Source organism: Drosophila ficusphila, unplaced genomic scaffold (genome assembly GCF_018152265.1).
Source record: "Drosophila ficusphila isolate 14025-0441.05 unplaced genomic scaffold, ASM1815226v1 contig_636, whole genome shotgun sequence".
Classification (NCBI taxonomy): Eukaryota; Metazoa; Arthropoda; class Insecta; order Diptera; family Drosophilidae; genus Drosophila; species Drosophila ficusphila.
In genome coordinates, this window is record NW_025064569.1 from 2,789,361 (window position 1) to 2,860,127 (window position 70,767).

At 37.9% G+C, this 70,767-nt stretch overlaps 5 protein-coding genes and 1 long non-coding RNA gene across 13 annotated transcripts; 2 read left to right on the top strand and 4 right to left on the bottom strand.

Annotated features, from left to right (window-relative positions):
* The first annotated feature begins 412 nt into the window (after nt 1-412).
* LOC108086332 lies at nt 413-1,324 on the top strand. Its single transcript, XR_006245711.1, has 2 exons — nt 413-1,085; nt 1,148-1,324. It is a non-coding gene; the product is annotated as an uncharacterized LOC108086332 (long non-coding RNA).
* A 690-nt stretch (nt 1,325-2,014) lies between these two features.
* Nucleotides 2,015-3,600, bottom strand: LOC108100898 (splicing factor 45). Its single transcript, XM_017205012.2, has 3 exons — nt 3,325-3,600; nt 2,247-3,270; nt 2,015-2,196 (listed from the first exon to the last, which is right to left on the bottom strand). Exons 1-3 carry the CDS (start codon nt 3,439-3,441, stop codon nt 2,102-2,104), a joined length of 1,236 nt encoding a protein of 411 aa, XP_017060501.1. The 5' UTR covers nt 3,442-3,600; the 3' UTR covers nt 2,015-2,101.
* An 8,279-nt stretch (nt 3,601-11,879) lies between these two features.
* LOC108100860 (RNA polymerase I-specific transcription initiation factor RRN3) lies at nt 11,880-19,194 on the bottom strand. Of its 3 annotated transcripts, XM_017204943.2 has the most exons (7): nt 19,103-19,194; nt 18,782-19,013; nt 15,196-15,677; nt 13,721-14,209; nt 13,479-13,654; nt 12,235-12,484; nt 11,880-12,177 (listed from the first exon to the last, which is right to left on the bottom strand). In XM_017204943.2, exons 2-7 carry the CDS (start codon nt 18,989-18,991, stop codon nt 11,967-11,969), a joined length of 1,818 nt encoding a protein of 605 aa, XP_017060432.1. In that variant the 5' UTR covers nt 18,992-19,013; nt 19,103-19,194; the 3' UTR covers nt 11,880-11,966. The 3 variants fall into 3 exon arrangements, with proteins under 3 accessions (XP_017060432.1, XP_017060440.1, XP_017060450.1); XM_017204951.2 differs by lacking the exon at nt 18,782-19,013 and having other exon boundaries at nt 19,057-19,190; XM_017204961.2 differs by lacking the exon at nt 18,782-19,013 and having other exon boundaries at nt 19,103-19,181.
* A 25,312-nt stretch (nt 19,195-44,506) lies between these two features.
* On the bottom strand, nt 44,507-45,631 carry LOC108100876 (iron-sulfur protein NUBPL). 2 transcript variants are annotated; one of them, XM_017204985.2, is made up of 3 exons: nt 45,318-45,631; nt 45,008-45,268; nt 44,507-44,923 (listed from the first exon to the last, which is right to left on the bottom strand). In XM_017204985.2, the coding sequence occupies exons 1-3, from the start codon at nt 45,484-45,486 to the stop codon at nt 44,565-44,567; spliced, it is 789 nt and encodes a 262-aa protein (XP_017060474.1). In that variant the 5' UTR covers nt 45,487-45,631; the 3' UTR covers nt 44,507-44,564. The 2 variants fall into 2 exon arrangements, with proteins under 2 accessions (XP_017060474.1, XP_017060464.1); XM_017204975.2 differs by having other exon boundaries at nt 44,507-45,268; nt 45,318-45,630.
* A 14,618-nt stretch (nt 45,632-60,249) lies between these two features.
* Nucleotides 60,250-69,009, bottom strand: LOC108101605 (vacuolar protein sorting-associated protein 41 homolog). 5 transcript variants are annotated; one of them, XM_043208739.1, is made up of 12 exons: nt 68,862-69,009; nt 68,682-68,807; nt 68,481-68,591; nt 68,275-68,392; nt 67,862-68,215; nt 67,473-67,800; nt 61,940-62,008; nt 61,470-61,871; nt 61,234-61,420; nt 60,938-61,177; nt 60,760-60,886; nt 60,250-60,705 (listed from the first exon to the last, which is right to left on the bottom strand). In XM_043208739.1, exons 1-12 carry the CDS (start codon nt 68,886-68,888, stop codon nt 60,326-60,328), a joined length of 2,469 nt encoding a protein of 822 aa, XP_043064674.1. In that variant the 5' UTR covers nt 68,889-69,009; the 3' UTR covers nt 60,250-60,325. The 5 variants fall into 5 exon arrangements, with proteins under 5 accessions (XP_043064674.1, XP_017061511.2, XP_043064675.1 ...); XM_017206022.2 differs by having other exon boundaries at nt 68,446-68,616; nt 68,862-69,007; XM_043208740.1 differs by lacking the exons at nt 68,481-68,591; nt 68,682-68,807; nt 68,862-69,009 and having other exon boundaries at nt 68,279-68,370.
* LOC108101616 (beta-1,3-galactosyltransferase 6) lies at nt 64,358-67,466 on the top strand. The gene has a single exon (XM_017206034.2). It carries the CDS (start codon nt 66,273-66,275, stop codon nt 67,419-67,421), a length of 1,149 nt encoding a protein of 382 aa, XP_017061523.1. The 5' UTR covers nt 64,358-66,272; the 3' UTR covers nt 67,422-67,466.
* Nucleotides 69,010-70,767: the final 1,758 nt, after the last annotated feature.

Genomic DNA, 70,767 nt, shown 5'->3' on the forward strand with positions numbered 1-70,767 from the left:
TTGAAAGTAAATAATATTAGATTTTATAAAAGGACAGATTTCCGGATGAAGAATCTAAAAAAGGACAGATTTCAGGTATGCGGATGATTTTCAATTTTTTCCGGATGAAGGGTTAAAAACAGGACAGATCTGTCCGGAAAAAGGACAAATTGGCATCACTGGTGTGCAGTTGACTTACTGTACAGTAAGTGAAACTTCATGACTGGTACATACACACATATATGTATAGTTCTCGTGTGTAAGTATGTCCGATTAAAAAATTGATTTATTTTTTTCGTTTTAAATGTATTTATTATAAAATAAAAAATTTAGAAATTATTTATATTTAAATTCGATTTAAATATAAATCTATATATACATAAGTTATTAATATTAGAATGAAGGAACATTATTTTGTTCACTAAGTCTTCAGTGGTGGCAATTTTTGACCGATTTTCAGAAATCAAATTTTTGGCAACAGAAAATTACTGCACTCATCTGCACAGTTGTTCTCAGTCAACATACAAGCTGTACAGCGTGTTTAACAAAGGACAAATATAGTACTCCTCACGAAGAGTACAACCATACCTATACTGTACTCACTTGAAGTGAGTAGTTGCCATTTTAGCTTATTTTAAGCTAGATTTAGCATATTTTAAAATGAAATAGCTTGAAAAATACTTGAAATGCATATAGCTTAAAATCTGGCTTATTTCAAATTTAATTTAGCTAATTTTGGCTTAAAAAAATTGTATTATAATTTTTGGTAATTTTTATCGATAATTTGGACAAAAGCATATTTTGTTGTTGGTATTTTAATAATAATCGTTAGCAAGTCTCGGTCACACTGAAATTTTGCACATGTTTGATTTGCGATTGTTGTTGCGTCGTTTTAGAAACATGCCGAAAGTGACTTACAAACAGAATTTCCGCGATTCTTGGTTAAATTTCGAAGAATTGCCAAAGTGCCAACTGACTCCACAAAAGCGTACTGCTGCTTTTGTAAGGTGTCGATTGGGGCCAAGTTATTTGAGTATGAACATTGTTAAATCAAAAATGCGCAACAAAATGTCTTTAAAAAGCTTAAACGCAATTTTAAGAATAAGGTTTGTTTTTGAAATTTTAAATTATTTAAAAAATACAAAGTATTTTTGTTTTAATGTTATAGATATGGACTGCGACGTCATGGAAAATGTTGCCATGAGTACCAACTGCTAACAAAATACCTCGCTTTAATACAATCTTCGGCAAAATATAATGAATCTAATGAGGAAGTTGATAAAATTATTTCTTTAATTTAATAGTTATATAAATATCGTATTATTAAAAGTAAAAAAATCAACTATTTTAATGTTTTCCATGGTTAGCTTATTTTAAGCTTTTTTTTTTTAATTTTTAGCTTATTCTAGCTTATTTTTTTCTTCAATCTAGCTTTTTTTATCTCTCAAAATCTGGCAACACTGGTGAGTACACTAAAAATGTTGTGCTATCTTCTTCTGACCTATAGAGTATTCTGTACAGTAAAGAATGAGTGCAGTGTTTTTGAAAACAGATCTTTTTTGTACAGATCTGTTATGCCACAAATGAGTGCATTCATGCAGAAGTCTAATACATGATTTGATTTATTTAGCTTTCTAACGGATCTGGAATTTCGAATTAAATTTCATGAAAATTTAACGACTATATCTTCTAACTGTCATAGGAACAATCGATATAGAAAATTAATAGAAAACCCTTCTTAGCTTGGATGTTGTTTAGCCTTTATGCATTTTGTTTAACATTTGTGACTGGTAGGGTATTTAGGATTTGACTCGCCGAACTTAACAATAAATATAATATTTGTTTTGTTTTTTTTCTTAATAAAAAGCCATTTTTCACTTTTGTTGTCAAAACGTTTTAAAATGCATAAATAAAAATTGTAACTTGACTAAATATTAGGCTTTGTCCGCACCTTTCAAAAATAAACTACCCATGACGCCACAGATTACCGGCAAAGTGCTCAAAAAATGTGATTAGATGGTGCTCCGGGAGAAGATTTTGCATCTTTCAAAAATCACTATTACATATATTTCTTAGCATAATATATCAAAAAACGTATAATGCTGTTTCGTGTTTATAAACTCTAGTTTAAATTAAAATTTTTGAATTTATCATAGTTGTAAAACATCGCTCGTACTTGACGACCTCCAAAAAAGCGTCCATTCAAGTCCACCACAGCTGCGAAAGAAACGATTAGTTAATATTTACTAGAAAAATAAAAAGCAAACCTTTTATGGCGCTTTCGATTCGTCTGAATTCCACAAATATTTTAACAGCATCTTCTGGCACAGTCCCAAACGCTTCGTGGATAATGACGCTATTGACTTCACCATACTTAGTGTTGCACTCATCCTTCACCTCTGGCTCCAAGTCTACATCTACATCACCAGGTCCTACCATGTTTCGAAGCAGAACCACCTTGCTTGGCGATTTCATAATTTCGGTAATGGTGGGCTCAGAATCACCGCTGGCAACCAGCGTGCTTGGAATCTGGGGTGGTGGCATAACGTGGTTAGGGGTCAGACTCGTTGGAGATCCAATAAAAGTTGGCGGAAGAGTAGGTTGCTGCGTTACGACATCTTTCTCGTGAATAATTCGGCCGCCCCGCTTGGATGTTTTTTCCACTTGCAAGGCTATCGACATACCTTGCTCCGACTTTCCGAGGCCTTGACCATCCTTAAAGCCGTATTTAGCCATTATTTTGGCAGCCACCGAGCTTGCAGAATACGGTATGGTGACGTTGGAAGATCCGTCCGCACTTTCAATTGATATCTCCTGAAGTGAGAGAGGGGGAGCGATGGCTGCACCTCCTCCCTGCTTTGTCTCAGACCCAATAGGCGGCGGGCTTACCATTTCATCGTCGTTCTGTCGTTGACCGAACCCAATAAGTTTAATAGTTGGCGGTGAGATGTCAACATTGTGGATTTCTCGACGACCGGTCCGCCCTCGTTTCCTCTCCCTGTCACACTCTTTGCCGCGTTCTTCCCTATTGAATCCTCCCGTAGTTCCGGCAACACTAGCTCGAGACTTTTCAATCCCTTTAGCTTTCTCTTTAAGTTTTTCGTATTCATTCGGCCACTGCGGGTCGTACTCGTCCAAGAAGTCCCAGTCGTCTTTCATATTTTCCAAAACGGGCTCTAGAGCCTTACCTGTTATTATGGGCTTAGTTGTTGTCGCAGAGACTTGAGCAAAGGAAATAGTTTCAAGCTCTGTAGATCGCTTGGCTCTGAGATTCACCACCGGCGTCATGAGCTAAAGTAAATACATTTTTAAGTTGGGATTGGTGCAATTCATTAACCCGTTTACCGGTTTTTTTACGGCCTTTTTAATGGCCAGCTGGGTCTGCAACATTTTTATGCCAGAAGACCAGCCGTCAATCTGACTGGATCGCGGCTTGGTGTCTATATCGTCGTAGAGATTCATTTAACCGATTTTGAAAAAATTTAATTTGCGAACAGTGTACAATCTGAACTTAAGGTAGCACCATTATTCACAATTTTGACTTTCACGAAATAAGTTTAATACCGTCCTCAACAGCAGCACCAAATAGTTTATGAGAAGTATGTTGTGCGCAGCGCCCTACACAATTTGCGTCAAAATAGTGTCGTTGACTTTGTGTCGATTGGGGAACGGTGAAAAAAGGAACCCAGTGGCAAATTTTGTATTTTCTCGAGAATTAATCTAAGGCAAAATGGCATCACAAATTGTAAAATATGTAGCATGGGGACTGTCTTCAATTTTTTGATTTTCCCGCGACGTAGTAAAGTTTTAAAAATAACTGATACTACAAACTGTAAAAAAATAAAGCTAACGAAATATTAAGAGAAAAATGTTCAAAACAGCGGCTTTTCAAAAAAAAAAATCCTCCAATTTTATCGGGAAATTTTTAAAAATGTGTGTTTCTAAATCTTCTCCACTAATAAATGCGCTTATTGCACTTTCATTTGGGACTTAAAATATTTAAAATATGCATATGAAAAATTGGCTTCCCATACTAAAAACCATATCTTACCTCACAGGTCGTGTATCATAAGCGTGTAAGTGGTGGTGAAACCAGCCGATAGTGCTTTATCATACATCTGAAAAATTTCTTCATAAAATTATCGCGTTTTCGAGAAAATATTTGAACATTGGATAAAATTTTTCAAAAAATTTGCTTATAATCAAAATTGCAATTCCATCTTTTACTGAATGTCTACCAGAATGTCGTACATAAGTTTACCGGGCGACGGTAAACGCAGCTTATTGACGTGGCCGCTATGAAGTTCCATTTCAGTTAGCTTTATGTTTAGTTTAATTTAAAAACCAAGGAATAAAGAAAATACGTCCCTGGATGAATAACTCCAGCCGCCAGCCGTTAAGTCTTTAATAATTTCACATTGTCTGAGTCTCTAGGTAATCCCCCAACAGCGGAAAAAACGGCAGCTTAGAAACATAGTACGAGGTGTGTTCAAAAAGTATCGCGAATTTTGTGTTTTTTCAAAATTTATTTATTTATTCATGAATATCTATTTTTTCCCCTTTAAAGTAATCTCCATGAGATATTATGCACTTGTGCCAAAGGTTTTTCCAATCTTCGAAGCACTTCAAAAATAATTTTTTATATTTTGTTCAGCTCCTCCTTTGATGACGTCTTTATCTCGTCAAGCGTAGCGTAACGTCGTCCTTTCATGTGCCTCTTCAGTTTAGGAAACAAGAAAAAGTCACAGGGGGCCAGATTTGGGGAATACGGTGACTGCGGCATCATTAGTGTATTGTTTTTGGCCAAAAAGTCGCGCACAAGCAACGATGTGTGAGCAGGGGCGTTATCGTGGTGCAAAAGCCAATTTTTGTTCTTCCACTAGTCCGGGCGTTTCTGGCGGATTGCTTCGCGCAAATTGCGCATAACTTGCAGGTAATATTCCTTATTGACCGTTCTTCCCTGTGGCAAGAACTCATGATGCACCACGCCCCTGCAATCGCCAATGCAATGGCCAATACCATTTTCTTTACTTCATTAATTTTTTCGTCTGTTGTTAAAGTGCTCGGGCGTCCGGAACGCTCTTCGTCGTTCACATCTTCTCGGCCTTCTGAGAACATTTTGTACCAACGATACCCCTGCAATCGCCAATGCAATGGCCAATACCATTTTCTTTACTTCATTAGTTTTTTTCGTCTGTTGTTAAAGTGCTCGGGCGTCCGGCACGCTCTTCGTCGTTCACATCTTCTCGGCCTTCTGAGAACATTTTGTACCAACGATAAACGTTGCTTCGGTCCAAGGTAGCTTCTCCGTATGCCACAGTCAACATACGGAATGCATCCACGCACTTAATTTTATTTTTTCACGCAAAATTTGATACAGGTTCTTTGATCCATTTTTTTGAATAGGTAAAAATTGAAGACGATCCAAAACACGTGCAAGCAAAGCAGTTGTCAACAATTAAGTGAACATTTGAAATGGCCGAGCTTCTCGGCATAAGTGAAAGACATGAGTACCAACATAACGCCACAAAAAAAAATCACATTCCTCGTATATCAAGCTAAACCCGGTCCCAGCTGATTTTTTTTAAAAGTTATGGTCCCCCTAAAAAAATTTAGGGCCCCCTATAATGAGCATTGACGAAACTGGCAAACGACAAATGTTTTTGGTGTTGGACAAATACCACTCACCGAAGGCGCCTTCGAAGACTTTTGCATCAAAAACGCGGCCAACATTAAAAAAAAAATAATTGACGATGAGAGCAGATCGGTAAGTTCTGTTACATCTATGTTGATGACGTAATCATTTTCTCAGAGAATAAAAACTTCTATAACAGGCACGCAGACTGGGCTCTTACTCTGAGGGTATTCAAGGTTAGATTATTTCTAGGCCTGTCTGCCTATTAAATGTGCTGCATTAAAGATTTTGGAATTTTCGGGAATATTCAGATGAATTTCACTGAAGCGCATCAGCTGGGGTTTTAAAAACTTTTTTTCAAGCCCGAAAAAGATAACCTCCTTGCAGATGCCCATCAAGACTACAACTCAACGTTGTGAGAGAACAAGAGGCAGAATAGTGCGCGGCTACAATACACAGTAAACTATCGCTATTTCACTGCAATTATCTTTCACTCTACAGACGAGCCAGTAAACTGGTATCAAAACCACATAATTTCTGAGCAGGCAAGCGAATCTCTTTTAATCAGAGCTCTCAAATAACTGTCGACCGTTTCTCGTTGTCTGCAAATAAGTTTCTTTTCCTGACTCTTTACGAAAATACTCTATGTAGACTATGTATTGGTATGCATTCAGAAATATATTGAAATTTTTTAATAACTTGCAGCTTAAGTTTCCTCATATAAGTGCACTAGCGCAAGTTGTGCTGGCTACACATGCAGTGCAAGTTTCCGTCTCACGGGCATTCGTATCCTTACACTTTATATTAAAAAGAACGAAGAAGTTCGATTAGTGCAGAAAATCTGAACGCCTTACTAGGTATAGGGCTTAACATAGAATATTTAAAAAATGTTACAAAAAATATATATTGGCATTTCCACGGGTCGGGGACGCGTTTAATGCAAAAAAAAATTAAAAACAACATTTTCTGAAACTTTTTATTGCTTTTTGATAGCTTTTGTTATATGGAATATGGAATCGAAATGGAATTTGTTAACAAAAATATTTGAAAATTAATTTAAATTGTTCTATTAAACAAATTATATTATGTATTACATTTATTTTTCACAACAACGAAAGTAAATGTGAAGACCGTTTGCGTTGTATTTTTCGGTCAATCGGTCTTTTGCTGACTCTCAATGTGCCAACGTTTCTCGTTCTGCTCTTTACGCACTGCTTATTGAAAGAGCGACATACAAAGAGCACAACGAAAAGCGCTCAACAAAAAAACCTAAATGAGGACAGCAAGAGTCTCTTGCTTAGAGCGAGAGCGAGAGAGTATGAACTTTTTCGGTTGTGCTCGCACAAAGAGCTCAAGAAGAAAAACCGTCATCAGTTATTTGCGAGCACTACTCTTAATACAAAGATTAAATATATTTTTTTGGAAGCTGCGATGAAGGTGGTACCGGGAATACCGACGCTGAGGATTTAGAAAAAGTTCACTGAAGTTCAGTTAATAAATGCAAGCAATTGGTAAAAAGATATTAACAAAAAGGTAAAAACTACAAAATATAAAAACAAATCAATAAATTCTCTAATACATAAGATTTAAATTTTTTCCCTATGACCAGGTGTTGAAATAAATATATTTACAGAAACCCACTATTCCCACCGGCTCCGCTTACCGGAATTGTACCACTTTGCAAGGAATATCATTCGATTCTTAAGGGGTTATATACCTTTTTTATTTTCAAAAAAAACGATCATTTTTGTATTGCTTTATCTTAAGAACAACTCCTTGAGAACATTTTCCCAAATTTTCATAGAGATTCGAGCAGTAGAAAAAGAGTTACAGCGCTCCTAACAGCGCGCCTCGTAGCGGCCCGCAACTGAACTTGAAACTTTAAACGCGAATATCTCGAAATGGTGTTTCTTGAAAAATGACTTTGCGGTGATAAGGATTGGCGGAAAACTACTGAACCGATTTACTTTAAATTTTTTTTTCAAATGTTCGTAATGAAATTATCTTGTGCTTGAACGATCGACTTTTCAAGCACAAACTTTTTTTACGCCGAAATGAATTTTTTAGTGAAATTTCTAGAGACCAAAAAGTTCATTTTTAGCATAAAACGTTCCCGTATGCATAAAAAAAAATTTTAAAACCGATCGTTCAAGCACAAGGAATTACACTAAACTAATGAAATTTTTTTACTTTTATGGTTTCGGTTGACCCGTTCGACCTGGGGAATTATCACCGCAAGGCTCTTCAAAGAAAAGGCCTCTAAGGGAAACAGCCACCCCTTAAAAACTATTTAATATTTTTCCACGAAATTTTGCACAAACATTGTTAATAAAGTGTACTATCAAAAAATTAAAACACCCGTGTAATTAAAAATTGGCTACATACCTAAAAAAAATCCGAACTTTCCTCTTTTTCTTCGACAAAGAAGGTATATAATCCCTTAATTAGTTAACCCATTTTCAAATATATATGTTAATTGTAACGCTTATGTCTGCCGACGCTAAGATCGTATAGCGACTTCACCAACCGCCAACATCAGGGTGGAGGAACCGTAAAATGACAAAAAGGAAAAGGGAAATGAGAGCAATACGGCCAAATCCCATCCGATTCTGGGGCATTATCTCACCTTGAGAAAGCCATGGGTGGTGTTACCGCTAAAAGGATGGCGTCTGGTGACACAGTCTTACCAAGTGGGTCAGAGCAGTCAGTCCGTTCGTTGTCAAGCGACGATAAAAGTACCTACAAAGATTTTTAGGGCAACCTTTGCTACGGGCAATGAGCGAGGCTCGCTAACAAACAAGCTCAAACCCAGAAGTTAGTCCTAAACGCTAAGCACGGGCGAAAAGCCAGGCGTCGGGGATTGCGTTTTCTGTTTTCCGCCAGGCCTACATTGTCGCGTCAAAAGCCTAACCAAAAAAAAAAACCGGGTGATTACGCCACAGAAGAGGAAGAAGATTTACACTCTTTTATACATACTTCTCGGTCTTGTTGACCTTCGGGACTAATTCTATACTATTTCGACAGGTATACAGTAGCAATTTATAAAAAAAAAAAAATTTCCACTTTTTCAAAATTTTTTAGAGGAACCTGGCCTTAACAATAGTAACAAATTTCGGCTCCCCGGACCCGCACACCCCCTCGTCCACGTTACTATGGACACAATAATAACCCCACCGCTAATCACCAGTACGATCGAAAACCAAAAGATTAATGAATCCTTTACAAAAATTGTAGAGGCCCTATGCTCCCGGGTGAAGGAGTGAAGAAGGTAAAATTTTCTTTTTTATCATATACCTGCCATAGGAAAGTTCGAAAAATCTATATAGACTTAACGGAAATTAACGGAAAAAATTATAACATCGTTGTTTTTCATCAGAAAAGCTAATATTTTTAAGTATATCATATAGCTGTCTCATAATATAATATAAACTTCAAAGAAAAATCGGCATAGCTTCGATGCTGTTTAGCATTATGTATTTGGCTCGACATATTTGATGACAGCAAGGGTATATCAGCTTCACTTTGACGGAGCTAGCTTCCTTTCTTGGTTTTGATCATATTTTTTATTCCTTTATATTTCTACCTGGGACCATAGAGCCTTGATTAGATTTCTCCATCCTACACTATTTCCTGCTGTCTGTTTCGCTGTGCCCCATGTGATGATGTATTGGGACAGCTCTTGAAGGACCTACCCGTCTGCTTCACTGTGGGTTCCACTCTAATCCCTGGGGTATGTTGGAGATTCGGTTTGGCCAGAAAAACCGGCATATTCTTTTGAGATTATTTTCTCGCTTCCATACTACAGTCGAGTCCCGATAATTCGAAATGGCAAGGGGATCACTTTTTTTACGAATTAGACGGGAATTCGATTTATCGAGATTTCTATTTAACGGGGCTCAAAAATGAAAAAGTCGAATAAACGGGGTTTTTACATTCACATCATGTTAACATATCGACGCATTTCCGCGAATGTATCGTATGTTGAAAAATCAAATTTTACAGGAGAAGCTTTTTCTTTATTTTTGTATTTCGGTATTTTTGTGCGATTGCAGTATTTCCATGCAAATGAAAAACAATTTGTATGGACATACGATAATTTCGCGCGCACATTGTAACATACGATAAAATTGAAACTTTTAACATTCAGTTATAATATTTCAGAGGGTAGTGAGCCATTAGGTGCCTAACAATTTTGTATTAAAATCTCAATTTCGAAAAAAAGCGGCATACGATACTTTTGCGGAAATGCGTCGTTATGTATTTAACTTTATTAAAATTAAACAAACATTATAAGTATGTACATTCATTTGTACGTTTTTCAAATTAAAGGAAAATTAAACAATAACATAAAATTATAACAGCGAGAGAAACACAAAATTCATAATGCATAGCGACAGAAAGGCGGCATAGCTGTCTACAAAATCTAACGGTGCTTTAACTACAAAAAATTTCGCATCGCATTACGATTTATAAGAGGTTACGAAACAAAATTACGATTTATAAGAGGTTCAATGTTCTTTGCGTTGCGTCAAATACTACGAATTAACGAGGGGACCAAAATGTATGGAATTTTTACGAATTAACGAGTTTTTTTCAAGGGGACAGAATTTTTTACGAATTATCGCGATTTTCGATTTAGCGGGGTACGAATTATCGGGATTCGACTGTACTATTTTACTTATTTGCCGGCTTCTCCATATGCGGTAGAGTCTCCCGAAGGCAAGCCTGGCTTTGGCTACTCGTCACAACTTCTAACACGATACCGTTGTTGAAGGTTACGGTGCCAAGGTATGGGAAACTAACTCTCAAAAACTCCCAGTGATTGAGGTGAATCGCTTTTGTCTTGGCAGTGTTAATTTGTAGACCCACTCGGCTGGCTAGGTTCACAAGGTCATCAACTTTGGATTGTATATCGCTCAGTCTGTGAGAGATTAGGAAAATGTCGTCTGCTTAGTCCAAGTCTTCAAGGTGTCTGGTGAAGCTCCATTAGATTCCACGCTTGTGTTTGCACACTTCTCTCATGACCTCGTCCACCACAATGTTGAAAAACAGTGGGGATAGTGGGCATTCTTGCTTGACTCCTGTGTTTTTCTTGAAAAGGTGCACTTGTCTTCCCGTTGTGCAGTACCGTCAGGTTGGCGTCATCGTACAACACCTTTATAAGAGGTGATGACTTTGTGCGGTACTCCTTTCCTAGCAAACGCTCCCCATATCGTTGCCCTATTTATTGAATCGAACGCCTTCTTGGAATCCATGAACAGGAGGTACAGTGGGGCTTTCCATTCCACAACTTGTTTAGTTATGATGCGTAGGGTGTTGGCTTGGTCGTCTTTGATGTCGACATTTGCTTCTTCGGTTTGGGGCCTAGCATTGCACGATTGTTATAGGTTTTGCCCTGCATCTAAACGTGGCCTTAATGAATCTGTCTGAAATCTGTCTTTCATTCTTCTGGCTACGAAAAGTCGAAGTCTAAGTCTAATCGAACATTATGCTGATTTGTGTATTTACGGTGCATACTGTAAATTGCTTAATCTAAATCCATATCTTCAAATTTTAGACAAACAAAATCATGCAGGATTATTTGGGAGGGGGTAAGGTCTAAAAATTTGTTTTGTATTTTTTTTTTTCTAAAAAAATAATATGTTAAGAACAATGTGAAAAAATCTGAGTCAATCGGAGTCTAACGTACGGAGATAGAGCGTTTTAACAGACCGAATTTTGACGTGTTTTGACGTATAAAAAAACTTAAAGTCGATTATCCCGAAGATTATTTTTTAAATCGTTGAACATCAGAACTCAATATTAACTGAACCCATCGTTTTCAACACAAATTCTTGACATAAATCAACAGGTAATCAGGAAGTTTTTTTTTTTTAATTTTTTTCTATTTTTTTAATAAATTAAATTAAATTAAATGAATAATAAATTAATTAATTAATAAATTAACATCGATTTTTTTGAGCTTAAATCGCAGTTTTCACTATCAAGTGCTTCAAAAAATAAACAAAAAAACAAGAAAAAGAAAAACCTTTTTCTAATTAAATCGAGAAATACATTACCTTTGAAATGCATTTTAATATTTTTGTTTCGGTTGATCCGGTAACGAGTTCTGATGTTCATCGCAAAACAACTTTTATTCAAGGCGCTTCTGGAGGTAAACCGTCACAATATTAATAAATACAATATTTTTCATTCAACATTTTTTCTAGCACTATTTAAAAAATATTGATATATCCTAGAAAAACAATGAAAAGAAAAAATTCGCTCAATTTATAGAAAAGCATTATATTTATTTAAATATAAAAAAAAACTCCGCAAAATAAATAACAAAGAATTTAGTACTAAGTCTGGGCTAAGATGCAAACTGAAAATGTTTTTCTAACTCTTGGCTTCTGGACAGTTCTTTTTGACGTTTGTCCGCTATAATAAATTCATCTTCTTCGACCATCTCAGAGTCACCACGTTTTCGTGAAGGAAGACCCTCCGCAGATTCGTTCATACAGTCATCGTCGGCGTCACTGCCATTATAAGCCATGTAGATGTTCTCAATATATTTATTCGATCTGAAATTTGATAGGGTTTAAAAAACGACTCAAAAAAATAAAATCAAAAATACTCACAACTTTAGCAAATAAGGCTCAAAAGGAAAAAAAGTTTCGAGCGTCTCCTCGGGCATACTTTTTTCATGGCCGTACACCGTGGCTAGTTTCCGACGAGCGTTGCGCTCCAAAACAGTGTGACAGTAGGCCAGCTGGTAAGTTCTTGTTACACCAGCAAAGGCTGTAGCCACTGGTGCTAGACAATATCGCAAAGGATTTAAATGACACATAGCGAGACGGGAAAGTTGAAGAGACTGTAAGAAAAGCAAGTCTGTAGGAAAAAAATAAAAATGAAATATTAAAATCTCTAGTAAAGGTCACAAAAAAAGTCAGCTAGCTCAGTTACATGCAGAGACTTAAAAAAGCTAGTTTTAGCATACCTTAAGGTCGTTTTAAAAGACTCTTTTTCAACATGCGTATAATGAAACCTAGCTCCTCAGTAAAAAATTAGAGGAAACACCCTGTTACTCAGAAAATCTATTTTACTGAGCGCTAAAACATATATATTGGGTCTAGGTAAAGACAGAACAGCGGCTTAAAACGAAAATAGGTATATCATAGCGGCTGCGTACGCGCAAAAACGTGCCAACAGTGCTTCCCAAAATGCAAAAGCTTAATCTTAACAGGACCCGATTGATAACACTGTGCGACAAAATTTAACAAAATCTTTGTTTAAGTTACTTTTTTGATTGTTTTCGGTTAAGGTGCATAAATTATGCACAAAAATATCTATGCCACCTTTTAAGTGATACGATTTCTTTTTTCATGGTAAAAAAATTCTAGCTGCGCTTTTGATTCCATTACTGAGAGCAAGAGTGCGAGAGTATAGAGCTGGGAGAAAAAAATTTTACAGCATTGTGATAAAAGCCTAACGGTATATTTGCTTAATACATTTTAATTAATAGATATTAGACTCTCCCGCAGCAATACGGTTTGACAAAAAAATTTAAACATAAAAAATGAAATTCGAAAAAAAAATGTAATATGCGCACTAAACTTATAGAAAAACCATACTGGTATTTTTTAGATAATAAAGAGAGTTCTATCGCCTACCGGCCATTTTAAAACAAATATACGAAAAAAAAACTATCTTACAAGTCACTTCTTCACTCCCATTTTTTTTTGTTGAAATTAGCTAACTGTGTAATAGAATAGTCAAAGCACTCGACTAAGAAGCTCTTTCTTGTTTAAATTCATTTAATAACAAACGCATCACTACCCTCGTATAGCTTTGATGACTACCCTAAAACATTTTTTTAGCATACCCGTTGAAGTAGCAGTCAAATCTGTTGCACGAAACGCAATCAAATAAAATACGGCCTGGCATACTGAGTAGAAAACCAAGTTTGCCTTCATCGAGCCAGACTGGCTATTCGCATCCGAGTCGTCTATATAGGTATGAGCCCAATTACTCATCTCTTTCAAGTAAAAGATAACAGTGCTAGAATTAAAAAAAGAAATTAAAATTAGTGCAACATTTCTATCTAAAATTTGTCACACTTCTTACCATAGTGGCAAAAATTTGGCTCGAGCCAAATAGCTAGCCATGTAACCTACTGCAGCGTGGCGAATAATCGGCGAAATATTGGGATTTTTAACTTTTTGCCAGAGAGAATTAAGAAAGGCCTCAGCATACGCCGAACGAATACTAGTGACATAAAATATCAAGAATTGCACATGATGGGTGTTGTGGCTGGGCAACAGAACCTCATCGAATATATACATTAAACTCTTAAACAGGCGGTTGGCCATCCAACGCTGTTGGTCGCTGCTTTGTTGATTAATGCTACATTTGTCTTCCAAGAACTTATAAAGCATTAGAAGGCATACATCTAAAGTTTTGCCGACAGGATGGTCCACCGTTTTTTCATTGTTCGCTAATGTAGCAGCGTTTGTATCATCTATTTGGAACATGCTGTCTGCATCCATTTCCCCATCATCTTCTGTTTCCACAAAAATTTCATCTCGCGGGGCATTTACATCTAATATTAAAAGCCTGAAAAGGATAAAAAGATTTCAGGATAATTAAATTAGAATATATTCGGATAAAACGGATTTTCAATTATATTTTTTGTTGCAAGCAAAAAATGTAATATTATCTCATATCTGCAAAAAACTCACTATAAAAATTGATATTAACATATTTTTACTTATTTTATCTAGCAGTAACTCATGTTAGTGTACTAAACGAGTTGCCTCAACACAAGGCTATACTTTCAAGAAATTTGTTACATGCATCTGTCGAATTTTTTCATCAATTTTCTTATTTCTATGCCAAGTATATCTGTTACATCTGTTATCTACCTTAAAAGGCTAAAGGCATAAATCTTAAACAAAATCGAATCTATGTCGATTTTTCTATTAAGTTTCTGTATTTTCGACGACTGTTCATATGACAGCTATATGATAAAGTCGTCCGATTTTAATGAAATTTAATTCGAAATTCGAGAGTCATTAGAAAATTCTATATTCTTAAAATTATAATTACCTGACGAAAAACAACGATGTTATCTTTTTTCCGTTAATTGTATAAAGATCTTTCAATAGTTGTCAGCTTTTTATGAAATCTTTCAATTTCAAGGGCATTTAAAAAACGAAGTGTTCTAAAAATCTTGCTCGTGGGATAAAAACAACGTGGGAACAAAACAATTTTTCTCTCTCCCCTACGACAGCTATATGATATAGTTGTCCGATTTTTATGCAATTTAATTTGAAATTCGATAGTACTTAAAAAACATCATCTGGAAGAAATCAAGTCGTCTGTACGACTATTCTTCTGTCTGTTTCTATGTAAACTAGTCTCTCAGTTTTAAAGTTATCTTGCTGAAACTTTACCAAAAGTTTTGTAGTAATTTATAAAAACAAATGAAGACTCAGAGCGTAGAGGTTGAGTACTTCCGCTTTTAGGGACGAGATGTCTCCTTTAATAATAATATTATACAATCTGAAAGGGTATAACAAGTTTAATACTAAAATACTTACTTTTGCAGTACCAGCTGCAAAGTCAATTCTTCAAATATCGGCTTGTACTCGATTAGCCAAAGCAAATTAAACAGATACCCCGCCGTAACATGAGGTTGTTTTTTGAAATAAGGAAATTTGGCAGATATGGCATCATTGACTACATCAAAAGCCATCGGCACGGCAGTTAAAATGCGGTTCAATACGCTATGAATAGGTTTCAACTGATATCGAGTATGTTCCTGGGGACAGCCATTCACCCAGTCTTGTGCGTCCGTGTCGTCAGGAATCCAGTGGACAATTAATTTAGACACTCCAATGGGTAAATATCTATTATGAACCACCATAATGTCAACGCAAAATTCAGTATAAGCTTCCATAATCTCAGAATTGCGTCTATTCCAGCTAAGTGACAGCAGAGACTCAACCAGGTTTACAAAATCAGGAGTTAAATTGTGAATATTTCTTTTAGCATCTTGAATGATTGTCAAAACTTCGTCATCCTTGAAAAATAAAGAAAGCATTTAAGTAGAAAAATTAACAACAATAAAGGAAGCTAGCTTCAGCAGGATAACGCCAAGCAGGATACCCTTAAGGTCATAATTGGTTAAAACGGAAAATTTACGTTTTACATATATGGATCATTACAAAAATAATACGTCAGCTATACACTGTTTAATACTACCACCTGCCGTAAAAGAAAGAAAATTAAATTTTCATACCTAATATTTTAAGAACAAGTATAATCTGTGGTGTTTCATTTTTTTCAATGTATTTGGGGATAGCAAGATCTAGCAAGCATTTCAATATAAAATATTAATAGGGCCGAGAATTCAGAATTTCGAAATCCAAAAATAATAAAAATTAGTAAGAATTTTTGGCCTTAATTACAAATAGTTAGGTCGAAGTTTATGGCAAAAAAAATATTTTTAACAAGAAAAGAAGCAAGCTTCGGGAAGCCGACTTGCAGTCTTGAAATATGTCGAACAAAATACATAAAGGCTAAACAACATCGAATCTATGTAACACGACTTTTCTATTTATTTTCCATATTTTAGACGATTTTTTTATGACAGACAGAAATTTAATTCAAAATTCAAAAGTCGTAAAAAAGTCTAAATTCCAAAAACCATGATTGTCTGATGAAAAACAACGATGTTATCATTTTATCTATATAGATTTTTCGATCTTTCCTATGGCCGCTATATGAAATAGTTGTCCGATTTTTATGAAATTTTTTCTCTGTTTAAGGGTAGTTATAAAAGTCGATGTTGTAAAAATCGTGGTCGTGAAATTAAAAGCAATGACGATATAATTTGTTTGCCATTATTTATATACAGAAGAATCCTGTTATAACGACTCCGCTTATAGTGTCCGACCGGGTATTGTGATGAAAACTCGATGGCTTGATTGGTCCCCAGACAGACTTATACACTTAAATCCTTCTGCTTAGTGCGTCTTCCGGGTATAACGACGAAAAATCGTCGGTCCCTTGAAAGTTGCTATAAGCGGATTCTACTGTATATAAATAAAAACGAAAGAACTATAGGGACTTCTGTGATGCAATCAGCACAGCCCATGAAGGGGCAGGATTGCACAAGGCTAGGGCTAAAGCTGCACCTGAAAGTAACCTAGCCCTGAGGAAATGTAATAACAACTACATTTCCGACGACAGGGATAAACTAGCTTTACTCTTTGATTCACACTTCCCTGGGAGTTCACCCCTGGAGGAAGAAACGTCCACCCCAATGGAAGCAATATCCACTCCGAGACGCCTCAGACCAAGCGTAGAAGACTGGGCAATTGCCAAGTCTCTAGTCTCTCCGGAGAGACTTAAATGGGCAATTGGGACCTTTCAACCATTTAAGTCACCTGGTCTGGATGGTATCTCTCCATCATTCCTGCAGCAGGGACTGGATTTTCTCCTAACCCGCTTAAGGGTACTGATGCTGAGCAGCCTAGCAATTGGACACATCCCAAATGCGTGGCGTAGAGCTAGGGTGGTCTTCATCCCCAAAGCAGGGAAGAAAGACATCACCAACCCCATGTCCTTCAGACCTATCAGCTTAACTTCGTTTTGTCTAAAGCATTGGAAAAGCTGGTAAACTACCATATTAGGAGCACAGTTCTAAAGGACTGTCCGCTGCAATCCACGCAGCACGCATACAGGGCAGGTTCTCACCTTGTGGGGCAGAAAAATGGCACTTTTTAAAAAAAAAAGTTTTGAGAAAACTGTTAAAGATAATCCAGGGACTGGATTTTCTCCTAACCCGCTTAAGGGTACTGATGCTGAGCAGCCTAGCAATTGGACACATCCCAAATGCGTGGCGTAGAGCTAGGGTGGTCTTCATCCCCAAAGCAGGGAAGAAAGACATCACCAACCCCATGTCCTTCAGACCTATCAGCTTAACTTCGTTTTGTCTAAAGCATTGGAAAAGCTGGTAAACTACCATATTAGGAGCACAGTTCTAAAGGACTGTCCGCTGCAATCCACGCAGCACGCATACAGGGCAGGTTCTCACCTTGTGGGGCAGAAAAATGGCACTTTTAAAAAAAAAAAGTTTTGAGAAAACTGTTAAAGATAAAAATCTGAAATTTGTAACTTTATTTGAAAACATATTTATTTTGCGAAAAAAATTTAAAAATTGAAAAATCAAAAAAGGAGCGGGAGGGGGCGTTCCTCAGTTGCAACATTTCCGCAAAAAGGTGTCCCGCTTACGGAAGTGATTCAGCCAAAACGGGTAATCGGAAACACAAAAACCGAAAAGATTCTTAAAGTGTACAGTACTGTGCATAAAATAAACTAGGATCAGAAAAAAATTTAAAGTTACAAAAGTTATTAGTTTTTGAAGAAAAAATTACGATTTTCGCGTTTTTTTCCCAGTAATTATTTTCTCAAGTAAACAGTTTTCAATATTTTTAGAGAATCCTAGTTCATAAGTTAAAGGAAACAATTAGGAACATTTAAAAAAAATTTGATGACGATTGCAAACATAGTGCGCGCTGGGATAAAGATCCCATGCTTCGGCACAGCGCATGTTACAATTTACACAGGTATAATTGGGGTTTTGTTAAAATTTGTCCAATTTTTAATAATTAGCGGTTTAATTTTTAACAGAATGTAATCAAATGTGCTGATTTTCATTCTGGTGTACTCCAAAATTTTTTTTCATCTTTACGCAGCTCATTAAATAAATGATGAAATTCGCCGAACGCTTTTCTACCCAAATTAACTTTCCTCCAACAGCAGCTCATCATCTGATGAGAAATCCATTGCGAATAACATCACAAAATCGCAACAAATTCGTCTTCCACTATGAAACCTTTTAGCTTGCTAGCAACGCAAACAATTCGTCTTCAGCTTCATTTAAATCTTCGCCTCAGCGCGCACTATGTTTGCAGCCTAAGGTCCGAAAACGTGGTTCCGAGATAAACGCGTTCAAAGTTTTGGCTTCCAATAGCCGGTGCGCGACATGTGCTCCATGTAAGGGCCTGTAACTTTTGTAATATTTCAAATTTGGATCTGAAATTTTTTGAGAACATTTTCGGAACATATATCTATACGATAAATAAACTTATATTATTATATTGTGCCAAAAAAACATACGTTTAGCTCAGCTTCCTGAATAAAAAAGGTAAACTCCTTCACGAAATGAAAATTTCCTTCTTCTACGGCCACTCGCACTGATTCAGCAAGACCCTTTTCTTTAGGAGTGGAAAATCGAACTTTGTTTGCCGCCACTGCTTTGGCTTTCGCCGCAGCGGAAAATGTTTTTAAAATAGATGTCACACCCGACTTGTTGGTATATGCGGACATGTTGTCATCAACAAAAAGACAGCTAGTGAAATATGTTAAAAGTTGTAAGTTTTGAAAACATTTACATAGGAGACTAAGCAATTTGAAAAGCGTTTTTATTTAACTTATTACTCGGAATTAAAAATCTTTCATTAGATTCCCTATAGCTTCAGTCCACAATATGATTATAAGAACATATGGCCACGGCTGAAACGACCAGAAACGATAACACGATAACATATGGATGTTTCATAGACATTAAAAAATATCGATTAAAACTTGTTTTGGCCTTATATTAACGGCACTTGCATCAAATCTGCTTTATAGCCTAATCACACTACATCGAGTCAAGTATAAAGTGAGCCCTTAACATTATTTCTCAAGGCTTACATGACGTCTCTCATTTTATATTTGAATTTTTTTTTTTACACACTTGGTTTCCTAAACCTTTCGCTTCGCGAGTGATTATTTTTGCAATCAGCTAACAATATTATTATCCTGATTTTTGTTCTTGCTACTTTCTTGCTTTCCTACAAATTTGATAAGATTTTTTTTAAACACTTGGTTTCCTAAACCTTTTGCTTCACGAGTGGTTGTTTTTGCAATTAGCTAACAATATGATTAACCTGCTTTTTGTTCTTGCTACTTTCTTGCTCAAAACAAATTTTGATTAGACTTTTATCTTGGCACAGTGGTCCGTAGTAGTGAAAACATATTACACTTATATAATCTGTTCAATAGAATCGTGAAGCTTGTCACGCGGCTTAAAGGGGCTAATCACTGGTTTTGGCATAGCTGTGATAGTTAATAGTAGGCCTGAGGGTAACAACCCGCAACTTAAAGGTAACCACCAGAACTCGGTTGTGGATGAGTAGTCGAATCTATCAGCCCCTCAAGTGTTGTGAAGATCGGCAGCTAAAAAGATTCGGACCCCAATCAATCCATAGCGGAGGGTTTGCGACCTGGGCTTATAAATAGTTCCGATTTGTCTGAATATGGTTCTTAACCTGTGGCTCCACCTAACCAATTAAATATACCCCCACAAGAGGATTCTGAGACCGGACTACCGGCCCAAGTTGTCACTGCAGGTTCACAGACTGCAGTACCAAAACATCTTTTCACATCATCTGACATCATTTAATGTCTCGTCTTATACATTTTTTTTAAGTACGGGATCTTATTATACGAATCTCCTCTCCTCGAGACTGATGACAAGTATTCAAATTGTATCATAATAGATATATTTAATTAGCTAAATAAAAGTTTTTTAGAAGAACGGCCCTAGCTATTGTTACTGGGTGGGGAAGGACTCTTCGCCGGAGTGGTGTTAGGCGGTCAGTGACCGCGCAAGCCTATCTGTTAAGGGTAAAGGTGACATGTTCACTGATAAATGTTGCGATGCTCTGCACTTATATCGATTTGGTATTGTCAGAAGGTCTGTGTAAATTACATACAGCGTTGGTCCAAGCAAGCTACCATGAGGGACTCCAGAATCAATTGGATGGTATTCAGAGAGGAAATCTTAACATTGTACTGCGAAACATCTATGCACAAGATATGCCTTCAGTATTTTATGGGTGTTCTGTGGAAGCAAAGTTTAAATTTGATCGAAGGTCGAAGGCCTGGGCGACATCCAGAAAGACTGCGGTACACTACTTTCGACTTTAAAATTTATTTCGTATATCGGGAGTTATTCGGTTTAGTTTTTCAATGGTTCCGTATTTCTAGCGGAAACTAAATTCGAGACCTGTGATAGTATTATGGGACTGTAGGTGTTACTTTATACGATTCAGGAGCAGCTTGGAAAATAAGAATAGTTTTTCTAATTATTAAAACCTAAAACTTTGGATGTCTGTAAAGATAATTTTTTATTTGGCGAAAACGAAAAATTACATTAGGTAAACATTCGCTGGCTGACGAGACAAGCTGACAAGCAACTGAGACCCGGCTGGTCCGGGGTCCGGACTGCTGGCATGGGGAATAACGGCCCGCCCGTGAGAAGCTGCCCGGGCTTCCACGCCTCTCCATCGCTGGGGTCGTTGCAGAGTGCTGCTAGTGGCCGGGAGTTCATGACGCCTCTATTCCTACTAGAGCCTAACCAGCTCTTCCGCGCTTGGGAGCGCCCTGCCCACCGGTCGTTGGAGTAGGTGCATTACAGTTTTCACTCCTGCCTCCCAAAGCCCGCTCATGTGAGGAGCCCGAGTCGGTGTGAATACAAACTCGCAACCACTTTTTTATGCGAATTTGCGTATCGCGCCCGCTTCCTTCTCGATGCGCTCTCGAAGGCCCTGGCGACTAGCTCAGACGAAGTCCGTCGCGTTGTCGCAGTGGACTGTGCGAGGGCATCCTCGGCGCCCAACGAACCTTTGGAAAGCCAATAAAAAGAAGTTAGTGGTTAAATCAGAAACAATTTTTAGATGAACCGCTTTGGACGCAAAACAAACAAACAGCGCTATGTAGGACTTATAAGGAAGCCTTCCACGAATTTTCAATGTCGTATAGACGGGTCCACAAAAATTAACGCCACAGATAGTAAATGGGCGGAGAGCACTGAGACGATCTGCGGGTAAATTTCCCATAATTTGCGTCATTAGTCGAGGCTTGCATTTAAAGCAGCGCTTACATGATCGAACTAAATGACTGCTGACCTCCTGAGCGTTTACGATCCAAATACGCTGTCGAAGGAGACTCACAAGTACTTCTGGCCCGACATGAAAATTGGATACATGAAGATGCCGGACATAGCTCTGCACAAATTGGGAGCATTTTGTCAACAGCCGTGGAAACTTAGCCTCGTACGATAAAGGATAAATAAAGTAAACGATAAATCGCCCCCCAACTCGCAGCAACGAAAAATTACACCAAGTACCCGAGTCTTCATGAATGAATGGGTTCATTCGTTGAAGACTTGGGCCAACTCTGGAACTTCCGAATTTGTTCTAGTACTTCGTGATTCTCCTGTTTCTGGATGGTCTTGACAATCTTTAAAAAGGCTTCAGTCTTCAGTCGGTGACAAAGTTTTTTCAAATATGTACTATACTTTTCTCTTTCCATTTCCCTATAAAGCGGAACATGTAAACGAACACTCTAAGCAGCTTGAGGTATGACGAAAATCCCTTAATGACATCTACCAATTCCGACTTCCGTACCAGATTGAGTTACTAATTTCATCTTTGTCACAAACTCTTGATATAATATCTGCTGGGTTTTGTTTAGTTGGGACATTCCGCCACGTAGCTTCTCCTGACCACTCCTGAATCTCCGCTACCCTATTTGAGACGAATATCGACAAAGAAGACGGATGGGGTCGAATCCAATGCAACGTGTCTTCCGAATCCGACCAATATACTATTCGTTCAATAGGGACCTTTAATAGGGGTTTGATTCGGTGACAGAGATCTGCAAGAAGGTGAGCGGCACATAACTCAAGCCTTGCGAGCGTTTTAGTCTTGAGCGGCCCTACTTTAGATTTTGAAGTCAGTAATGACAGTTTAAAACCTTCTTCAGTTTTGCTATGAATATAGACGCAAGCTCCATAAGCTCTCTTGGATGCGTCGGCAAAGGCATGGAATTGAACCGGTGACCTCTGATCGGTGTGCACAAACCGAGGAATTGATATCTCTTCCAAACGAGACAATGTATTTTTTAATTTATTCCACGCAATTTCCAAATGCACAAGAATCGACTCATCCCAATCCAACTCTGATTACGATAGGACTAAGCAAGTCGAGGAGGTCGAACCGCTTCGATGTCACCGATAATATGTTCCGCTTTGTCGCTCTGAGACCCATGACGGAACTATCAACTATCGTTAGGCAACCACGATATTCCTCACGCCTTCGTCGACTCTGAATCCGAGATCGGTATGGATTTAACTGTGCTCTCAGATGCGGTGACCTCAGGTGAGTTTGAAAACCACTTTATCAATTCAAAACCGGCGGTTCGAAGAACCTGAGACACTTTAGACCTGATAGATCTGAGATCGTCTACACACTATGATCTGCTTCATTTATCATTACTTGACGAAACATTTTTTTAACATCGGCTGTCAGAACAAACCTATGCAGCCGGAAGCGGAGCAGTGTGCAGTGCAACACATCTTGAATAGTTGGGCCTACCATCAAGATATCATTTAAGGACACCTGGGACGAAGTTTTACAAGAGGTGACGAACACGACACGCAACTCTGTAGACGTACTCTGGAATGATATAATGTGGAGTCAAAGAAATTGTATGGTCTGTAGGACCAATATGACCTATCGCGAGGTGTTCTTCCACAAATTCGAGATACATTTTATTTAACTAAGGATCTCGAGACAACCTTCTATCGAGCGACAGAAACCTCCTTTTTGCAACCTCAAATGAGTTGCCCAATCCAGTGGGCTCAGATTTAAACGGCAATCTTTCTTCAAACCGACCTGATGGCAAAACCTAATACAACCCATCCAAGAAGTGTCGTTTGAAGAGTTGGCTAGTCACGACCTTGTTTAATTTGACCAACAGCTAATAGCTCGAAAAATGATTCTGCTTCTATCAGCATATCTATTATTTGTGGCTTGAAGAAAAAGGAGTTTGCGAATGGTACGTTCTTTGGAATTATCGTCCCACTGGTCAGGACGATACCCGGATATCGACCACCATTATTCTACCATTTATTTGCGACTTCACCACTGTGTGTATGTTTTTCTTAACTTGAGAATTGGATTCGCCAATACCAAGTAAGTTGATACACGATTCCTCTTTACGGATCGGTAAGCGAGCAAGGTTTTCTGTTTTCAAAATTGGCTTGAAGTGCTCAGACCAAAATGTATTCACCGCTTTTTGTGCGGACACTTACAACCGACGTGACCAAAATCACCCTGCCTAATGATGTCGAATGCATAACATGTAACGTGGAAGGCTGATCTTGACTTTTAGAGGGAGCAAGACTCTCTTGGTAGCAACGCTAAACTATTTTCGGAAACGGTATACCTATGCAGTAAAACGTCATGCGAACGACCAAAAACTCGACATTTTCTACACTTGCATTTAGAAACTGTATAACGTTTTCGCAGACAATTGATTCACAAGGAAACAGATTCGACAAAATCGAACCTTTGCATTACTGACAGTCAACCAAACGGACTGCAGTTCGCTAGGACATGGTCTCCAGCATTGCAATAGCTAAAACTTTGCACACACTTAGTGTTAGTCGAAGAACACGGATTTTTTTATCGTGATTTAGCTCCGATGTTTCCTCGGAAGGTAAATGTTGATATCGGCAATTCAACAATTTTTCACAATCGAATCAAAGCGGCAAAGTTTCAAAATATTGTTTGGTCACTGGGTCTACTTTGTTGAAGACGAGATAAAAAAACATTGCATTAGATATTATTGAATCGATGAGACGGTATCGATAAGGTTTCTTAGAGATCATGCTGATTGATGTGTAATTTTTGGAACAGTAAACAATGTTAAAATATTATTCATGGGATAAGGCTGGCAATAGCCTTTTATAATTGCTCGCGGTGACTTAATAAGCCTTAATGGTTCCTAAGGATTCACCAGAGAAACAGCAAATTAGCTGCTTATATTTCTCGATAACTGAAATGCTGTCGTCTTGATGAACAAGAGTTTCAAAAAGACTGATGAAATTCTTTAAACTCCGAATATTTGCCGCTGAACTTTAGCGAGGCCAGATTCGGAAGCCGAGCTCGAGTTGGGGCTACAGAAACTGATCCTGAAATTTTGGGATCGCTTGCTTTCTTTAAGGCCGATAAGAGCGACATTAATTTTGCCTTGGTTACAATTGATAACTCTTGCAACTCATTTCTTAATTCACCGCCATCATCTTTATCTTCTATCTCTTCTTGCAACTGATTTGTCTTATTTATTACAGCGTTTGAAGTATTTAATCTGCATTTTAATTCTACTTCTTGAATGACTATCAAGCCCCCAACTCGCACCAACGAAATATTACATCAAGTACCCGAGTCTTCATGAATGAATGGGTTCATTCGTTGAAGACTCGGGCCAACTCTGTAACTTCCGAATTTGTTCTAGTACTTCGTGATTCTCCTGTTTCTGGATGGTCTCGACAATCTTTAAAAAGGCTTCGTTGTATTCAGTCGGTGACACAGTTTTTTCAGATACTATACTCCTGTCCTTGCATTTCCTTATAAAGCGGAACATGTAAACGAATACTCTAAGCAGCTTGAGGTGTGACTAAAATCCCTCGATGACATCTACCAATTCCGACTTCCGTACCGTGGCGACCATCGTACATAATTAACATAATTAAATCTTAAGCACGGCATACGCTTTTATACCCTTGCAGAGCAAAAGGGTATTATAATTTTAGCCAGAAGTTTGCAACGCAGTGAAGGAGACACCTCAGACCTCATAATGTATATATATTCTTGATCAACATCACCGTCTGAATCGAAATACGTTTGTACGTCTGTCCGTCTGCCCGTCTGTCCTCCTGTCCGTTTCTGCCCAAACTAGTCTTTCAGTTTTTAAGCTATCTTGCTGAAACTTTCCCAAAAGGCCGACTATATCGGATAGCTCCAATACAAGAGAATGAAATTAAAAATTCTCACGCCGTTGTTTTTGATCAGAATTTTATTAAAATCGGATAACTCTATCATACAGCTGCCATAGGAAAGATCGAAAAATCTAATATATAAAATTCTCGTGTCACAGTTTTTGTGACCTTACTCCTCCGAAACGGCTATACCGATTCTCATGAAATTTTGTGAGCGTATTGAGTAAGTCTGACAATTACCCAACGTCTATTTTTCATCCTCTTAAGGGGGGCTTCTCATGTAACATGTGAAAAAGTAGTGGTTTTTTGGGAATTTTTTTCACTTGGAAAATGAAAACTTACACGAATAATTTTTTGCATATATTTGAAGACATGTTTAAAGTATGAGAAAAACATTTTTTGAAAATTCTAAAAAACAAAATGACGGACTTATTCAAGGTCGCGTGTGGCTCGACGCGGCTGAGGGACTTATTGCGGTATAGTATGGAGCCCAAAGTTTTCATCTTAAACATACAAAAAAAATTTTTTATTATTCAGCAAGGTTCCCCCGAGTGCATGAATGTCTGCAACTCCAAAAAATTCGATTTTAAAATATTGAAATCACGTCTTGAAAAAAAAGTGTCATTTTTTCGTCTTTTTTTTGCTGAATTGGGCTGAAAAGTGTATAAAATAACTTTTTTTTCACAATTTCAGATATTCATGCACTCGTTCAATGTATAATCTGCAAAACACTTTTTAGAAATCAAAAATCGGTTCAGTAGTTTTTTCGTAATCGTGTACCGCGTTTTTAAAATCATAGTTTTGAGAAAAAACGAATTAAAGTTTTGAGTAAGCACACAAAGCGCGCCCGAGCGCGCTCGTTCAATCACTAAAATTTTCCATAATATTGAGAGTTGAGTCATAAAACTTCGGGAATATACTCTCAAGACGTTATTCTATCGATTTCTGAAAAAAAATCGATTTTTTTTAGTTTTACATGAGAAGCCCACCTTAAATCGTATTCGACATACCAAAAATCGCATATAAAGTGAGTTTCTACCTCATGACACTGACAAAAACACGTTACCATAGCATTTTAAATCAATTTAAACTGGGGCAAAAATCCTTCATCATTAAGTAAAATCGTTAATTCTATTTATGAGTGTTTTGTTCAGTGAGCTATGCTAAGAAAACTCAAAGCGGGTACTTTGAGCCGTGATACAAGTAGATCTCGATACATGCGAAATGGAAGATCCGAAAGAATAGCGCAATTGCATCAAGAAGTGCCAGAAGATACACGAACTGAACGCAATGAAGTCAGAAGATTAGAACAACGACAACCACGCCGTGTCACAGTCAATAGAGGCAGAACAAATGACCATCAACGACAACAAGTACATCGAGCATTTATATATTTTTCATTACTGCGTCTAGCATTCCAGTATGTGCCCGATATTGAGTATTATGCTCACTCAAAAGTAATTGGTACTATGGACAAGGAATGTCCGCATTGTCATGCTCTGAAATTTAAAAATGAGCCAGCTGGGATATGTTGCGCGTCAGGAAAAGTGCAACTACCAGAAATTGAAACACCACCTGAACCATTAAACGGCTTACTTATCGGCACGGATCCAGATTCTAACGTGTTCCGGAAGTCAATTCGAACATTTAATTCATGCTTTCAAATGAAATACTAATGCAAATGGTCAAAATTACAATTCTACATTCAAAATTAGAGGCCAAGTTTATCATAAAACGGGCTCACTGCTGCCAATGCCAAATGAACAACATAAATTCTTACAAATCTACTTTATGGGCGGAGAGGCTTCCGGAAGCGCACTTGCCAATCGCGTGAGCACGTTGTGATTATAATAACCTGGATTCATTTTATGCCAGACGCAATTAAAATATCTTAAACATACATACATAAATACATATGTAAGTCTAGAACTGAGTAATTTTTGTGGCAAAACAACGTTTGCCGGGTCAGCTAGTATCTATATAAATAAAGGAAAAAAAATGTATGACGTCGTTGTTTTTAATCCCACGAGCATGATTTTCAAAACATGGAGTTTTTTAATAACCCTTGAAAAAATTCCATAAAATCTCATAACGTTATCATATAGCTGCCATAGAAAAGATCGAAAAATCTGTATAGATTTAAGGGAAATAAAATTATAACATAGTTGTTTTTCATCAGGAAAGCATAATTTTTGGAATATAGAGTTTTCTAACTACTCTTGAATTACATATTAAATTTCATCAAAATCGGACAACTATATCATATAGCTGCCTTACGAACAATAGTCGAAAATATGGAAAATAAATAGAAAAATCGTCATACTTTCGTTGTTGTTTAGTCCTTATGTATTTTGATCGCCTTTTTGATGACTGCAAGGGTATATAAGCTATAAAAGTTTGTTTTTGGTACTCATCGCCGATATTTTTATATAATAATCTTATATATAAAAATGAATCGCAAAATGTGTTGGTAAGCGCATCACATGAAAACGGCTTGACCGATTTGGCTGAAAATTGGTAGGGAGATAGCTTAGAACAAGAAGAAGGTTGTAGCATAAGAAAATTATGGGAAACCTTCTGGAAAAGTCGCTAGCGGCTTAACAGATGTACACAATGTTGTATAATAATCTTATATATAAAAATGAATCGCAAAATGTGTTGGTAAGCGCATCACATGAAAACGGCTTGACCGATTTGGCTGAAAATTGGTAGGGAGATAGCTTAGAACAAGAAGAAGGTTGTAGCATAAGAAAATTATGGGAAACCTTCTGGAAAAGTCGCTAGCGGCTTAACAGATGTACACAATGTTGTTTACGCAATCGTTCTTATGGGGTAGGCAGTAGGCATTTGGTTTTAAGTAAAAAGGTTTGCTTTATCAAAGTTTTTATAAAAAAAAGTGTTTTGTTTGTGAGTAGTGAAAAAATAATGCCTTACTAAAGTCAGTGTGAATGACATCTGTTTGAAAATTGTTGAAGTAAGCTCCAAGAGATTAGTGGTTTTTGATCTCCGTTTTATAAAACCGTGTTGACATGGTGAAATGATTGACCTACGCAGGTGCTGCAAGTAAGGGGTGATAACTTTTTCAAAAAGTTTAGGAATGGCAGACAATTTCGAGATACCTCATTAATTGCATGCATCCGATTTGTTAGTTTTTTGTAAAGAGGACCTGGCAAATATACAGGCTGAACACGCTGAAGATCGAAAAGTAGGGAGCTTTCGTTTAAGGTGGGATGAAATATTAAGTTTGACTTAGGTATGGCGTAAAAATATTGCTTACTTGAATGAGACACTATGGAGTAAGTTGTTTGAAAGAATTGGGCAAAACAGATCGGCTATTGCCTGATCAGTATTAGCCCTCATTCTTTCAAACGAGAGCGAAGTCGGAAAGGAAGATGAGCTGCGCTTAGTGTTAACAAAATTATAAAACCGTTTAGGATCCCGTAAAAACTGGGACTGGCAACGGACTAAATAATTTTTATAAAACTGAACGTTAAGCACGGTAAAGTTTGACCGAGCCCTTATGTATTTTCCAAAAACAGACTCACAACCTGAAACCCTAAATTTTTTATAAAGTCTGGACTTTAAATTCCTAAGGTGTGTCAACACTTTGCTAAACCAAGGTGGTTTATTGGATGTTGACGGATAATATAGCGGAACATACGAGTTAAAAAACGATTTGATTGCCGAATAAAAAATTGTAATGGCATCTTCCATAATATTGCAGGAATGGAGATCGGCCCAGTCATTACCAGATACAAGATGATTAAGTCTCAGAAAGTTAGCCCTGCGAAAACAATGAGTTCGCTTGGATGCCTTTAAAATTACCTAGAACTACCAACTGATCCATATGGGACAAAGAATTTGGACGCCCCCTCCCCGTCTAGAGGGACGGTCATGCCTATATATTGTGTACTTACCGGGAAAAACTTCGGAGCTAAAGATCTCCGGCTTTAAATAGGTATCTTTAAACACAATAACTTGGGATAAAACGAAAAGCTGTCAGTATACAATTTAGTTAGCTTACCCTCTTGTATGTTGATAGTTAATTAGGTAAGTGGTTAGTTTTTTGGGGAAGGAGCTAAGGACGAAGCAGTTTGTTGGTCTAGGCTGGGGAGTTTTATTCTTTTATTTTTGCTACGAACTCCTAAACCACCATTTTTGCGGGCCAAAAATCGCTCGAGCATAGGGTGTTAAAAAGTTCGTCGGGAACACTTATCTTGAAAGATGAGATGTTCCTAGCATATGAGAAGTTAAATTTTTCCACCTGCACTTTATCAGCATTTATATTGTCTTTGATATAAGACGATACATCAAACGATGTGAGATCAGGGTGTAGCCGAAAAACAAATATTTGTTTCGTTTGTGAAATCTCAATGAGGGGTTTTGCTACTTCAGGCTGCGGGCTTGCGGTAACAAATTGGGCCAGTAGTCCGGTCTCAGAAACCTCTTGTGGGGGTATATTTAGCTGGTTAGGTGGAACTACAGGTTGAGAACCACCTTCAGACAAATCGAAACTTTTTATTGGTCTCACACACTCTTTTTTAGCTGCCGATCTTAGCAACATTTGAGGGGTTGCTAAAGTCGGCTGCTCATCCGCAGAGGAGTTCTGCAGGTCACTTTGAAGTTGCGGGATGATCCCCTCAGGCCTACCATCAGCAGCCTTTTTGCGCTTCGGGGACTCCTTTATTAGCTTAAGGTTATTAAACTGCGAGTCCAGCGCTGAGAGTAGATCATTGGCCCTGGCAAAACTATCATTAGTAATTCCAAAACTAGTGATCAGACCCTCGCGAAGCGAACGATTTCGAAAACAAGTGTATTAATGATGAAATATTCAAATTTAAAAAACAGAACCACCGCTGGTTGTATCAATCAAAATGAAAAATTCGGAGCGCACAAAAAAACACGACCGTTCGCTTGAAAAGAGTGTCAAGAATTATTCTGTTCCCATGTCCTAATTGAACGTACTTTAGAATTAAACCTTCAAAAATAGCATTTGCAACAGTATTTGCACTTTTATTTACAATTGGAATGGCAACTAAATATTTTTTTAGATCACTTATAAGTGTAACTGCGTATTTTGGTAGTGGATCGGACCTATGGTGTCCATAATTATTTTATCGAATGCATTGAAAGGAATGCCAGTTATTGTTTAAGGAGTTTCTGTGTGGTTTGTCACTTTAGATATTTGAGTTGTTTGTCATTGTCGTATGTACTTCGTAATGTATCAAGTTATAGCTTTCCAGAAATAATGTCTTTTGACCTTGGCCAATGTTTTTGTAATGCCAGTGTAACCTCCTTGTATAGGTTCGTTATGGAATGTAGACAGAATTTCTTTTTTTTTCTTTTTCATTATTTATAATATTAGGGTCTCCGGGTTGAGTAGCGCTACTTTCAATGATTTCAATACATTATCCCATTTGAGTGGGATGATTTTATGTATACCGGCTTGCATTTCAAGCCTTTGGAAAAAGTGACCTAAGTCAAGAATTCCATCAGTATATAAATCGCTTACATTATATCTTGCCGAAATTTTCTTGCTATGTTTAGAAACATAGCATATTCTTTACATGCAACGTCACTACTTTTCGTATCTCGTCGTTATTATTGACTTTGAATACGTCGGGCTTTGAAGCATTTACTATAGATTGAATAGGCAAGCCTATTTCTTTGTCTCCTGCGGAGGGTTTCTGTCTACTTTGAAATCTCGTAGTGACTTTTTGTATATTCTTGTTTTTATTTTGTAGTTCTTCGATGGTTATTCTTGATAACGCATCGGCTAGATGATTGTCCTTACCCTTTTGCAGTAAAATTATATTCCTCTAGTCTTATTCGAGATAATTTCGAACTGTGATTTGCCATAGAAAATAGGAAGGTGAGTGGTCTGTGATCAGTTTTGACAGTGAAGTGTCTACCATAAATGTATGGTCCGCAGTGTGTTGTTCCCCAATGTATTGCTGAAAGAATTGGTTTTATTATAGCCGATTTAAAGAGTTTGAATGCATGCTGGCAATCAGCTGTCCGTTCAAATTTTACATACTTTTTGCATAACCAAGTTATGTGACGTGGGTAGTTTTAAATGACGTCGTTTTTTTTCGTCAGGCGACATTCCCTTATCAGAGCATTTAGGTCCTAGAAAAGTGACTTCATGCATGAAAAATTATCATTGAGGTTATATCGCCTACAGTTTTCGAAAACATCAGTTAGATTTTATGCATGTTTAAGCATATAATTCGGAACAAGCAATGACTATAAGATCATTCATATAAAGGAATGCTTGAGAAGTATTGAGTCCAAAGAATGTTGGCTGAGAATTTGGCGCTTTTTTTAAGCCGAATGGTAATCGCGTGACTGATATTAAGTCGAGTCATGAAAATCTAAAATGTCATCAATTCTAGAGAGCGGAAATTTATCAATCAACAGTTTTTTATTAATCTGACGATAGTCAATAACTAATCGCCATTTGTTCTTGTCCGAGCCTGGAAGAGACTTCTTCGAAACTAATAATAGTGGGCTGTTATAGGCAGATACACATGGTTCCACAATTTTATTTTTAATTAATTTTTGTACCTGGGCTTAAATTTTATCTTTTTGACTGTGAGGATTTCTATAGCTTTTAATATATACCGGATCATCATCCTTCAATCTCAGGTTTTGCTTATAAAAATTATTCGTGCTTATCGATTCGGTTTCTAGTTCGGTTGGGGGGACGGTGGCCCAGCAGGTAGAGCGCTGGCCTCCGGTCCGGAAGGCCCGGGTTCGAGACGAGTCCCAGGCTCCCCGAGAAAAAGAAACGGTCTCTTTTTCCAAATCTCCACCACTTCTCTGCTCTATCGCCCACTTAACATTAGTAACAAATTTCGGCTCCCCGGACCCGCACACCCCCTCGTCCACGTTACTATGGACCCAACAATAGAACTTTCGTCACTCCTAGATGGCGCCAGGTGGCAACCCCACCGCTAGGATAAGACGCTACTGGCTTATCACCGGTACGATCGAAAATCAATGATAATTTAATCCTCTACAAGAAATTGTAGAGGCTCTAAGCTCCCTGGTGGAGTAAAAGAATGTAAATTTTTTCTAGTCCGAATACATCACTATAATGCGTGCATAGGCTTAAAAGTTGTGTTTTAAATTGTTGCGGGAAGTTTTTGAAAGTATTGATAGTACAGACTTTTCTCTATTTGTTTCATTGGTATTTACTACATCGTAGTTCGAAAGTGGTTGATTTGGAAAGTGAGTCGCAGTATATATAGTAAGTCGGAACAGGCGGGATCGCCCGACTATATCGGATAGCTCCCATATGAGAGATTGAAAAAAAAAATTATCACGGCGTCGTTTTTTGTCATATCAACTTGATATCTTCTAGATGGTGTTTTTTAACTACTATCAAATTTCAAAATAAATTTTATCAAAATCGGATGACTATATCACATAGCTGCAATAGGAAAGATCGACAAATATATATAAATATTGAAAAAAAATTATTTTTAGAACATCGCATGTTTAAACAACCCTTGAATCGAGAAAAAAAATTCATATGAACTGTACAACTAACTACTAGGGGAATGTTGTCAGGGTTGGGCCATATTTTGACCTATGTCCATAAGTTCTGAACGAATGACAATTCAGAATAAGTTTATACATTTTTGGAAAGGTACAAGCAATAGGAAGTGTTCACCAAAAATAGAGAATAAAAAAACAAAAACAAAAAAAAGTTATAGGCGTTTGAAAAAAAAAAAAAAATGTAGTCAGCGTTGGGCCATGTAGTCAGTGTTGGGCCACCTTCAGAAAATCGTTGACAATATCGTAACGTAGTGGAATAAAATTGAATTCAGGTAAATCTGACATTATTTTGATCATTTATTTAATTATTTGGGATTTTACAGTAAAATTATCAAATTATTCAGAGTTGTTTTTCGTTTGTAGCGAGAAATACTAAAGAAAAAGATAAAAATGATTCATCTTCTTTCAATCCATCAAAATATTTTTTTAAGGAAATCTATTTAATTTATTTTGCATATTTTTGCTACAAAAAACTTAAATATTACAACAAAAATCGAAAATACACGAATAAAATGTAAAAATTATGATGGCCCAAGCCTGACTACACAAGTGGCCCAACCCTGACGACATGCGGTATTAATCTATTATGAAACTATATCTTAGTATTTTTTAATATAACAACTATATAACGTATTTTGATGCTCACTTAGCGGATGACATGTTGTAATCTTGTGTTATTCCACCTTTTCGGCCAGGTTAAAAAAACTTTTTCGAGCACTTTTTTTTCACAGAACAACGACACGTAGAAAAATGAAATCCCGAAATAAGTAGTCACGTGGAAAGTTTCGAGTGACCGATAGAAGTTTCTAGACACCCACTAACAGATAGTACTAGAACGAATATTCAAAATATTGAGATGGCCCAAGCCTGACAACGGTCCAACCCTGACAACATTCCCTTACATATATCATATAGCTGCCATAGGAAAAATCGAAAAACCTTTATATTGTAGAATTAACGGGAATTAACGGAAAAACATCATATCATTGTTTTTTTTTCATCAGACAAGCTATTTTTGGAATATAGAATTTATATTTTCGACATATTTGATGACTGCAAGGGTATATAAGCTTTATATACATACAAGCTTTACTGAACTTATGTTATTTTTCTGAAATAAGTTTCCTATAATGTTAAAAACAATTTTAAATTTGCTGTGGGTTTATTTAATTTATATAGGTATTTGGTTGACTTAAGTACCACCTAACTAAAGCACCAACACTCCCCACAAAGTGCAGGGCGACCTGAGCTTTGATTGACAGTTGGCCAAATATAAATGGAAAGTGTTGGCAGAGCGGCGAACTCTTCCTTGGCCACCGGTCGTGAACATTCACTTTACACTGTACTTAACGGAGTAGCGTCACTTACGGATTTTCGGATCGAAACGAGGCCTTCTTCGGGTTTTCTTCTTCAATATTGGCAGTACTATCCTGAAATCGGATTCATAGAGCTCAGTTTCTTAAGTAAAGTATGGTATGTAGTTTTCACTCCACAATTCTTCATATATTCTGTTCTTCAAGAGTGAAAAGCTTGGGCATGTCGGATGTACCTCAGCACCCAATCTACGGGTTGGGTTTCCATTAGCTGGACCTGCTGATTACCAAATCTATGGTGCAACCCTTTCTCCGAGTCCTCGCGCAGGGCCCCCTTTAGCACAATGGAACTTGGGGCGCTGGCGGTGGCAGTGCAACGCGGACGATGTCCTCGTTCGTCTAGTCGGAAGTCTGTGGGTCGAGTGACAAACATTACTGCCTTTGTACGTATGATTTGCTTTACTTTCGCGACTCGTTTGCCCCGCTTGTTGTTATAAAAAAAACCAAGGAAAGGCAAACTTTTGAGGTGAATTACGATTCGGAAGCACTTAAAACAAGGCGACATACTTAAAAATCACATACAATATTTCGTATACCTGACGTTCACCAGCGCGCCTTGCTCTTTCTCTTCCGAACGTTGGCTTATTGTTTTTTGTGCCGTAGCGGGATTGCCTGTTGTTGCTTCGATGAAAATGACTGCTTATAAAAAATATAGGTATAAGGTACTGCTCTCACTCTCTCCTTCTCTCGATGTTATATCATTTTTTTTTCTTTCGCGGATCGAAAATGCACAAAACCGTATATGAAATTGCAATTGAACTCTATTCTCGCCTATTCCATCTACGCCCAAGAAGATTCACTTCTAAAATTATCTTTGATGATATCGATATAAATGACACCAAAAACTGTAAAATATTTTTTTGGATGCCTTGTCGTTACAGGCAAGGCATTTGTGTAAATGTTTTTTTTAGCAAAAGTACTTCACAACAAAAAGATCGTGGGCGTATTCTATCAAATCTATAGTGAAACCAATAACGCAGACTAATATGTTTGCTGGCTAAGCCTCGTTCTCAAAGGAAATCTCTCAATTAAACATTAATAAAGAAGTCAAGAATAATACCATATAAGGACTCACGTCTCACCGTTCTTCGTATAGGAGGTCGACTTACTAAATCACCAATTTCTATCGACGAAAACTACCCCTTGCTTCTCCCAAAGGATCATGGTTTCACCTGGAAGTTTGTCAATGACCTGCATCGAACAAACACGGACACCGAAGCCAAAGCGCTCATCGGTTTGCTTCATCTACATCATTGGGTTGCAAATGCTAAAGGCTATAATATGGCAGTGCATCCGCTTCTATTATTACAAACTTAGACTTGCTGACCAAATCATGGGTTCGCTTCTGTTCAACCGATTGTACAATAGATACTTGAATTTTTTTGTTTAAGCATTTCAACTCAACCTTCAGGCAGTAAGCAGAGCACGTCAGATCGTTTGTCAGAACAAAATAAATCACGGAACATGATCGTGGAATTGAACACTGTTTCATCCCGCCCAGAGCGGGCGGTGAAGTCGTTAAGAACCTCCTCATCAAGTATATGTCGGATGTCGCGATGACATATGAAAAACTGCAAAAGATCGCCACTCCGAGGATCCCAATGACGGGAAAGCTATCACTCCTGGTCGTTCCTTAAGTCTCTTCCTAAACCAGCATGATGACTGAGAAATGCCATATCCCACAAGATTTCAATGCTTGCATAATCAAAATTGCGCTTATGGGACCTGTGGAGGGGTGACGACCTGCATACGCTTCAAATACGATAGTCTTTTTGTTTTCATACACGATGAGTATAGCCCTCTTCGGGAATGGCCAACTGGACGCATCGTTAACGCTATTAGCGAAGAGGACAACACGGTTCGTGTGGTCGGTGTTCAAACGGCCAAAGAACTTATTCGACGCCCAATCTTTAAGGTAGCACCTCTGCCAATCCAATATGGCGCTAGAAAGCTGTTGCACCTTTTAACGGGCGAATAATGTTCGGAACTTGTGTTATTATTGAATATTTATTTTATATGTATATCAGATTTAAATATATTTTAAAGATATAAACTATCAACACTGTTGTACTTGAGCCATCTTTCCTAGCAATATGTTTGTAAATATCACCTATTTGTAACATGTATCACTTAATGCTTCCGAACTCTAGATCATTCTCAGGCGTTGAATGTTGTCGACATCGCTTAGCTTATATAAATAGAGATCAATTCAAGAAATTTTTTTGGCTGATTTGGAGCAAAGACTATAGAATATCAAGATGTTACATGACCTCAAAAAAATCGTTCTATGGTGGGTCTTGATATGGAGACCCACATGACTTTGCACTTTTAAAGGCAGCTAAGACCATATACTCAATTAGTTCGCAGCGCTTCATGAAGCCCAGTGGTGTTGTGGTAGATTCTATGCCTCGTGTACATGAAGGCCCGGGTTCGTATCCCCGCCGAGCCCAGCCATATAATTTTTTTTTTTTTTTTTTTTTTTTTTTTGTGTAAATTAATTAATTATTTTATTTTTACATTTTTTTATTCAATTTTTTGTTTTTATAATTTTTTTTGCGTTCATGCAAGTGGTGAACAGCATGATACAATTATACAAGGTAGTCCACTAGGCAAAACCCATAGTCCCCTAATTTAACTTTGTCAAGTAAGTGTGAGTGAAACGGCTACATTGTGCTTCAGTTTGACAAGTAGGCACGCAGGGACCAAAACCGAACGACTTTGGCAAGCCGAGTGGACTACCTTGTATAATTGTATCATGGTGAGCAGCAAAATACCCTATCACGCGTATGTACACGCCCATGTGTAAAAATTTAACGACAAAATTATCTGAATAAGGAACATTATTAATATTGCACCTATGAATTCTTTAATTTAATTATTATAAACGAAAAATTATGATTTAAATGAAAATTAATGAAAATAAAATAATAATGCTTTACAAGTCTGATATACCCTTTTACTATTGTAAAGTGTATAAAGCCCGATAAACTGAAAATTGCCAGCTGTGAACAAATTCCCAATTTGGGAACACGACGAATATTAAAAACGAAGACGAAAGCCGAAAGTAGCAGTTCGTCGTGTTTCTATTTTTAGATTTTCCCTTTTTACCCCGACCGACCGCATCATGAAGCTCGAAACAGAAACGAAAAATTTTTTGTATGGGATGCAACATCTTGATATTCTATAGTCTTTGCTTGGAGTAATGGATTTAGTTAGGACAAATTCTCGCAACCACTCTCCTTTTCCGATTCTAGACTTTATTAATGTGGTGACAGAAAACCTAATTTTGGCACTCACATTTACAATGCCACAAATCTAATATCGCTGCCAAAAAAAAGTGTTAATTATAGCCGCTATAACAATTCCTTGCTGATGAAATTAATTTCGAGCTTGTTGAGAGGAGCCAAATTTGTCCGTGGTAAGCATACCAGCTGCCATGGCGCTTCTCTATTGACTTCTCCTGGAGGCTTTCTGAATAACGATCCTTGGTGGTACATGGTGATCTGCAGTCCAGGAAATCGCTATGTCGACCTAGCGTTGTACATATAGCAGCTGGTGAGATGGATTGTAGGCATGTCGAGTATCTAGATCAGAGCTCGCAAATAACAGTCGACCGTTTTTCATCTTGTGCTCTCGGTGCGAGCACAACCGAAAAAGTTCATACTCTCTCGCTCTCGCTCTAAACAAGAGACCCTTGCTGTCATCCCTGCAAGCCTTTGGAAGATAAATTTATCCCCTATCGCCTAGAAGTCACTTCTTAGACACTTCTGGATGATAGAAAGACGATAGAAATTTTTGGAAAAAAAAGAAGAGTTTTTTTATCGCCTAGAAGTCACTTATAAGTCACTTCTGGAAGATAGAAAGACGATAGAACACATTTTACAAAAACAAAATACTCATCTATCCCGAAGAAGACACTTCTGAGTCACTTCTGGAAGATAGAAAGACGATAGCACACATTTTACAACAACAAATATACAAAAAAAACTATCTCCCAATTCACTTCTGGAAGTTGATAGGAAGATAGTAAAGCAAAGGTCCCAAAAATTTACCGATATTCTGGTTTTACTGAACATTTTTGTGTATTTTCTTTTGACCCGTGCAAGGCGTCATTTAGTTTCTAGACTGCTGTCTTGCCAGTTCAAGTCTGAAAATTGTTTAGTGTTTAAAGATATTATTGCGTCTAACAACGCGTACAATGCCGGAAAAAATGCAGCACATGTTAAGATCAACTATTTTTTATATAAAGGTAATGCACATCAGTTTCTAAATATGGTTTTCATTTTTATAATATTATTTGTTTTTTTTCTTTTAGAGTTTACATTTGTTAAATTTCTGGATTATTCAGAGCTGAAAAATCAAAAAATCTTCCATCAACAGTTCATCGGGTGTACAAGCGTCGAAAATATACAAAATTATATTAAAAAAAATATATTAACATATGTATAAGTTATTATATTTAAAAAAAATTAAATTTTTAATAAATGTAGTACAAATATTTTCTATTATTTTTTTCCAATTGGGAATATTCTTCTGGGTATCTTCTGGAAGTGTCGCGGAAGTCACTTCTAGAAGTGTCGCGGAAGACACTTCTGGAAGTGTCGCAGAAGTCTCTTCTGGGGGGTGACGCAGAAGTCACTTCTGGAAGTGTCGCGGAAGTCTCTTCTGGGGGGTGACGCAGAAGTCTCTTCTGGGGGGTGACGCAGAAGTGTCACAGTTCTTCCCGACGGACGTCACTTCCGCGATCCGAAAGCGATAGTCGCGGAAGATAGTTTTATCTTCCAGAAGTCACTCAGAAGTGTCTTCCGCGATAGAAAAGGCTTGCAGGGATCATTTGTGTTTTCTGTTGAACCGTTAAACCGATGTTTAACGATTTGCTTGCCTATACGTGCACTGTATACCAATACATATGCAAAAGACCTTTTGCTTCACTGCCCTGCAAGCCTTTTCTATCGCGGAAGACACTTCTGAGTGACTTCTGGAAGATAAAACTATCTTCCGCGACTATCGCTTTCGGATCGCGGAAGTGACGTCCGTCGGGAAGAACTGTGACACTTCTGCGTCACCCCCCAGAAGAGACTTCTGCGTCACCCCCCAGAAGAGACTTCCGCGACACTTCCAGAAGTGACTTCTGCGTCACCCCCCAGAAGAGACTTCTGCGACACTTCCAGAAGTGTCTTCCGCGACACTTCTAGAAGTGACTTCCGCGACACTTCCAGAAGATACCCAGAAGAATATTCCCAATTGGAAAAAAATAATAGAAAATATTTGTACTACATTTATTAAAAATTTAATTTTTTTTAAATATAATAACTTATACATATGTTAATATATTTTTTTTAATATAATTTTGTATATTTTCGACGCTTGTACACCCGATGAACTGTTGATGGAAGATTTTTTGATTTTTCAGCTCTGAATAATCCAGAAATTTAACAAATGTAAACTCTAAAAAAAAAAAACAAATAATATTATAAAAATGAAAACCATATTTAGAAACTGATGTGCATTACCTTTATATAAAAAATAGTTGATCTTAACATGTGCTGCATTTTTTCCGGCATTGTACGCGTTGTTAGACGCAATAATATCTTTAAACACTAAACAATTTTCAGACTTGAACTGGCAAGACAGCAGTCTAGAAACTAAATGACGCCTTGCAGCAAAATCTGTACGCGGGTCAAAAGAAAATACACAAAAATGTTCAGTAAAACCAGAATATCGGTAAATTTTTGGGACCTTTGCTTTACTATCTTCCTATCAACTTCCAGAAGTGAATTGGGAGATAGTTTTTTTTGTATATTTGTTGTTGTAAAATGTGTGCTATCGTCTTTCTATCTTCCAGAAGTGACTCAGAAGTGTCTTCTTCGGGATAGATGAGTATTTTGTTTTTGTAAAATGTGTTCTATCGTCTTTCTATCTTCCACTCTAACTCTTCTTTTTTTTCCAAAAATTTCTATCGTCTTTCTATCATCCAGAAGTGTCTAAGAAGTGACTTCTAGGCGATAGATGTGTATTTTGTTTTTGTAAAATGTGTTCTATCGTCTTTCTATCTTCCAGAAGTGACTAAGAAGTGTCTTCTAGACGATAGGGGATAAATTTATCTTCCAAAGGCTTGCAGGGATGAAATCGACAAAACGGTCTTGGAGCAACCAGAACAAAACCGAATAGAAAAAAACGGTTTCGGTCTGAGCCCAACCGAACCCATTCACGAACCCATAAATCGGTCGTTCTCTGAGACTTTTCGTAAAGACTCAGGAGAAGACTGTTATTAGCAGACAACGAGAAACAGTAGACTCTTATTTGCGAGCTCTGATCTAGATCCATCTTTAAGACAACATTTTGAAAAAGGATTGCATTCAGTATATCAGTTTGAGACCGGAATTATAGCAACAACCAAGGTATCGCGCTGGAAATTTACGTCTGCGGGTTCCATATTGGGTAGATTGCGCCAGCTGGATATGTGCTCCAGAAAATGGGAACTTTCTTATCACACCACTCCTTGAGGCGACTCATGGCCTTGGGATAGACACAACACTCGGGCGGTGGCGATCAAGCAGCTGAGTTAATAGTGTAACTTCTCGACTGGGCTTATTGAGGTATAATCGTCTACCAAATGCGTTAATGCGGATATCGATGTATTTGCAATCGACCTTAGGTAATTTTAATAATGGCAATACAGCTCAGAAAACTTGTTCCCTCCATTATCTCTCTTATCAATTTGAAAATGCTAGTAAGAATCGCTGCCTTGCTCATAATGAAAAACTCATCGAGGGCCTCCCTATCCTTGTTTCCTGGGTCTGCTCAATGTTGGCTTGGATTTAAGACGCTTGCTTGAAATGTCCGTCTAGCACTTGCTTTCGACAATCAAACTCTGCGGCACTCATTACATGATCGGCTTCCACTTTTTTTTTTTTTATCGAATTCTTAATGGCCTCAAATGTACTGGCTTTTTCTTGTAAATGAGTTGTTAAAACGCTCTTCAGATCTTAATCTATGGTTGACCCTTCCGGACCCCCCCCCTGCGTCCGCCCCTGCCAACCGGCGTGCAACTTTGCCAATAAACAATTAAACTTCTGCATCTTGCCAAGATCAATTGCTAGTTTCAACAGCAGTTAATAAGTTCTTTAATCATAATGCTCACAATGCGTTCAACTTGCCCTTTTGCTCTAGCTGCACCTGTCGCAATCAAATGCAAGTTAATTTTTTGTTGTGAGCAAAACTCACTGAATCTAGTGCTGCGATTTTCACCCCCAAACAGAAAAATAGCAGACGAGATAGCATTTATGCAATTGTCAGCATCAATTTTAAACGTTTGGGTTAAATGAAGAAATTTATTAAAGGCATCCACCCGAACAATGATATACTGTTTCTGATCAGACTTGCCACTCAACTTTCCAGTTATGTCGATGTGAATGGTGTGCCAAGGTGTATTTTCTTTTGGATGAAGACTTACTCAAACTTTACCCGTAGAAGACTTTGACATTTTAGACGTAATTCTTGGACATGTTATCGAACCATGATGGACTCATGGACCTGATTTATTGTGGACCATCTAAATGGTAAACAATTGGTAATAATTGGTAAAGTTCGAGATCTACCATTTCGCTGAAGTTTTCGATATAATATTCCTGTTCTCATCTCGAAAGGTTTTACAATGTCCTCAGCAAGAGAATTTTGTTTCAATTTATTTACAATATTAACTATTTTAGAGTCCTGACGCTGTTCGGCCAAAAGCCAATTGTCAAATATTTCTGCCAAATTTATTTTTTTTTCTGGAATTTTGCAAGTCAACTCTGCTGAAGCCAGACTTCTTGAAAAGAATTTCTTGAAAACCTTACCTTCTTTATATTGTATGTTAAATGTAAAAGTCTGTAAATACCCCCACCATTTATGTATCTACCCTGGGACACAGATCCTGTTTAGTTCTTGATGCTTTAAGTGAGTTACCATCAATGAAGACAACTAAATTTCTTCCCAATAAATAATGGCGAAAGTTTTTTATAGACAAAACAATAGCTAGAGTTTCTAATTCATAAGAATGATACCGTGATTCAGCAGGAGAAGCAGCCTTACTAAAATAATTAATGACATGAGACTTGTTGTTGGTTTTGTGTAACAAGGTGGCTCCGTATCCCCGAGAACTTGCATCGGTATGCAACTCAATGTGATGGTTCGGATCAAAAATTACAACGACTGGCTGGATAGAAATAACTTTTTCTCTATTTTTTCATGTTCCGATCTCCAAACATAATCAATCTTTTCCGAAGTTAAAAGATGTAACGGTTTCATAAAACAGGAGAATCCGTGCATAAGCTGCCTAAAATAAGACTCTAATCCAATAAATTGGCGTAAAGCAGAGACTGACTGAGGAGGTGGCAAGGTAGTTAACGCTGTAACTTTAGGCGAATTCAGGCGGATTTTACCTGCACTCACTTTTTATTTTTCTTGAACTGTTGACTTGAGAGAATATTTTTTTATATTGAGTGAGATTCCAGTATTCGGGAGACAATCAAGAGTAATTTGCAACCATTCCAAAGCCACACTTTTTGTTGATTACGTCATAGATATAAACGACAACAAACGTGTTTGCAAGGACTCCAAGTGTTGCATGACTGTGCGTTGAAATATTGAAGGTGCATTCCTGAGCCTAAAAGACAGCCAAAAATTCATATTGCCCGTCTGTAGTGACAAATGCTGTAAACTCTACCGATTCTTTGTGCATGGGATTTGATAACACCCACTTGCCATGTCTAAACATGAAAAATATTTCGCTCTATAAAGTCTGTCTATCTGGTCTGATATAAGAGGCAAGTGATATCTATCTGCGACTGTGTTAGAATATAATTCACGGTAATCAACACACAAACGATGAGTGCCGTCTTTTTGTCAACCAACATTATAGGACTTGAGTAAGGTGAGCAACTTGGCCTTATAATTTTACATTGTAATACGGTCGAATCCCGATAATTTGTACCCCGCTAAATCGAAAATCGCGATAATTCGAAAATTCTGTCCCCTTGAAAAAAACTCGTTAATTCGTAAAAATTCCATACATTTTGGTCCCCTCGTTAATTCGTAGTATTTGGTGCAACGCAAAGAATATTGAGCCTCTTATAAATCGTAATTTTGTTTCGTTACCTCTTATAAATCGTAGTGCGATGCGAAATTTTTTGTAGTTAAAGCACCGTTAGATTTTGCAGACAGCTATGCCGCCTTTATGTCGCTATGCATTATGAATTTTATGTTTCTCTCGCTGTTATAATTTTGTTATTGTTTAATTTTCCTTTAATTAGAAAAAATGTACGTAAAAAATGTTCATATGTACGATGAATGTACATACTTATGTTTGTTTAATTTTAATAAAGTTAAATACATACATACATATGTAAACATGATGTGAAATGTAAAAACTTCGTTTATTCGACTCTTTCATTTTTGAGCCCCGTTAAATAGAAATTTCGATAAATCGAATCCCGTCTAATTCGTAAAAAAAAAGTGATCCCCTTGCCATTTCGAATTATCGGGACTCTACTGTAATTCATTAATCTTGTCTCTCCAATTCTCTTTCGTTTGGGCTATGCCTATATGGTCTTCTCTGGAAGATTTTTCTTAAATCTACTAATTTAATTTTTAGTTCACCCGAACTAATTCTAGTCGAAGGAATTCAATTAATAAAAGATTTTGAATATTTTTCCAATAAATCTTGTAATTTATCTTTATCTTCCCCAACAAAAATTTACATTCTTTTACTCCACCCGGGAGCTTAGAGCCTCCACAATTTCTTGTAGAGGATTCATTATCATTGATTTTCGATCGTACCGGTGATAAGCCAGTAGCGGTCAGTATTTAATTCAAAAAATTGCCATCATTTGAACAATAGTTTACAGTTTTTGATCTAATAATTTCGAATTTTCTTCTCTGCATTGAGGAAATTAAGTTTAAATTAATACTAATCACAAAGGCAAGGCACATACTTGATCTTTTGGCAAAATTTTCAAATTATATACACTTCTTTGGAACACACCAAAGAAAAAACTGCGTACGTTTGGAAAATTAATGATCCGGTAACCATTTTAGCTATACTTTTTTTTAATAAAAACACTTATGTAAGTACAAGCATTTCTTTAACTTAGAAGTCACTTCTTTGTTTATCGTAATTCTTTTTATCCAGAATTTCAGAAATCTGCAGAGCCAACTCGGTAAACAGGCTTGAGTACTCGCTGTCGGGATACTTTATAACAACAGGCACACCACTCTCGCAACACTCAGCTATGTGTGAGTCAAGCGGAAGGGAAATTAGCTTACGGGGGAGGGATTTCATTAAGTTGTCTTTAAAAAACTGCATTGGTTGATTGCAATTTTTGCAAATCGCGTATTTCATGTTCTCCACTAGACCGAAGATAGGAACATTTAACTTTTCGTACATCCTTGCACCCTTCACTGTAACTTGAACGGCAGCAGCATGAGGAGTTGTTACCAAGATGACACCTGTAATATATGCCTGCTGAGTTAGCGACAGATGAACATCTCCGGTTCCCGGTGGAGTATCTATAACCAGGACATCTAACTGACCCCATTCGACACCTTGTAGGAGCCGTTGAATTGCTGACATGACAAGAGGTCCGCGCCAGATAACTGAGCTTTCAGGAGGTGTGAGCATGCCCATGGACAAACACTTAACATTGTAATTTTGCGGGGGAATCATAAAATTCCGATCGTTGACAGCCGGCTCATTATGTACATTCATTAGAAGGGGAACAGTCGGCCCGAATATATCTCCGTCCAACAGACCCACACGCTTTCCCAGTCTGGCCATGCTGCAGGCAAAATTAGCTGGAAAAAACGTATATAGCATCATATCGACTAAGAATGAGTCTCCCACCTGCGACGGTGCTTTTGCCAACACCCCCTTTTCCAGAGGCAATAACTATAATGTCCTGCACACCAATAATATGTTTTTTTTTAGGCAATCCCCGAGCCATTAGCGCAGCCTGGTGCCCACTCAATTTTGAGTAGAAGCGCTTTACACTGCCTGTCAGCTGACGTAGCATGGCTCAATCGGATGAAATTACCTTACTATTTTCATTTCTCAAATTACTCATTTGGTACTTAGATAATCAATTTGTGATTTAAGATTTGTAAAATACGAAATGCATAAAATACACTAGGGTAAGTAAATGAATTGAATATGAGTTAAGGTAACGACGCAAAGCAAGCTAAAATGAAGAGACAAATGAAAAAGAAGACAGGTGTTTGAATTATAGGCCCGTTTACACTGACGCTGAGCTTCTACAATAATTTCTTTTGTAGTTGTTGGCAAGCTAACCCTGCAATTCTGGCTGTCCACAGGTGACTCGTGGCATTCAAGCAATCATATGAGTAGGAAAGGAAAAGGGATATTCCTAAGTTTCCCTCTCTTTTTTTCACTCTTATATATTATATTTCGTTGCTTGCATCCGATATACGGCCGCAAATGGTCGAAAATTGGACGTCCAGATTGGACTACATACGAGCCAGCCGTGGCGGTCATACGCCAGAAATCATATGTAAAATGTAATGCCCCAAGATTATCTCTCGAATAAAAAAATGCATGTCAATCGAATAATCCATCGTTGTTTTATTGCAACTTAAAGTTCTATACCTCTAAAAAAAAACACCTGTTACATACAATATTATTTCAATTATTGAACCAAGGTAACCACAACACAACATTGTTTACAAATATAGATATAATATAACTCGCGTGCCATTTATAGTCGGTTATAACTCAAAAAAGAAGGGTATACTAAAAAAAAATGGGAGCAAAGGATGAAAAATGAAATTGACCTGCGTCATTCTTTTGCGTAGTGCGTTGACGATTGGTTGTGAAATTACTTAATTTGTACAACGAGCAGCGGAGAGTGTTTAAAAATCAAGTAAGTGTCGTTAAGATTATAAAAATAGTATGTTTTTTATTTGGTGTTTTGCCGGCTCAAGGTCTGGGTGATATTAAAAAGCACAATTTATGTTTTTTAAACCCATATATTTCGGCTGCTCCTCGGCAACCGTCTTCAGGGCAACTAAACAAAATCAAAAAACAATCAACATCACAATACAATTTTTTACAATTTAAATATTAACATACATTTTTTTAACTAAAAACTTATTTAAATCATTTTAAATCTTTTCAAGATTCAGCCATATGTCCGATATATTCGTTTGAAAGATAAGTTTGCTTTTAATTCAAAAAAGTCATATATAATATGTAATAATAAAAATATTTTTTATACCATTTCAAGGGAGACGGACGCAAAACATACGCTGCCCTGCCAATATTCGTCAGAAGCCATTTTAAGTTGTAACCACACTTAAATGGTAAACAAAAACTTTCGAATTTAATTTTATTTATTAACTTATCTCTTATATTATAAAATAAAAAATTTTAATAAAATAAAAAAGAAATAAATATGTATATATTGTTTTTCATATGAATTTGGGGATGACATTTTTAAAAAATCCATTGGTGATTTCATAAAGTCCATCGATGAAAAAATCTTCCCCACGGTGACGTGAACGAAATCATCAACGGCTTATACGAATTTTCTCCATACAAAATTCTTATAAGCCACCAATGACTCGTTCGATGACACGGAAAAAATTGTCATCCAAAGAGTCATGCATACCGAAAACGGCAGTCCCATATAAAATGTCTCTATTAAAAAAGTCGTCGGTTAGTCACCAGTACCTAAATCCGCTGTCACCGATGGGTCGTCCATTTCATCAACGACAAAGCACTTTTGGAACTGCAGGGAAGTTAAATGTGAAACTGCATTTTTCGCTCTCTTCAAGTGAACGGTCGTGTTTTTTTGTGCGCTCCGAATTTTTCATTTTTAGAATGTTGTGAGAAGTGCATGCATATCAACTGACCCGCTCTCCCGCTTTTCTCTTTTGTACTAACAAATTCGAAGGTTCTAAGCGTGCAATTTATATTTATATATATCTTGCGGTACATTTGAGTTGCTCGCTTACAAATTTCGATTTTATTTTCTCTCGGCACAGTAGTCCGTAACATAATAAACATGGACTCCTAAATTGTCTGCTTTAAAAAAAAACCTGCCTTCAGGTAATTAAGCCCGAGCAGGCTAAACTCACTTGTTGGCTTTGTGACAAGATGGTGCACACTAAGTGCGCTGGATTCACAGGGCGGAGAAGTGATGACATTTATAAAGGCCTTGCTTTGCAGTTCTGCTGTGATGAAGTCGTTCATGCGCCAAACTAAAGGTGTCCTAAAGGGACTGATTGCTAGTTTTGGAATTGCTAGTGATAGTTTTGCCAGGGCCAGTGATCTACTCTCACCGCTGGACTCGCAATTTAATAGCCTTAAGCTATTAAAGGAGTCCCCGAAGCGCAAAAAGGCTGCTGGTGGTAGGCCTGAGGGAATCGTCCCGCAACTTCAAAGCGACCAGCAGAACTCCTCTGCGGACGAGCAGCCGACATTAGCAACCTCTCAAATGTTGCTAAGATCGGCAGCTAAAAAAGGTTCGAACCCCGATCAATCCACAGTGGAGTGTATGAGACCAACGCCTATAAAAAGTTTAGATTTGTCTGAAGGTGGTTCTCAACCTGTAATTCCACCTAATCCGCTAAATATTCCCCCAAAAGAGGTTTCTGAGACCGGACTACCGGCCCAAATTGACACTGCAGGTCCACAGCCTGCAGTAGCAAAACCCGTCATTGTGATTTCACAAACGAAACAAATATTTGTTTCTCGGCTACACCTTGATCTCACATCATTTGATGTTTCGTCTTATATTAAAGACAAAATAAATGCCGATAAAGTGAAGGTGGAAAAATGTAACTTCTCATATGCTAGGAACATCTCATCTTTCAAGATAAGTGTTCCTGACGAACTTTTTAACACCATATGCTCGAGCGATTTTCGGCCCGCTAAAATGGTGGTTTAGGAGTTCGTAGCAAAAATAAAAAAGAAAGGACCTATGGAAATAAAACTCCCCGGCCGGGACCAACAAACTGCGCCGTCCTTAGCTCCTTCCCCAAAAAACTAACCACTAACATTCTAATTAGCTATCAGAATACAAGAGGGTTGCGTAGCAAGCTAACCAAATTGTATACTGATAGCTTTTCCTTTGCATCCCAAGTTATTGTTTTTACAGAAACCTGGTTAAAGCTGGAGATCTTTAGCTCCGAAGTTTTTCCCGGTAAGTACACAATATATAGGCATGACCGTCCCTCTAGACGGGGAGGGGGCGTCCTTATTGCAGTGAACGCTAACCTCACGTCAGAAGAGGTTTTGACAGAAGATCCTTTGAACTTTGAGTTAGAATTTTTATGCGTAAAACTGTCTGTCGCTGGCAGATTAATTTTTATTACCTTCTCTTACATACCTCCTTCGTTTGTGTTGGCTGAAGCCAGTTTGTTTTTGTTGTTTATTTTGAATTGTTAAATAAGTATTATTGAATTGAATTTGAAGTCTAGTATAAGTTAGCTTAGGGCGAAGGCGGGAGCGCAATAAAGCTTTCGTTCGCTCTCTGCGAGTTCGCTCCGTCTTCGCCAACCTTCGGTAAGCTAGGCTTAAGAATAATGTGGAGAATAGATCATTCGTTGAAATTGAGTTTGATCGAGCGCACGCATTTCTTTTTCGTTTTCGTCGTTTTGCCAAAATAAATTTATTAATTAGCCACCCAAGTTTCGGTTTTTAATAATTAGAAAAACGCTTCTAATTTTTCATGGCGCCCCCGGGTGGACTAATTAATTAAATAAAAGGCAACAAATTTTTTTAAAAGTGACAGTGACACAAATAACATAAAAGTGCAAGTGATTTTTTCTTGTGTTTTTTTTGTTATACAAAAAGTTGCACAAAAATCCAAAACTCTTGTGAATTACAAGTTGCCCGCGACGTGTGGTGTTTTTTGTTAAAATTATTAAAAAACAATAGCAAGCAATTCACTCGTGCCGGTCGCGAAATTTAATACTTTAATTCGACGTTACTGCCACCGACGAGGGATGCCCTGCGATTGTTCGAGTTGCAAAAGGAAAGTGGCAGCTGGATTGAAAGATCCAAACGAAGAACCAAAGGTATTTGTGCAAAAAATTGAAAGCTGAGTTTTGACAAAAAAAAACTAGAAATATTTGTTAATTGTCTAGTGCTGAAAAATTGCACTTCGCTTTCAATTCTTGGCACATATGTACAAAATAGTAGAGCTAGATTGCATGCAAAATAAAATTTAAACAATTTTAATAATTTCAAAGAGTAGCAAAATATTAAAGCCAATATATATATAAATACCTAATATATTTACAAGTGCTAAATTGATGTATACTATTTGAACCAATTTGGATGCACCTTTTGTTAAATTGTGTTAAATTATTGCAATCACTGTCGCCCCCCTTGTTTTTTATTATCGTTAAAACCTCGCAAGTTAATAGTTGGGAAGTTAATCTAAGCCGTTAATACACAAATATATAAGCCCTTATATACAAGCAGCTGCAGCGGTAAACTTTTTTCGTTTTCGCTTTCGCTTGGTCGCCGCTAGCAGCGTTGTTGTTGTTGTTGGGTTCTTGTCATTTGTGCGCGCTACAGGTTAACGGACCGTCAAGTGACGCGCTACCCCGCATTCGGTTGGGTATATTGTTTTTCGCCGTCGTTTGCACCCACTATTAATTTTGATACTTCGTGCCTCGATATTCAATTTAAAAATTATTTTCGTTGTTTCTCGCTTTTAAATAATTATTTAATAATAATAATTATTTAATAATTTTTTTCGAACAAATTTAATATTTTTATAAATTATTATTTTTTTGTGGTTTAATTCGAAAATTAATTTCATTTGATTTTTTAACACTTGGTCCTTTAATAATTTACTTTAATAAATTTGGTTTTGATAATTTAATTCAAAAATGAGCTAAGAAAAGCCAAAAAGTAACCTGCTTGAAGACTTGAAAGCCAAGTTACAAAATTGAGTAAAAAGTATTCGCCGATTAAGTGATCGACTCGATTCTGGCGCGATCGCGATTAAAGAAGAAGAATTAAAATGTAGATTAGATACTTTAAACGCTGCAATTAATAAGGCAAATCTATTGCAAGAAGAGATAGAAGATATAGATGATGGCGATGAATTTAGAGATGAGTTGGAGGACCTATCAATTGTTACCAAGGCAAAATTAATGTCGCTCTTGTCGGCCTTGAAGACAGCAAGCGATCCAAAAATTTCCGGATCAGCTTCTGTAGCCCCAACTCGAGCTCGACTTCCGAATTTGGCCTTGCCAAAGTTCAGCGGCAAATATTCGGAGTTTAAAAATTTCATCAGCCTTTTTGAAACTCTCGTTCATCAAGACGACAGCATTCCAGTTATCGAGAAATTTAACCACCTAATTTCGTGTCTCTCCGGTGAAGCCTTAGGGACTATTAAGGCTTATCAAGTCACCGCGAGCAATTATGAGAAGGCTATGGCCAGCCTTAAAAAAAGTCTACGATAACGAATGCTTGATTTTTATGAATAATATCTCAACATTGTTCACTCTTCCAAAAATTACGCACCAATCAGCGTCTTCCTTAAGAAGCCTTATCGATACCGTTTCATCAATTTATGGATCGTTGTTATCGATAGGAGATGATACAAAAATATCCAATGCAATGTTGATTTATCTCGTCTTGAACAGAGTAGACCCAGTGACTAAACAAAAATGGGAAGAACAGCTCGATTATGAAACTTTGCCGCTTTGGTCCGATTGTGAGAAGATGTTGAATCGCCGATATCAGCATTTATCTGCTGAGGAAACATCAAAACCAAAGCAAGATAAATTAATTCCGAGCAAACATAATCGAAGCTCGTTTTCGTGTTCTTCGACCAACACTAAGTCCGTGCAAAGTTGTAGCTATTGCAATGCTGGAGACCATGTCCTAGCGAACTGCAGTCCGTTTGGTCGGCTGTCAGTAATGCAAAGGTTCGATTTTGTTAAATCTGCGTCTTTGTGCATCAATTGTCTGCGAAAGGGTCATACGGTTTCCAAATGCAAGGGAAGTAAATGTCGAGTTTGTGGTCGCTCGCATCACGTTTTACTACACAGATATACCGTATCCGAGAATAGCTTAGCGTTGCCACCACCCCAAGAGAGTCTGTCTCCCTCTAAAAGTCAGGATCAGCCTTCCACATCACATGTTATGCATGCGACATCGTTGGACAGGGTGATTTTGGCCACGTCGATCGTAAGTGTCCGCACGAAAAGCGGTGAATACATTTTGGCTCGAGCCCTTCTTGACTCTGGGTCTCAAGCCAATTTCGTTACAGAAGACCTTGCTCGCCGCTTACAGATCCGTAAAGAGGAATCGTGTATCAACTTACTTGGTAGGGGCGAATCCAATTCTCAAGTTAAGAAAAAGGTACACACAGTGGTGAAGGCGCGAATAAATGGTAGTGAATTTTCGTTCGATTTTTGGATTTTGAAATCGATATCCGGATATCGTCCGGACCAGTCTGTGAATATCAGTGACTGGAAAATTCCAAAGAACGTACCATTAGCAGACCCCTATTTCTACAAGCCACAAAGAATAGATATGTTGATAGGAGCAGAATCATTTTTTGATCTTTTAGCTGTAGGTCAAATTAAGCAAGGTCCTGACTATCCAACTCTTCAAAAGACCCTACTTGGATGGGTTGTTTCAGGCAGATACAAGGCGTCTGCCCCAAGAGATGTTGTGAATAGTTATAGTTGTAGTGAAGAGCTGTTAGTATCGATTGATAGCACGCTACAAAAGTTTTGGTCACTGGAAGAAATGCCATCTATAAGGAAAATTCTATCACCTGAGCATAAGTTGTGTGAAGAACACTATAGAAAGACCACTCAGGTTTTGCCATCAGGTCGGTTTGAAGTTAGATTGCCGTTTAAATCTGATCCCACTGGATTGGGCAACTCATTCGAGGTTGCAAAAGGAGATTTCTGTCGCTCGAAAGAAGGTTGTCGCGAGATCCTGAATTAAAGAAAATGTATCTCGAATTCATGGAAGAATACCTCGCGTTAGGTCATATGTCTCCTACAGACAATAGAGTTCCCTTGACTCCACATTATGTTATTCCGCATCAGTGTGTCCTTAGGCCCCAGAGTACGTCTACTAAGTTGCGTGTCGTGTTTGACGCCTCTTGCAAAACGTCATCTCAGGTAACCCTAAATGATATCTTGATGGTAGGCCCAACTATCCAAGATGAGTTATACTCCACACTGCTCCGCTTCCGGCTGCACAGGTTGGCTCTGACAGCCGATGTTAAGAAAATGTATCGCCAAGTAATGGTAAATGAAGCGGATAGGCCATTTCAACTCATAGTGTGGAGAAGAGACCCCTCAGAATCCTTGGGATTATACCAGCTCAACACCGTAACATATGGAACTGGTCCAGCTCCATATCTAGCGATTCGGTGTTTAAAAAGGTTGAGTGAATCTACCAAACTTTCATTCCCTAGAGCTGCTGAAGTGATTGGATCCGACTTTTACGTCGATGATATGCTAACTGGTGCTGAATGCGTCGAGGAGCTCAGATCTATTAGGTCTGAAGTGTCTCAGGTTCTTCAAACCGCCGGGTTTGAATTGACAAAGTGGTTTTCGAACTCACCTGAGGTCACCACATCTGAGAGCACAGTTAAATCCATACCGATCTCGGATTCAGAGTCGACGAAGGCGTTAGGCATATCGTGGTTGCCTAACGAAGATTCTTTCAAGTTTGAAATTGACAATTCCGTCATGGGTCTCAGAGCGACAAAGCGGAACATACTATCGGAGACATCGAAGCTGTTCGACCCCCTCGGCTTGCTTAGTCCTATCGTAATCAGAGGAAAAATCCTATTGCAGGAACTCTGGCTGAACAAGTTGGATTGGGATGAGTCGATTCCTGTGCATTTGGAAACTGCGTGGAATAAATTGAAAAATTCATTGTCTCATTTGGAAGAGATAACAATTCCGCGGTATGTGCACACCGATCCGATGTCACCGGTTCAATTGCATGCCTTTGCCGACGCATCCATGAGAGCTTATGGAGCTTGCGTCTATATTCGTAGCAAAACTGCAGAAGGTATTAAACTGTCATTACTGACTTCAAAATCTAAAGTAGCGCCGCTCAAGACTAAAACGCTCCCAAGGCTTGAGTTATGTGCCGCTCACCTTATCGCAGATCTCTGTCACAGAATCAAACCCCTATTAAAGGTCCCTATCGAACGGATAGTATATTGGTCAGACTCGGAAGTTACGTTGCATTGGATTCGATCCCATCCGTCTTCTTTGTCGATATTCGTCTCGAATAGGGTAGCGGAGATTCAGGAGTGGTCAGGAGAAGCTACGTGGCGGCATGTCCCAACTAACCAGAACCCAGCAGATATTGTATCAAGAGGTTGTGACATAGAGGAAATTAGCGATTCAATCTGGTTTACTGGACCATCCTTTTTGAAGAATGGAGAAGAGACCTGGCCCAAAAATTCACATTTCGTTCTTGATGAAAAGGTCCTAATTGAAGAATCAAGGAAGACTGTGGTAACGATGGCCGCCACGGTACGGAAGTCGGAACTGGTGGATGTCATCGAGGGATTTTCGTCACACCTCAAGCTGCTTAGAGTGTTCGGTTACATGTTCCGCTTTATAAGGAAATGCAGAGACAAGAGTATAGTTTTTGAAAAAACTCTGTCTCCGAATGAGTACAACGAAGCCTTCTTAAAAATTGTCGAGACCATCCAGAAACACGAGTATCACGAAGTTCTTGAAAAAGTTCGGAAGAACTCCAGAGTTGGCCCAAGTCTTCAACGATTGAACCCATTCATTCATGAAGACTCAGGCACTTGGTGTAATTTTTCGTTGTTGCGAGTTGGGGGGCGATTAGCAAATGCTCCTATAACGTACGATGCCAAGTTTCCCCTGCTGTTGACAAAATGCTCCCAATTTGTGCAGAGCTATGTCCGGCATTTGCATCTAACCAATTTTCATGTCGGGCCACGAGCACTTGTGAGTCTCCTTCGACAGCGTATTTGGATCGTAAACGCTCAGGAGGTCTGCAGTCAAATAGTTCGATCATGTATTCGCTGATTTAAATGCAAGCCTCGACTAATGACGCAAATTATGGGAAATTTACCCGCAGATCGTCTCCGTGCTCTCCGCCCATTTAGTATCTGTGGCGTTGATTTTTGTGGCCCCGTCTATACGACATTGAAAATTCGTGGAAGGCCTCCTTATAAGTCCTACATAGCGCTTTTTGTTTGTTTTGCGTCCAAAGCGGTTCATCTAGAAATTGTTTCAGATTTAACCACTAACTCCTTTTTATTGGCTTTCCAAAGGTTCGTTGGGCGCCGAGGATGCCCTCGCACAGTCCACTGCGACAACGCGACGAACTTCGTCGGAGCCAGTCGCCACTTCCAGGGCCTTCGGAAGCGCATCGAGGAGGAAGCAGACGCCATACGCGAATTCGCATCAAGAAGCGGATGCGAGTTTGCGTTCACACCGCCTCGGGCTCCGCACATGGGCGGGCTTTGGGAGGCAGGTGTGAAAACTGCAAAACACCTACTCCTACGAGCGGTGGGCAGCGCGCTCCTAACCGCAGAAGAGCTGGAGACGGTGCTCGTCGGGATCGAGGCGGCGATGAACTCCCGGCCGCTAGGCGCGTTAAGCAACGACCCCAGCGACGGAGAAGCTTTAACGCCCGGGCACCTGCTGACAGGCGGGCCACTATTCCCCATCCCAGCACTCCGGACCCCGGACCAGGCGGGTCTCAGTTGCTTGCGGCGATGGCAACTTGCCTCGTCAGCCAGGCGAATGTTTTGGCGGCGATGGTCCCTGGAGTATGTGCTGGGCCTTCAAGTTCGGGGCAAATGGCACCAGGAGCAGCCCAACATCCAGGAAGGACAACTGGTCGTCGTCGCCGAGGACAACCTGCCGCCTCAACAATGGCTGATAGGGAGGATCGTCGCCACGCACGCAGGAGAGGACGGCATGGTCAGGGTCGTCGATGTGAGGACCAGCGGAGGAGGAATGTTTAGGCGGGCCATCCACAAATTGGCGCCGCTTCCAGTTTGTTGAAGCCGGATGGGCCTTCAACGGGGCCGGTGTTGGCTGAAGCCAGTTTGTTTTTGTTGTTTATTTTGAATTGTTAAATAAGTATTATTGAATTGAATTTGAAGTCTAGTATAAGTTAGCTTAGGGCGAAGGCGGGAGCGCAATAAAGCTTTCGTTCGCTCTCTGCGAGTTCGCTCCGTCTTCGCCAACCTTCGGTAAGCTAGGCTTAAGAATAATGTGGAGAATAGATCATTCGTTGAAATTGAGTTTGATCGAGCGCACGCATTTCTTTTTCGTTTTCGTCGTTTTGCCAAAATAAATTTATTAATTAGCCACCCAAGTTTCGGTTTTTAATAATTAGAAAAACGCTTCTAATTTTTCAGTTTGAACTTTAGGACTATTTTAGGCACCTATCAGTTGAAAAGTCAACTTCGAGTTCTTTTTCCGATATGGATCAGTTAGTAGTTCTAGGTGATTTTAATATACCTGGAACTACGTGGTCCTCGGTTAATAATTCCAATGCTTTACAACCCATAGGCCACAATGAATTCATTGACGATCTGCTTGACATACCTCTGGGTCAGGTAAACCATGTTCGAAACTCATTAGATCGTTTACTTGATTTGTGCCTTGTTTCAAATCCTGAAAGTGTTTTTCTTTCTAGAGCAACACCACTTATGCTGCCTGAAGATCCGGATCCCCCTGCTTTCCCCTTCATAAAAAGGGAAACAAGTCGGATGGTAGCAATTATAGAGGTATTTCTAAATTTTCAGCAATTCCAAAGCTTTTTGAGCGAGTAATAACTCCTCACTTGCAGCACCTTTGTAGATCAGTCATATCTCTATGCCAACACGGATTTATGAAGCGCAGATCTACTACAACAAATCTTTTAGAGCTCACGTCCTTTGTGATAAATGGCTTTAGAAATCATTTTCAAACTGATGCCATTTACACAGACTTCAGTAAAGCATTTGTCTCTGTAAATCACTTCCTATTGATTCGCAAACTTGACATGATAGGGTTTCCAGTTGATCTTTTAAGTTGGATCTCTAGTTATCTTAGTGGCTGCACACAAAGATTGATTTTCAAAAATTTCTTAAGTAGTCTCCACAGAGTTACCTCTCGTGTACCACAAGGAAGCCACCTGGGACCATTACTTTTTACCCTGTTCATTAATGATCTTCCATTGGTCATTGCACATTCCCTCGTACTTATGTACGCGGATGATGTAAAACTTCGTCTGCAGTATAATGAATACTCCCGCCATTCAAACCTTCAAGCAGACCTAAACAATTTTCTAAACTGGTGTCACGACAATTTACTGAAATTAAACAGCTCTAAATGCAAGCTGATGACGTTTTGTCGGGTAAATCCGCATAATGTCACCTATTCGCTAAGTGGTAATGCCTTGGAAAGAATAACGTTTGTTGACGATCTTGCCGTCCTCTTGGACCCTTAGCTTAAATTTTCACTTTATATTTCGAACATGGTTAATAAGGCTAGGGGAATGCTTGGATTTATTAAACGATGGTCAAAGGAATTTAAGGATACTTACTTTACCAGGACTTTATTTATATCGTTGGTCCGGCCTATCCTTGAGTATGGGGCACCCGTATGGAGTCCCCAATACGGAGTTCACGCTGATCGTACAGAATCAGTCCAAAAAAGCTTTTTATTGTTTTACAAGCTATTTGCGAGAGTGCATACATCCGAAACATTCCTTGGTGAGTAGCCTTTTGACACACGGAACAAATTTTGCATAAACATTTAATGCGTCCGTAAAGCAGTAGTCATATTTAAAATATAGCTATTGGGGGGTCGTGAGACAACGTTCTCGGGGGGTTATGAGACATTCTATTACCGCGTCATCTAGGAACATAAAATTGTATTTTATAGCCTGATATAGTGTTTCTGTACACAACCAAAACGTTTAATGATAATTTTGATATTTTTGATGGATTCAGTGTTTTTGATGATCGTTTTTTCTTTCTTTAGTCATCATGGTACGTCATAAGTATAGTCAGACTGCCAAATCTGCGATTGATGTCAATGTTTTTGTGGCTGCTATAAAAGAGGTTGCTATCGAGAAAAAGTCGAAATCTTTTCAATTTGAATAAATTGTAGACCACAAAAGATGCCTTATTAAAGATTAAAATAAACAATTTTGATAAAATGAAGCCATTTTCATTCTTATAAATTTGTGTCTCACAACCCCCGAACATTGCGAAAATCCATAAAAAACAACTTTTGAGCAGGCAGGCAAAACTTGAAGGTCGAACTAAAATTTCAACTAATTATACTCTTGTCTGAGTGAAATTACACTGAACTATGATTTAAAAATTTGTACGGGCAGAAAAATGGCTTTTCTATTATATTTTTTGTCAAAAAACAAAACCCGTCTCAAAACCCCCCGGTCTCCCCTACTCTTTTCATTCACAATCTTATCCGTGGTGAAATTGACAGTGCTTACTTGTTAAGTATACTAAATTTCTCGGTTCCAAGTAGATTTACTAGAAATTATGTTCCTTTAGTTTTAAATCTTTGTAGATTTATTATAACGTGCATGAGCCTTTCAGAGTACTTTGTTCGGACTATAATAGACTGTTTCCTATAGTATCTTCTTCTGACACTCTGCAGCTCCTAAAGCGATTAATAATAACATTTCTGGCACGAAATATGATCGTTAAATTTATAATTAAAATTAAATTTAAATTTTCTTTCGTTTCTAAATTTTTTTTCTTTTAAATATCGCGACTAAATTTTCGCGAATCGTGCCGTACGATACACGGATGTCGCTCCTCGGTCGGTTGGGCGGGTGGTGGGCAGTGGTTCAACCCAGTCTGCAGGTCAACGATGTCGTCCTAATTAAGGATGAAAATCTACCACCGCTTAAATGGCCATTAGCTCGTGTGTTAGAGCTGATAAAGGGAAAGGATGAAATCTGTCGAGTCGCTGTCCTGAAGGCTGCAACAGGAATAACCACGAGAGCTGTTGCCAAATTGTGCCTTTTGCCTACAAAGGATGATGTTGAAAGCAGCAGCCTTCCAACGGGGGAGAATGTTTGGTCCAGCCCAAACAACTTAAGGGGTTATATACCTTTTTTGTCGAAGAAAAAGAGGAAAGTTCGGATTTTTTTTTAGGTATGTAGCAATTATTTAATTACACGGGTGTTTTAATTTTTTGATAGCAAAATTTCGTGGAAAAATATCAATTAGTTTTTAAGGGGTGGCTGTTTCCCTTAGAGGCCTTTTTTTTTAGAGCCTTGCGGTGATAACGCTCCTGGTCGAACCGGTCAAATAAAACCATAAAAGTAAAAAAATTTCATTAGTTTAGAGTAATATCTTGTGCTTGAACGAACGATTTAAAATTTTTTATTTTTTTATGTATACGGGAACGTTTTATGCTAAAAATGAGCTTTTTGGTCTCTAGAAATTTCACTAAAAAATTCATTTCGGCGAAAAAAAATTTTTGCGTGAAAAGTCGATCGTTCAAGCACAAGACAATTTCATTACGAACATTTAAAAAAAAATTTGAAGTAAATCGGCTTAGTAGTTTTCCGCCAATCGTTATCACCGCAAAGTGATTTTTCAAGAAACACCATTTCGAGATATTCGCGTTTAAAGTTTCAAGTTCAGTTTCGGGCCGCTACGAGGCGCGCGGTTAAGAGCGCTGTAACTTTTTTTCTACTGCTCGAATCTCTATGAAAATTTGGGAAAATGTTCTCAAGGAGTTGTTCTTTAAGATAAAGCAATAAAAATTTTTTCGATTTTTTGAAAATAAAAAAAGGTATATAACCCCTTAAATAACATCTCGTTTGTTTTCTTAACATAAAAACTATTGTAAACTGCCCTGCGAGGCAACTCTTTTAAATTCTCTTGCCCTGCGAGGCAATTCACTTAACCATCGCTTTGTTCTTCTCTTATCATTTATCACTTCGTACGTCTTTGTCAAGCTCATGCAGCTGCATTGCAGAAAATAGTTATTAGTCGTTGCTAGATCGCTGCATTTAACGCTCAAACCTTTTGTGTTGAATTTGTGTTAGCAAAATAACTTCACAGCACAATGTAGCATTAGCTGTTGTCTGTTGCTTCGCTGCTACATTGTTGATTGGAGTCCGCGAAGCCCATTCTGTATTCATACTTCGCATGGATTTGATATAAGTAGAAATAAAAACACCATACCGCTTTCTAGGAATCTAAATATTTTGTTTGAAATGCATGTAAAAGATATTCGTGGTAGTAAATTAAAATCCGAGCAAAGCCTTTAGATTTGATTTCGAATTTAGCAATCTATAGAAATGTGTCAATAAACAACATCATTTTAAAATCATTTTATGGTGATGAAGTTATAGCACAAATTTCTCTAATACATACTATAAAATCGACCGTCCCAGTTTCAAAATCTTAAATTCCACATTGAAGTTGCTTTTGCTAAGATGATAACAAAATAACAAGTTAACTGGACTGGACTTAAGGTTCGACTGTTTTCCTTATGGGTTTTATTGTAAAAAATTTTAAAAATAGTTTTATCATATTTAAAACTAAAAAATAGTTTTATTAAATCTGACCTGCGAAGTAAGGCCTTTGGAAAGCCACAAAAAAAGAAAAAAAAACACGCCAAAACCTCTATGTTTACGGTGGTCAGGAGTTGAGGAATAAATTGTGTTTAAGTAAGGTACCAAAAATAAAGTAGCTCCAGCTTTATGATATAGCCGATCTAATGTGGAAAGTTTCAATCTGAATCTTCACAGGCGAAACTGCGGAGGCAGTTGCTATATAAGCCAAATAATAAATAATTATACAGTTTATTACAGAATTTATAAAAATTACAAATAAAGTCAGCATAAAAGAGCATGGGAACATGAACCTATTTCTCCCCAGCTATATCACTGATCGTTAGTTTACAAAGACTGCAGTGTTTGGTGGTAGTGCTGCTTTTTAAACAGGGCTCATGGTAATCATGTCCACACTTAAAACCCGTTATACAATTGTAAACACTATTAATTAGCAAGGGGCGTTGGCACAGTGTACATAGGTGTTCAAACGAAATCTGCTGACCACGTCGTTGCAGGCTCACTACATCTGAGTGGCTATGAAAGTAGTCATCCTGCTGAATTTTTTGCGCGCAGGCAAACATTTTCTTTTGGATATTGTAGTACCAAAGCATTTTAACGAGTGATTTTCTCAGATTTGGAATGTTCTGACCGCTTTTAATTTTACAAACGATTACCTCAGGATTCACATATTCTAAAAGTAAATTAAATGTAAAAAAAACGCAAAATACATTTCAGTTACACTTACCTACGATGCCATCCAAAACTTTGGTCACAATTTCGGGCTGCTTGGTAGATTCGTTGATAAGCAGACTCCAAAGATCATTGTCATCATGCTCCTTGCAAAACTCAATAGCCATATCTATGTTGTTCATCTGTAAAATTAAATGCTGTACTATAAAACTCTTTAGTTTAGGTTTTCTTACGCTGTAAATTATGATATTTAAGGCTTCTATAGCTTCCACTCCACCCATACAACCCAGCAAATAAACCATCTCTGGATAAAAACCTTCCCGTTTGCATATGGTTAGCGCCTCCTGAATGACATAATCCTTTGAACGCTTTAGAAACGGCAAAAGTTTTTTCCGATCGAATTTAGCATACAAGGACACTAATTTATTTTGAAAGACATTACTAGGGTCCTTTTTTATGAGGGCGTCCAAGTACTGGGAAGTAAAACAAGGAGTCAAAGCATTCTGAATCTGCAATAAGAGGCTTTTACCCAATATAGATACTCTTGATTGTGTTCCAGTTGCTGAACAACAATCTCGGGCTTGATTTTTTTTTTGTTTAATAATATCTCAAATGCTCGTTCGCGGTCCAATTGAATGAGTGGTATGATTAATTTGGAAATAACATCGTAAAGCTCATAGCGACGTATTAACTCAAAGACGTCTTTATTTTGCAACCTATAAAAATACTATGAGACAAGAAATAATTAATGAAGTTAGTACTTACTTTAAATACATGCGAAGTGCGCTTTCGAAGTCACCTTGATATGAGTAAAGAAGAGCCAAGGATTCAAGCAACTGATTGCCATGCTGCTTGCGGAAGTTATCATGAATGGCGTTAATAACAGCCAAGCCATCGTAAAGCTGACATGGCCACTCCTTGATGAGATTGAGAAAGCCGTTTATATCAAATTTTAAAAACTCGTACAAAACCATCTCGTACACGTGGGGATCAAGTTTGCAATCGTTCGACGTTGGCAGATAGGCACTAACGGATCGTAATTGTTGACACTTTACAAACTTGAAAACTTCTTCTTCCCAAAGTAATTTGTTATTGCCCAGCATGCGAAGGCAAAGTTTTGCAGCATCGTCATATTGTTTTAGGGTCAGTAAATGATTTATGTATTGTCTGAAAAGTTTTCATTTTTGTTTGTATCTATATATACATATGTATATAAAAACTGTTTTAAAACTTACCTGGCAACAGTAAGAACCGGCATGCTGCTTCCGAATGTGCCTATCAGTTCCATTGCTTCCTCATATTTTCTGCGAAATTTGAGTATTAAAAAGAATTTAAAAAGGTATGAGTCTAGTAGTAAAAATGAATTATTCTATTAAAGTCATTACCGTCGTCTTGTCGTTTTAAATCTGTTCGTGTTAATAATTACTTTGATTATCTTACATTTTTTACATGTTCTAAATTAAATACATAAAGTAAATACATTAAGTGAATAGGCGAGTCAAAATATAAGATTACTCTGAGGACGGCAGTTCACGTAGTGACACCGGACTGTGCAAAAATGAAAATGCAAATGTACTATATGTAGGATTTTGTCCACCTCGTGCTTTTCGAACTGAAAAGTTGTGCGCGGACGAATTTTTGAAGTGAAAACTTCTTTAGCGGCGCTGAGCAGGGTAAAAACATTCAAACTCGCGTCAGGGTCCCGTTATGCTGATCGAAAAAGCGTAAGATCGAGGGGAAGGGAGAGGAACTAGTATCTCCCACTCTTTCTACCGTGCCTGAGTCATGGTACAATAAGAGAACTACGTTGTATAATTGTATCATGCTTTGTATAATTGTACCATGACTCAGGCACGGTAGAAAGAGTGGGAGATACTAGTTCCTCTCCCTTCCCCTCGCTCGGATTTTTTCCCCCCTATGGTTCAGTGCGCTCGGGATTTTGAAGTGAGAGGTTGTCCGCGGACAATTTTTTTTTCTCAAAACGTTAACCCTTGTGTGCTTGTGAAAAATACTTGTTGCAATTATTGCAGCAAGCACATACAAGGCGTAACATGTAATATTGCAGAAAAATATTTTGAAATGTGAACAATATGGGAGCGAGTCCTGAAAGGCAGCTTTGTGTAAAAACCAAAAATTTCGGAAAAATTAATACTCATGGTCATATAATAGTCCTTTTTAAACCCCGTGCACAGCATAAGGGTAAAACGACATCATCTTCTTCTGTTTCTTTTGCACTTACGGGAAAACACCCTCTCACTCGCACTCATTGTAGTGCCCAATAGGGGGAAAAAAAAGCCGACGAGACTACCTTGTACTTACACTTAAATAGGTTCGAATCAAAACTGTTTGTTTCTTACTTCAGTTATCATAAACCAATTGTATCAGTTGTAAAAATTTGCGATGATGATTCTGATAATAACGATGATGTAAACGTCATCGAAATTATGGATGGAAGTTGATTTTTCTGAGAGATAAAATTTAATGTAATATATAAATAACGATATAATATTATAAATAACAACATATAAATTGCCATATTTGTGTACGATAGCGCAATAAATAAACATTGTATTCTACCTCTCTCATAAATGATTAATATTGAAGTTTTCACTTCTGCCGGCACTCCCGGAGTGCTACCGGTGTTTTTTTTAAAACTTTAACCATTTTGTGCCTATCGTTGGAGCAGTGATCTTTTATTTTAGAATAATAACTTTTACTATTTAAAATAAGAAGTATTAAAGTAATTTAGTTGAAGGAGTTAAATTAAAGTAATGCAAATAAAAGAATTATAAAAAGTTGTACTCAAAATAAAATATAAAAACTTCAGTTTTGTACTCTAAGCCTCGCATGTAAAGTAGCCTACTCTTCTAAATTCGGAAAATCCCCAGCTAGGCCGCTAACCGCAAGTTCAACTTTTTGTATAGTTTTCTTTCCAAGATAAATTTAAAGATAAAAGCTAGCGGATTAGGTGCAGCAGTGGACTCGGCTCAGGCTTAGAGATAGATATAGATCTGAGGGAAAGAAAAAATTTTCAGTAGAGCTTAAGGTTTGCGGGTCGGGCGACAATATCGGATAGCTTCCATACGAAAGAATCAAATAAATAATTCTCACGCCGATGTTTTTGAGCGGATCGACTTGATTTCTTTCAGATGGCGTTTCCTAACTACTATTGAATTTCGCATTAAATATCATAATCGGATAGTTCTATCATATAGCTGCCATTGGAAAGATCGAAAAATATGTACGAGGTGTGTTCAAAAAGAATCCGCTTCCAGACGACTGCAATAATCGGCACATCACATGTAAATACGGTTACTCAGATCCGAATTTGTACTACAAATCGCATCTTTAATTGTAAATAACAAGAAAACGGTGCAAAATTTTCACTCTCCGCCAACGGATCTCAAAGTTTTAGAAAAAAACTCATCGTTTCCATATTTTACTTTATTTTTTAAGCTGTATTTACCGTGCACCGCACTTGTAAACAATTACCCAAATTTGTACTACAAATCGCATTTTAATTATTAATAACAAAAAAACGGTGCAAAATTTTTACTCTCCGCCAACGGATTTCAAAGTTTTAGAAAAAACACATCGTTTCCATATTTTACTTTATTTTTTTAAGCTGTATTTACCGTTTGTAAACATTTACCGAAATTTTTATTACGAAACAAGAAATTATTTTTTAAGTCGATACGAACACACTTTTCACACTGCACATATGTAAAAGTGTCCCACTGTAAAAGCACCATGATTGATTTGTTATGTTCTGTTCGTTCATCGCAAAAATTTGCTTTGAAATTTGCCTTTACCATGTTTTGTTTTTCTTTGCACTGCGTTGCTTTGTGTCCGCGTTTGCTACACACGAAGCACTTTCCGTTACATTTACCGACTTATCCGATATAGTTGCCAGTCCCGGTAGGTTCAGCAAGATAGCCTTAAAACGTAGAGTCTAGTTTACATAGAAAAAGACAGACGGATAGAAGTACAGACGTATTTCGATTCAGATCGTGATGTTTATCAAGAATTGTATACTTTATAGGGTTGAGGTGTTTCCTTTACTGCGTTGCAAGCTTCTGACTGAAGTTTTGCTGCCCTCTGCAACGGTATAACAAGAGCTCTACTCGATCTGGCTCCATATCAGGCACCCCATCCGGCTTCATACCCGACACCTGCGTCGGAATCAATGCCGCAATTTACACCGGATATGGCAGCAATTTTTTTTTTTTTTTTTTACGGCATTATGTAAGGTGCGGTACGGTTTAGGTGCCGGATACGAAGGCGGAAGGACTGATGGACGTGGCGTTAAAAAAAAGCGGTATTGACTGCTTACTTATTAACAAAACTTCTGCTGTATTGACCTCTAGAATCTGTAGGTTTAAAAAGGCGTAGGCGCCACAAATACACAAATTATTATCTTCATTTTAAACCCCAATACCCTATTTTTTTGGTTCCCGAAGTTTTGAAGTTCAAATGGACCGACAGACCGACTGGCAGACATAGGTCGACTCGTAGAGTAACCTAATCAGGAATTCTAGGCGTCGCAATGTGCTTCGTATGCCTGAAGTGTACTTTTCAAGAAAACATGTTTGGAACGTGACACGAAAGATTGCAAGATTTATTGGACAATTTGAACTCACCCAAAATCTACCCGCGACCCACACTTACAATACTGCAGTACAGTACAGTTCTTTTAGCAGTAACGGGTAAACTTAGTCCATTTTGCAGTCTATTTGAGGATGCTGGCATGCGAATGCCAAGTCCAAAATTATCAAAGTCACTCTGTTTTTATTATCGCACAAACACTATAATCGGAATCTTAAAACTATTGAGCAATTAGTAAAAGAAACAAGACAGAACGTTATAACAGTAACGGTTAAAACGTGTAAGCAACTGAAAAGGGGAGTAACTAAAAAAGATGGTGAGCAAAGTGAGTAAGAAACTGAATCTCCTTATCTATGGTAACCAGTGTCGGTACAATTATGCATTAAGGGCTTTTGTTAAAAATGGGCTAGGAAACTTTTTTTTAAGTTCCACCTTGAGACCCTAACATTAATAAAAATGTCGGAAAGCGTGATTTCTAATTAATTATTTGTTAAAATAGCAATTAACACTGCGGCGAGACCAAACGCTTTTAGAGCATTGCCGCAGTGTCAACTGGCACATTTTAAGTTTCTGAGGCGCTAAGATTTGAAGACATATTAATGTTAATCAATAAAATTTATCGATATCTCGGACCGTTTACACCGCCATGGCGTGAAGCGCGCGCACTATAATCCGACATTTAAGGATCGATATCTCGTAAACGGTGCGAGAAATTGAAAACAAAGGTATTCCTTAAAAAGTGTGTGGGCCACCCAACTTAATAGAGATGTGAATATTTTAATTTGTTCGACCTTCTCTTTGCCACTAAATTTAGCCTATGAAAAAAAACTAACGATAACATCACATTCCTTTTAAAGCATTCCACAAATAGAAGGTACTCTGTGGAGAAAGTATATAAGCAGTTGAGCACCGTCGTTACATATTTTTCTTTTCTACGGTCACTCTGCTAAATTATTACCAAAAATGAGGCGATTTAATAATTTAGTGACTTTGTTCACAGCGATATCTGCTTTTTTTTTTGGAAGTTTTATAATGAAAATACTTTGTTCGGTAGAGAAATGTCCGGCAAATAAAAGTGAAGCTTTCCAACTGAAGTCACATCCCAATCTATTTCTTTTGGTGGTAGTGCTTAGCGCTCCGAGCAACTATGACCAGAGAAACGTAATAAGGAAGACTTGGCTTAACAGTACAACACAGCCCCTTCAGTTGCCTTACTACCCCGAAGATCTTATTTATATTCCACCCTACGGTCCCAGTGGACATTTGCAATTGGAGTCGGTTCCACAGCAAGCGAATCGGCTAAGACAGTATTTGAAATGGCAGAAAGACCTGCTATCAAAAGAGCCCACAAAGAGTCAGCGTCGTATCAAAGTAAAACACATTTTTTCTATTGGTACAGGGAAGTTAGGCAGCTATTTGCAAACAAAACTGCTAAAGGAACAAGAGCAACACGGCGACCTTCTGCTACTGCAAGAGCACCAAGACACATACTCCAATCTTACTGTGAAGTTGCTAGAGACCCTGGCTTCCCTAAGGAGCAACTATACATTCTCCTATGTCCTTAAAGTGGACGACGATACATACGTCAAGCTGGACAGTCTTGTTAATGAACTCGTCTCCTATGATCGAAAGTTACTTCGTAAAAGCATTGAGTATGATCAAAATCCTTTACCTCAACTTTACTGGGGCTACTTTAATGGTCGGGCAACAATAAAAAAAAGAGGCCATTGGAAGGAGTCAAATTATTATCTAAGCCAAAATTATCTTCCTTATGCTTTGGGCGGTGGATACGTTTTATCTCAACAGCTTTGTGAATATATACTTAACAGTTCTCACTTGCTCACGCCGTATGTATCCGAGGATGTCTCAATCGGAACCTGGGTGGCTCCACTACGTCACGTCTATCGCTGGCACGATCCCAGATTCGACACCGGGTATATGCCACGAAAGTGTCAACCCTATCATATTGTTTTGCACAAACGGAATCTGAAAATGATGACCGACATCTACGGCGACAAACTTTGCAGTAATACTGGCTCGAGCTCTTTACCCGAATACTACTATGATTGGACGAAAACGTCGGACAAGTGTTGCGACAGCTTAGTAGTATAGACACGCCATGAAAAGTTTTGAACCAAAAATAGAAATGAATGCTTTGCCTACCTGTGTTTAATAAACCATTCTATGCGGTCATCCGTTTCGATAAGGCTAGCTACGACTACATCCTTAGGAGCAGCAATATAAAACCGATTTTCCTCGACTATGCAACCAAGAGAATAGTCATTTACGGTGTATTCCTCATAGCCACGTAAAGTCAAACTGTCTGTGCAAATCTCTTCGCTGGTGTTCATTTTGTATTCAATAACGCACAGAACCGGACGAAGGGATTTAAAAGAATCGCTTCGTCTTTTGCGGTAGCCAAGCACCACTAACTGGCTGGCTGTCAGAGGGGCAAGTCCACATATATAAAAAGTAGTTTGAAATGTGGAGACTACAATATTTGAATAAAAATTTAATTTTTAAAATACACTTAAGAATGTTATATTACTCACTCGGATCCACAATATAGCCTGGTAGACTGCTAGATGATGCTTCGATAGGATTTCTCTTGCGAATTTGGCAAATTCGTATAGTGTCCACCCAACCAATTAGCAGAGTATGATCGTTTGTCCATCGCAGGTGGCAACGAAAGTTTTCTAAACGCTCCTCTGTAGGAATCTCCCATTTCATTAATCCAAGCGAGCATTTTTCGTTTAAATCATAGACCCGAACACCTATGTGACTCGCCCAGGCAACAAAACTACCCTGCCAGCAAATCGCCAGAACATTGCCTTCAACTGAGCACAGTTCAATTGGCTTAAATTTTTTAAGTAGGTTGCGCTCGTACAAGATCAGCTTGTCGTCACCTAAAAAATATCGCGTTTGTCGATAGTTAAGTAAAACATAAGCTGCTTTATTGACCTACCCACAATAAATCGTCTACTGCGAGCACTAGGATCGGGCTCCAGCGCCACTGCTTTTATAGATTTTCCGCAACTTAAATTTTGATTGTTCTCGCTATTAAACAAACCAGTAATGTTGACCTGAAATATACAAATTTATCCTGATCTATAGGCCCTTCAGTTTAGAGAATTACTTTTCCGTCGTCAGAGCATGTGGCCACATACTCGCCTTTGGGGTCCACATCAACTTGATTAACTGCCACCTGATGAGTTTGACGTCCGCTGTTACCCAAATTTGAATCCACAGAATTTCCTTGATGATCCAATAAATATACGTGCCCTCGAAAAGTGCCAAATATAAGAAACTACATACATACGTATAAACATACATATTTATGTGCACGCAATTCTTTTAAAATTGTATCCTCACCTTTAAATGTACAGCAGTGCACGTTATTACATCAGTATTAAGTATGTTTTTCAAGTCGTTAGCAAGGCGTTGGTACTTAAACTTCGGCTCCACTTCTTCATCTTCCATGTTTTCGATGCCAGAATCCTGAATGTAATCAAACTGCAAATTCTGATAATTTGAGATAAAAATACAGCTTACGCAGATAATTGGCATAATTTCAGCCATTTCTACTCCAAATTATTTATTTTTATTAGGTTTAAGATTTTTACATTGAAGTCAACAATGTCAAACTTCATGGTTTTTCACAAATTTATACTAAACACTTTCCACTCAGATTTTCCTCTACCTTAATGGTCAGTACACACTAGAGTTTGTTTTGAATACCACTTCTTGAACGGCATTCCTTGTTGGCGTATGTTTTTAGGCTGTTCACAGACGCATCGCATCTGCATCAATGTTAATATTGCATATTACAATAATCCAGATTAATATGTAAAAGAAGGTATTTGAATCTGAAAGTTTCTTCGGGGTAATTGTTTACAAGTGCGGTCCACGCTAAAAACAGCTTAAAAACAAAGTAAACGATGCAAATGATGTGTTTTTATACCCTTGCAGAGCAAAAGGGTATTATAATTTCAGTCAGAAGTTTGCAACGCAGTGAAGGAGACACCTCAGACCCCATAAAGTAGGGGAGAAGTGGGGGTTGTGGACATGGGTCGGTTGTGGGCAGCCCTACGTATATTTTCACAAAATGAAGATTGACTTTTGTTGGTAATGTCATTCGCAAGCAATTACCCTATGTATGATTTATGCCAAATATCAAAGTAAACGAACGCGTTTGCTTTTTGAAATTAACGAATTGGTTTTTTTTGTGCTTGGAAAAGGTGGTGAAACTTTATTCAAAGATTTTCAATAGTGTATCAATTAAAGTGAATTGATTAAAAAGGTAAGTGTAATGCATTTTTATTTAGTCAAAGCATTATACTAAATGGAACAATATCGATTTGAACCAAAAAATTTATGCAAACACATTTTTTAATTACTTCTTAAAATGTCTGCGAAAGTTGGTTGTGGGCACCAAAATTGGGTGGGTTGTGGGCACCCGTTTTTTTTTGCCAAATTTTTTTATTACCTACAATTTCTTGTAAAATTGTTTTCAAAATTTGTTTGGAACCCTCTAGAACATTCTTGTAGAAATCTTAGGCTCTTGGAAAAGGATCCTCTCCCGCTGAGAGGGATTATCACTCAATTGTGACATCTGCGATCGAGCTTTTCATCCGAAATGTGTGGACATGCGGGGCAGTCATTATACATGTCAAAATTTTGTTTCCGACGATGAATAACGCCTATCCAGTCTTTGAAATAAATAAATTGTCATTTTGTTGATATTGGTTGCGGTTTTTTTTTCCATATTATTCCATTTGCAGCATTTTTTCCCAGGGTGCCCACAACCCCCCAAAAAAAAATTTTAGCTGAAAATTACGATTTTACAAAAGTCCATATGAAATTTTTTCGCATGACAAAATCAAGTATGTTTCTTCATAATTAGTTAGCTTAGGTCTCTAGCTTTACACAGATACCCATATGTCCAAATAATATGCACTAGTTCGGTAATTATAAGCCAAAAACAAAACTATGCCCACAACCCCCACATCTCCCCTATATATGTTCTTGATCAGCATCACGAGCAGAATTGCAATACGTATGTACGTCTGTCCATCTGTCCGTCTGTCCGTTTCCGCGCAAACTAGTCTCTCAGATTTAAAGCTATCTTGCTGAAACTTTCCCAAAAAATGTGTAGTTATTGCACGCAGTATATAAGTCGGAACGGGCCGGATCGCCCGACTATATAGGATAGCTCCCATACGAGAGAATGAAATAAAAAATTCTCACGCCGTTGTTTTTGATGAGATCGACTTAAATTCTTCAAGATGGCGTTTTCTAACTGTTATTGAATTTCGGAATATATTTGAACAAAATCGGATAACTCTATCATATAGCTGCCATAGGAGAGATCGAAAAATATATTTAGAATTAATGGAAATAAATTGATAGCATCGTTGTTTTTTATCCCACGAGCATGATTTTTTGAGTATCACGTTTC

Excerpts from the sequence above, each read along its gene's own strand:
- LOC108100898 (XM_017205012.2), bottom strand. The coding sequence starts at position 3,441 with ATGAATCTCTACGACGATATAGACACCAAGCCGCGATCCAGTCAGATT. Across the intron at positions 3,271-3,324 it reads AAAAGGCCGTAAAAAAACCG|CTCATGACGCCGGTGGTGAA; the intron begins GTAAACGGGTTA and ends TATTTACTTTAG. Across the intron at positions 2,197-2,246 it reads AATCGAAAGCGCCATAAAAG|CTGTGGTGGACTTGAATGGA; the intron begins GTTTGCTTTTTA and ends TTTCTTTCGCAG.
- LOC108100860 (XM_017204943.2), bottom strand. The coding sequence starts at position 18,991 with ATGTCCGCATATACCAACAAGTCGGGTGTGACATCTATTTTAAAAACA. Across the intron at positions 14,210-15,195 it reads TTGCAGCTGGTACTGCAAAA|GCTTTTAATATTAGATGTAA; the intron begins GTAAGTATTTTA and ends TATCCTTTTCAG. Across the intron at positions 12,178-12,234 it reads GAGCCTTATTTGCTAAAGTT|ATCGAATAAATATATTGAGA; the intron begins GTGAGTATTTTT and ends ATCAAATTTCAG.
- LOC108100876 (XM_017204975.2), bottom strand. The coding sequence starts at position 45,486 with ATGCTACGTCAGCTGACAGGCAGTGTAAAGCGCTTCTACTCAAAATTG. Across the intron at positions 45,269-45,317 it reads TGGCAAAAGCACCGTCGCAG|CTAATTTTGCCTGCAGCATG; the intron begins GTGGGAGACTCA and ends CGTTTTTTCCAG.
- LOC108101616 (XM_017206034.2), top strand. The coding sequence starts at position 66,273 with ATGAGGCGATTTAATAATTTAGTGACTTTGTTCACAGCGATATCTGCT.
- LOC108101605 (XM_017206022.2), bottom strand. The coding sequence starts at position 68,888 with ATGGCTGAAATTATGCCAATTATCTGC. Across the intron at positions 67,801-67,861 it reads AGGCTATATTGTGGATCCGA|TCTCCACATTTCAAACTACT; the intron begins GTGAGTAATATA and ends CAAATATTGTAG. Across the intron at positions 61,178-61,233 it reads ATCAAGAGTATCTATATTGG|TACTTGGACGCCCTCATAAA; the intron begins GTAAAAGCCTCT and ends TTTACTTCCCAG.